Here is a 71,580-nt window from a genome sequence, read left to right as displayed (position 1 = left end):
GTGTCTCAACTGATTAACCGTGACAAACCTGTAGCAGTATCAGAGACGCTTGATGAAGATCAGCATGATCAAATGAGTCTAGCGAAGGATATGAAGGAGATGATGAAATTTATGCAAGCCCACCTAATTAAAGACGATGAACCTTCCTTCTCACGTGCACCATCAAAAATCTCAGCTGTTAGAGGCAAACGCTCTCCGGCTCAAGTAAGGGATAATACACTGCGAATTGCCTTATGGTATTACTTACGTGACCATGGAGAAGACATGAGGAAGTGGCACCGTGAACCTATTGCTGTACTGCGAGCCCGGGTGAAAGAATTACAAGGCAGATCTACCACCAGTGCAGTTGCTCCAGTTACCACAGGTAATGAATAGAGGGGCCCTGCCCTCAGTCAGGGGGGGGAAAGGGATAATAGAGTATATTGGACTGTGTGGATTCGATGGCCTGGCACATCAGAACCACTGAAATATAAGGCCCTGGTGGACACTGGTGCACAGTGCACTCTGATGCCCTCGAGTCATGAAGGGACAGAATCAATCCATATTTCTGGAGTGACTGGGGGCTCTCAAGAATTTACTGTGTTGGAGGCTGACATAAGCCTCACTGGTAAGGACTGGCAAAAACATCCTATTGTGACAGGCCCAGGGGCTCCATGTATACTAGGTATTGATTATCTCAGAAGGGGGCATTTCAAGGATCCTAAGGGGTATCAATGGGCCTTTGGAATAGCTGCTGTAGACACAGACAACATTAAGCAGCTGTCTGTTTTGCCTGGCCTGTCTGAAGATCCGTCTGCTGTGGGGCTGCTGCGAGTAAAAGAGCAACAGGTACCGATTGCTACAAAAACGGTGCTCAGGCGGCAGTACCGCACCAACAGGGATTCTTTGCTCCCCATTCATATGTTAATTCGCCAACTAGAGAGCCAGGGAGTAATCAGCAAAAATCACTCACTTTTTAACAGCCCCATATGGCCAGTGCGTAAATCCAGTGGAGAATGGAGGCTGACGGTGGACTACCGTGGCCTGAATGAAGTCACACCCCCACTGAGTGCTGCTGTGCAGGACATGTTGGAACTCCAGTATGAACTGGAGTCAAAAGCGGCCAAATGGTATGCCACCATTGACATTGCTAATGCCTTTTTCTCCATTCCTTTGGCCAAAGAATGTAAGCCACAGTTTGCTTTCACATTGAGGGGCATTCAGTATACCTGGAACCGTTTGCCCCAGGGGTGGAAACACAGCCCGACCATTTGCCATGGGTTGATCCAAACTGTACTGGAACAGGGCAGTGCTCCTGAGCACCTGCAGTACATTGATGACATCATTGTGTGGGGCGATACAGCAGAAGGAGTCTTCACGAAAGGAGAGCGAATAATCCAAATTCTTCTGAGTGCTGGTTTTGCTATTAAGCGAAGCAAAGTGAAAGGACCTGCCCAGGAGATTCAGTTCCTAGGTATAAAGAGGCAAGATGGCCGTCGTCACATCCCGTGATGTTCCAAACTACAGCCTCATAGTAAGCCCTCTTTATCATGTGACGCGAATGAACAATGAGTTTACATGGGGCCCTGAGCAGCAACAGGCTTTTGAACAGATTAAACAGGAGATAGCCCGTGCCGTGGCCCTGGGGCCAGTACGAATGGGAAAGGATGTGAAGAACATCCTCTATACTGCTGCTGGAGAGAAAGGTCCCACTTGGAGTTTGTGGCAAAGAGCCTCAGGAGAGACCTGAGGCCCACCCCTGGGATTCTGGAGTCGGGCATACAGAGGGTCTGAAGAGCGCTACGCTCCAACTGAGAAGGAGATCTTAGCTGCATATGAGGGGGTTCGGGCTGCTTCTGAAGTATTCAGTACTGTAACACAGCTCCTTCTGGCACCTCGACTGCCTGTGCTGAACTGGATGTTTAAGGGAAAGGTTTCCTCCACCCATCATGCTACTGATGCTACTTGGAGTAAGTGGATTGTGTTGATTACGCAGCGAGCGTGGATGGGGAACCTCAGCCATCCAGGAATCCTAGAGGTGATCATGGACTGGCCTGAAGGTAAAAAGTTTGGAACACCACCAGGAGAAGTATCACGTGCTAAAGAGGCCCCACCATACAATGAACTACCAGAGAATGAAAAAAAATATGCCCTGTTCACCGATGGATTGTGTCGTATTGTGGGAAAGCATCGCAGATGGAAAGCTGCTGTGGTGAGCCCCACACGACAAGTTGCAGAGGCCACTGAAGGGAAAGGAGAATCAAGCCAATTTGCAGAGGTAAAGGCTGTCCAACTGGCCTTAGATGTCGCTGAACGGGAGAGGTGGCCAGTTCTCTATCTTTACACTGACTCATGGATGGTAGCGAATGCCTTATGGAGGAGCAGTGGGAGCAAAATAACTGGCAAAGAAGGGGTAAACCTATTTGGGCTGCTGAACTGTGGAAAGACATTGCTGCCCGAACAAAGAATATGGTTGTAAAGCTGAGACATGTAGATGCTCATGTGCCCAAGAGTCGGGCTACTGAAGAACAGCAAAATAACCACCAGGTAGATCTAGCTGCCAAAATTAAGGTGGCTCAAATAGACTTGGACTTGCAACACAAGAGTGAATTATTTCTAGCTCGGTGGGCCCATGAGACCTCCGGTCATCAAGGGAGAGATGCAACATACAAATGGGCTAGAGACCGAGGGGTGGACTTAACTATGGATGCCATTGCACAGGTTATCCATGACTGTGACACATGCGCCACAATTAAACAAGCCAAGAGGATGAAACCTCTCTGGGAGGAAGGGCGATGGCAAAAGTACAAATATGGGGAGGCATGGCAGGTTGATTATATCACCTTGCCACGATCTCGCAATGGTAAGCGTTATGTGCTTACTATGGTGGAGGCAACCACTGGGAGGCTTGAAACATTTGCAATACCCCATTCTACCGCCCGAAACACCATATTAGGGCTTGAGAAACAAGTCCTATGGCGACATGGCACCCCGGAAAGAATTGAGTCAGATAATGGGACTCATTTCAAAAATTCTCTTGTAAACACTTGGGCTAAAGATCATGGAATTGAGTGGATTTATCATATTCCCTATCATGCACCAGCCACTGGTAAAATTGAACGCTACAATGGGTTGCTAAAAACCATGTTGATAGCATTGGGTGGCGGAACATTTAAGCACTGGGAGAAGCATTTGGCAGAAGCCACCTGGTTGGTCAATACTAGAGGATCAATCAATCGTGATGGTCCTGCTAGCTCCCTACATACTGTCAAGGGAGATAAGGTTCCTGTAGTACATGTAAAGAACATGCTGGGAAAAGCGGTTTGGGTCTTTCCAGCTTCTGAGAAGAGTAAACCTCTTCGCGGAACTGTTTTTGCCCAGGGGCCTGGGTCCACTTGGTGGGTGATGCAGAGAAATGGTGATGTTTAGTGTGTACCACAAGGGAATTTGATGTTGGGGGAGTGCAGTCAGTAATTCCATGTAAATATGCAGATTTTTGTGTGTGCGTGTGTTTAATGTTTGGTAATTACTGTTTGTATATATATTAAGCATGATGTAGAATAAAGGGTGGAATGTCATGGTTTTGTGATTTTTGGCTTTCGGTATTCCACATCATAACATCATGTGGGGCACTGGGCCTCTAACTGTCAATGCTCAAGTCCTGGGTACCTGCCCTGAAGAGAAGAAGAACTACATTCCCCAGGGGACCTTGCGGTAAGGGAGAGGAGGTTTAACTCCTGGCAAGGTCACCTGATCGCTCTTTCTCCCCTGCCCTTCGTCGTGGGCTCTGCTCCTGTCTCCCTGCTGCTCAGCTGGACTGCGCATCTCACCTCAGTGTTGTGGTGAGGCCTATCCACCCTTTCGGACATTCTCTCTCTCTCTCATTATATTTGATTTATTAGCTTCAATTCTGATTATATTGTATTATAGTGTGTTATCTTGCATTCCGATAATATTCTTAGTAAATTAGTTTGTTTCTCCTCAGATCGTTGCCGCTGTTTTAATTATTTTGGGGTCCCCTGTTTCCTTTTTTTCTGGAGGCGCAGATCTGCTGATCCCTCCACCCCGCTCTTCACGGAACCGTGACGAACCAGCCCATAAACCGTTGACAACCTGGCTCTTTCAGGATCATGCTCTTGGTCTAGCTCATCAGGAATGAAATCGGGGCTATGTAGTGTTTCCACCACAGCATATTCTCTCAAATAACGGATGCCTTCTTCCATATCAGCCCATTTCTTCTTCTCAGGCATCAGATTGTGTTTGAAGGGGTATCTTTCTTTTACAGCTAACAACATCCGCTTCCAGAGGGTGAAGGCCTGGTTCTGGCATGTACTAATACCTCTGTCAATGGCTGAGTCCCTAGCAATGCCACCCAGTTGGCGAGCTTCTCTACTATCTAGCCACACACTCTTGGCCCCATTGTCCCAGCATTGAAGTAACCAAGTAGCAATAGGCTCATTTGGGTGACGTGAGAAGTCTTTTCTCAGACTTCGAATTTCATTCATTTTCAGAGATCGATCAACAAAGGTAACGATATCTTGCTCACCTCTTGCTCTTCCAGGACTTCTTGCCCTCGTAGGCGTTGGTGACCGTGGTCTTACTGAGGGCCCCTCCCCTGGACTCAGAGGTGCTTCTCTTGGACCTCGGAGCCACTCCTCTGGACCTCTTTCCTCCTCTTCTAACTGAGTCGAGATTTGTTTTGTTTTCCATCCTCTTACAGGGGCAACTGACATCAATTGTGGTGCCTCCTGTGGTTGATCAGGTTGGTCAGTTCCAATGCTGTCATCCTCCAGTTCAGCTTGGAGCCTGTCTTGTTCGATTATGACAGTATCCAGCTCAGATTGGAGGGTGTGTTGTTAAGATTGAAGATTGTCGAGTTTGGATTGCTGGGAGTCTTTCTCAATTCGGAGGGCATCTCTCTGAGATAGAAGGTTTTTTCTCTGGAGCAGGAGACTCTCTCGCTCATTTTGAACTGTTTCCCTGAGACTCTCCCTTTCAATTTCACAAGCTCTCTCTCTCTCCAGGATAGTATTGAATAAGGCCCGATAAGCATTAGCCAGGCCCCAAATCATTTGTGCCTCCTCAGAACTGCCCAAGCCGCAACATTCCTGCCTCAAATAGCTGTTTAGACTCTCGGGGTCTTTCAGGTGTTCTGAAGTGAAATTCCATGACACTGAAGATTTCCATTTGTCTAAAGTCTCTCCCAGACCTCTCCACACTCCCTGCCACTCAGTATTCTACGGTTTTGGGGAGGACATCCTCAAAATATAATAAATACTAATACTGAGTGAAACGATGAGCAATACATTCAGGGAGATTAACAACGCAATTAGGTGATTATTCAAAAACTGCATAACAGCTTTTAAAGGAGAGACTGGAAACCTTAAAAATCCCCAGTCCTGCAAAATTAGCAGCTGTCTCTGGAATTGTATGCCACATTGAACGAACATGCCAGGTCCATATTTCCACTCATGTTTTGAATTGATTTTATATGCCTATTGCTCCATAGAGCAAGGTGGCAAGCTTAATTAATGCCCAGTATGTTTTGAGCATTATTAAAGAAGATGCAGTGGCATGCAGCCCCTTAAAAGTGAGTTTCACAACAGAAAGCATTTTTTTTCTTTTCTTTTTTTTTTTTTTTTACAGAGGCAAGATAGTAAAGCTCAGAGTTTACAAATATTCTAGGATATTGGCAGTCCGCCTGGAGTTTTCAAGGTCACGTTTTCAGAGAGTAGCGGTGAAACAGATAAGCTTTCCCAATGAAGCTCTCTGAGAGCAGAGAGAAAGATTTGTTCTAAACAGCTAGAAAGCAGCTGTTGCCCGCATTCTTCAGCAAAGAATGTCAACAGTTTACGGGCCGGGCCGGGCCTGGTTCCGTGACCAGCAGGGCGGAGGGATCTGTGGATTCGCGCCTCCGGGAAAGGGGAAACAGGGGACCCCAAAAATACTTGAAAACAATAGCAGTAATCTGAGGTGGAACAAATGATTTACTAAATATAGTATTAGCAAAAAATACAATGAGAGAGAGAGAGAGTCTGTCTAGATGGTAGATAGACCTCACGACAATGCTGGGGTGAGAAGTGCAGTCCAGCTGAGTAACTGAAGAAGAATAGATGGCGAAGCACAGATGTCGAAGCGCAGACAGCAAAGCGCAGACAGCGAAGCGCAGACGGCAATGCGCAGACAGCGAAAAGCAGGCGAAGAAGAAGAAGGATCAGGTGACCTTGCATGGAGTTATATCTCCTTGCTGACCGCAAAGCCTCCTGGGGAAATGTAGTTCTTCTCCGTCGGACGAACATTCGACAGATATCAAACCCCACCCCCCAGTGCATTACATGATGTTATGTTGTGGAATACTGATAGCCAAAAATCATAAAACCATGACATCTATGGAGGAAAACATATTTTACTATAATATCGGAATACAAGATAACACAATATATACAATTTAATTGAAATTGAGATTAATAAATCAGACAAGATGAGAGAGAGAGTTCCTGGGACCGAGTCAAACCTGAAAAGCTTGGAACGGTTAGGAAAGCACCCTCCAGCACCCACAGCAAGGCAGCAAGAGAGCGCCCCCCCCCCCACCCAGAAGGGCCAGATCCCGTGACTTCTGTAATGTACAGGCATAGGAACCTGGAATTGGGGCATTAACACTTTAATGCCCCGTACACTACATGATCACAGAATCACAGATCACAGAATCACAGAATCACCCGGGTTGGAAGGGACCCCAAGGATCATGTAGTTCCAACCCCCCTGCCTAGCAGGGCCACCAAACATACACATTCATATCAGGTTGCCCAGGACCCCGTCCAACCTGGCCTTAAACACGTCCAAGGACGGGGCATCCACAACCTTCCTGGGCAGCCCGTTCCAGGGCCTAACCACTCTCCTAGTAAAGAACTTCCCCCTAACATCCAACCTAAATCTTCCCTCCTTCAACTTGGATCCATTTCCCCTAGTCCTGCTGTTGTCAGCCCTTTTGAAGAGTTTACTCCCCTCCTGGGTGTAGGTTCCCTTCAGGTATTGATAGGCTGCAATGAGGTCACCCCGCAGCCTTCTCTTCTCCAGGCTGAACAAGCCCAACTCCCTCAGCCTGTCCTCATAAGGGAGGTGCTCCAGCCCCCTGATCATCTTAGTCGCCCTCCTCTGGACCCTTTCCAAAATCTCTATGTCTTTCTTGTACTGAGGGCTCCACACCTGGACACAGTACTCCAGATGGGGCCTCACAAGAGCCGAGTAGAGAGGGACAATCACCTCCCTGTCCCTGCTGACCACCCCTCTCCTGATGGAGCCCAGGATCCCATTTGCCTTTTGAGCTGCCAGAGCGCACTGCTGGCTCATGTTCAGTCTCTCGTCCATCAGGACCCCCAGGTCCTTCTCTGCTGAGCTGCTCTCAAGGACCACTCCTCCCAGCCTGTACAGGTGCCTGGGGTTCCTCCGGCCCAAATGCAAAACCTTGCACTTTGCCGTGTTGAACCTCATTAGGTTCACCCGAGCCCAGCCCTCCAGCCTGTCGAGGTCCCTCTGAATGGCATCCCTTCCTTCCACCGTATCAACCGCACCACTCAGCTTGGTGTCGTCAGCAAACTTGCTGAGGGTGCACTCAATTCCCTCATCGATGTCATTAATAAAGATGTTAAAGAGCACCAGTCCCAAGACAGACCCTTGGGGGACACCACTTGTTACCGGCCTCCACCTGGACAAAGAGCCATTGACCACCACCCTCTGTCTGCGGCCTTTCAACCAATTGCTTATCCATCGGGTCGTCCACCCATCAAATCCACTTCCCTCCAATTTGGAGATGAGGATGTGGTGGGGGACCATGTCAAAGACCTTGCTCAGGTCCAGGTAAATGACATCGGTCGCCTTCCCTTCGTCCACCAATGCCGTCACTCCATCATAGAAGGCCACAAGATTAGTTAGGCATGACCTTCCTTTGGTGAAGCCGTGCTGGCTGTCTCGGATCACATGCTCATTCTTTATGTGACCGAGCATGTTGTCCAGGAGGATCTGTTCCATGATCTTCCCAGGCACGGAGGTGAGACTCACCGGCCTGTAGTTCCCTGGGTCCTCCCTGCTCCCCTTCTTGTATATGGGAGTGACGTGACCCTTCCTCCAGTCATCCGGGACCTCACCTGACAGCCACGACTTCTCAAATATGATGGAGAGCGGCTCGGCAACCACCTCAGCCAGCTCCTTCAGGACCCTGGGATGCACGCCATCTGGCCCCATAGACTTGTATTCATTCAGTCTAAGGAGGCACTCTCGGACTTGTTCTGCCCTTACAGTGGGGAGGGATTTACCTCCTTGGTCCCCACATAGAGGTTTGGTGATGCAGGGTTCAGGGACGTGAAAAAGACTAGAATCCTGGCCACCAGTGAAGACCGAGGTGAAGAACTCATTCAGCACCTCAGCTTTCTCTTCATCTGTTGAAGCCAGTTCTCCTTTTAAATTTACCAAAGTAGGTACGCCCGTTTTGGCCTGTCTCTTCTGGGCAATGTACCCGTAGAAGGTTTTCTTATTGTTTTTCACGTCCCTTGCCAAGTTCAGTTCTGCCTGCGCCTTGGCTTCCCTGATCCCACGTCTGCAAGTCCGGACGGCATTCCTGTACTCTTCCCAGGTGACACAGCCTTGTTTCCAGAGCTTGTACACCCCTTTCTTCACCCTCAGTTCTCTCAGCAGGTCCTTGCTGAGCCATGCCGGTTTCCTACCTCGCGTGCCCACTTTCTTATTCAGAGGAATGGAGACCTCTTGTGCTTCCAGGAGGGCATCTTTGAAGAGCCGCCAGCTCTCCTCAACATCCTTGTCTTTGAGGGCAGCGCGCCAGGGGATCTTGGCCAGCAATCCATTGAGTAGCTTGAAGTCTGCTTTTCTAAAGTTCAGTGTGATGATGTTTTGATGTGGAATACTGAAACCCCAAAACAAAGAAAAACATAGAACCATGACATTCCACCCCTTATTCTACATCGTTACATCATTCTTAAAATATATATACACATATAAAATAAAAAAAAAAAATTAAAATGCATTACTCACACATGGCTATATATATACATAGAATTACTAAATGCACTCCCCCGGCATCAAGTTTCCTTGTGGTACACATTGAACATCCCCATTCTTCTGCATTACCCACCAAGTGGATCCTGGTCCCTGGGCAAAAACTGTACCACGGAGAGGTTTGCCCTTTCCAGAAGCTGGAAGAACCCAAACTGCCTTTCCTATTATGTTCTTTACATGTACAACGGGGACTTTATCTCCCTCTACGGTATGCAGAGAACTGGATTGGTTAGGACCATCATGATTGATAGATCCTCTGGTATTGACTAACCAGGTGGCTTCTGCCAAATGCTTCTCCCAGTGCTTAAATGTTCCGCCACCCAGTGCTTTTAGCATAGTTTTTAACAATCCACTGTATCGTTCAATTTTACCAGAGGCTGGTGCATGATAGGGAATATGGTAAATCCACTCAATGCCATGATCTTTGGCCCAAGTATTTACAAGAGAATTTTTGAAATGAGTCCCATTATCTGACTCAATCCTTTTTGGGGTGCCGTGTCGCCACAGGACTTGTTTCTCGAGACCCAGTATGGTGTTTCGAGCGGTAGCATGGGATACTGCATATGTTTCAAGCCACCCAGTGGTTGCCTCCACCATAGTAAGCACATAATGCTTACCATTGCGAGATCGTGGCAAGGTGATATAATCAACCTGCCATGCCTCCCCATATTTGTACTTTTGCCATCGCCCTTCCTCCCAGAGAGGTTTCATCCTCTTGGCTTGTTTGATGATGGCACATGTTTCACAGTTATGAATAACCTGTTATGTTCCCCATCCGCGCTCGCTGCGTAATCAACGCAACCCACTTACTCCAAGTAGCATCAGTAGCATGATGGGTGGAGGGAACCTGGGATTGCTGAGTGTTCAGGGGATCAGGCCCAGCCAGCACAGGTTCGTGAAAGGCAGGTCTTGCTTGACCAACCTCATCTCCTTCTATGACTGGGTGACCAGATTGGTAGATGAAGGAAAGGCTGTTGATGTAGTCTACCTAGACTTCAGCAAAGCCTTTGACACAGTCTCTCACAGTATTCTCCCAGGGAAACTGGCTGCCTGTGGCTTGGACAGATATACCCTTCTTTGGGTAAGGCACTGGCTAGAGGGCCGTGCCCAGCAGGTAGTGGCGAATGGAGTTAAGTCCAGCTGGTGACCCGTTTCAAGTGGTGTTCCCCAGGGGTTGGTATTGGGGCCCATCTTAATATCTTTATTGATTACCTAGATGAGGGGATTGAATGTACCCTCAATAAGTTTGCAGATGACACCAAGTTGGGAGGTGGTGTTGATCTGCCTGAGGGTAGGGAGGCCCTTCAGAGGGATCTAGATAAGCTGTATCGCTGGGCTGAGATGAATGGGATGAAGTTCAACAAGGCCAAGTGTTGGGTCCTGCGCTTTGGACACAATAGCCCCATGCAGCGCTATAGGCTTGGGGACGAGTGGCTGGATGATTGTGAAGAGGAAAGGGACCTGGGGGTGTTGGTTGATGCTCGGCTGAACACGAGCCGACAGTGTGCCCAGGTGGCCAAGAGGGCCAATGCCATCCTGGCCTGCATTAGAAATAGTGTGGCCAGCAGGGACAGGGAGGTAATAATCCCTCTGCACTCAGCACTGGTGAGGCCACACCTCGAGTACTGTGTCCAGTTTTGGGCCCCTCACTACAAGAAAGACATTGAGACCCTGGAACATGTCCAGATAAGGGCAAAAAAACTGATGAAGTGTCTGGAGCACAAATCTTACGGGGAGAGGCTGAGGGAGCTGGGATTGCTTAGTCTGGAGAAGATGTTCAGGGGAGACTTGATTGCACTCTACAACTTCGTGGAGGGATGTTGTGATGAGGAGGAGTTTGACCTCTTCTCCCAGTGTCATGGAATTATCTAGATGAATCTGTGCCTATGACAGGAGGCAATAGGCCCGTAGGCCTCCTCGCCCAAAAATGGGAAGGGAAAAGGGGAAGGGTAGGGAGATGAGAGCTGGGCTAAAAACAGAACAGCGGCAACTATCTAAGGAGGAAACTTAATTTTACTAAATATGATATTGGAATGCATGATAACACAATATAATACAATATAATTGGAATGGAGGCTAATCAATAAAATGAGAGAGTATCCAAAACAGAAAGGCCTATTTTGAACTGAAGGCACGCACTCACACACTGCCAGGCATCGAGCAAGAGAGCGTTTGAGCCAGTGAAATCCCATGACTTGTCTTCATCTCTGACTGTGAAGTCGCCTGGGATATGTAGTACTTCTATACTGAGAACCAGGTATCTGAAAAGTTGTCAGTCCATGGATTATTAACTCGTTAATTAGCCATTCTTTATATGATGTTTTAAAGAAGTATATTATATGTATAGTCTATTATATATAACAATGTATATTATATAATCAGACAGAAGTATCTGTCTGATTTTGACAGATACACTAGAAGTCTGTCTTGTTATAACCAAGAATACAAAAAAAAAATACAGTACAGACCGGCACGGGTGCCGCCTGATCAGTGGCCCCCTACCCAGACTCATTTGCATGTAACAGCCCGGCCATACACAGCAACAGAATTGATGAATCTAGTACAGCGATTTTGGCAGAAACCTAGAGAAAGTGTGCCGGCTTGGTTATTAAGACTGTGGGATTCTGGGGCAGAAAGTGTTTTGTTGAATGGCTTGGAAATAGCCAAGTCGGCCACTGTGAATGTCCATCCTGCTCTCAGGCAGAGGTTATATGCGGGTAATCAATACCTTGATGAATTCCATTCTATAATAGAATGGTTTATGGCGGCCTGTTGTATGGTATGGCTGAATAAATCAGACATACCTTTACATACAGGCATGTGGTCCTCCATGGAGGACTGTATGGGAACTGCTGAGTCATGGCCTGAACCTCTGATTGATCACCGGAGGCGAGCAATGAGTCAGCCAGAGGAGCACAGGTGATGGCAATTCACCTGTGCTGACGGAAGGGGGGGAGCCTTGCTCCACCCCTCCTAGACCAATTTAAGAGCTGGCTATGAATGGGGAAGGATCTCCTCTGGAGATTGCCTCTAGTGGTGGTTTGTGGGTGGGCCCAAAATAAGAAGAAGCCTTCCATTTATTCCCTTTTGTTATTATAGTTTGCTTTACCTAACTCTATTGTTTATTTTGTGATTATAACATCCTAATATTCTTTGATTGTACATTTGGCGAGTGTTGCCGTTCGCGCCCGTACCGAATTTCCCGGGAGACCGCAGCTTGGCCAATTACTGAGGCGACACCAATATGATGAGCAGCAAATGGCGTTTATTACCCGTATACACTACCTTATATAGCCTAATTACTTCGTCTACGCCCCCAAGGGGGCACATCACACATCAATCATTAGAGCAGGGAGGGAGCTTAACACATCAGACCCCGCGGGGGGGTCTCGCAGTTTCGCAGTTGCTGACAACATCTCCCCCTCTCCATGCTCAAGAAAGCATACTACAACTCGAGAGGACCCTAACCGCGTACACCCCGAAATCCCCGCATTGCGCCTATACATGCCATTGTCCTCTCGGTTAAGCCTTGCCCCGTTACAACCCGATTCGCAAAATATCCTATCCTATAACTTATATAACCTTATATAACCTTATATCCTTATAATCTTATAACTTATATAACCTATATACTTATAACCTTATAACCTTATGACCTATATACCTATATAACCTTATGTCCTTATAACCTTATATAACTTAATGACAATCTATTATCTTAACAATCCTAAAATCTTAATATCTTATATAAGTTCTACCTTAACGTTACAACCGTCTATCAGCCTTAAGATAAGTCTTACAAAAAACGATGCAGCGTATCCCTATTTAATGCTAAATCAAGCTGGGACACTTGCTTTAGCAAGCGCCATGTCCTTATATATAATATAACTATAAGAACCAAGCATAATACTATCAGACCTAATATAACAACTACCGGATGTAGTACAGAGTTAAATATTCCCGTAGCTGTGGGAGACCAACCGAAAAGAACCTCCCACCAATGATGTTCTCCAGCTTTCATTACTCTTTCCAAGATGCGATGTATCTTTTTCACGTCATGATGAACAGTAATCAAGGTCTTTTGTCCATTGTCTTTGATGCGTTCTAATAGTCGATGCAGATCGTCATGTTGTAGAAGCTCCTTTACCAAAGCGAGATTCATTCCAATCAGCGCTGGACGCAAATCTTTGATCAGGGTGTAATTGAACTGCAAAAGCTGATATGAAGTAACAGGAACTGTATAGTTAAAATCACATCCTAAAATATTGATAAAATTGCAAACACAAAGATTTGAGTGATTGGTAGTATCAACAATCATATCCCCTATTTGTATGGAGTCGCAATGAGTTCTGATGCAAGCACATCCTTTTCCAATATAGACAAGCATTGATTTGAACATCCTACCAGGCTGGACCTCAAAGTGGCAGATATTTTGTTCAGTGTCAAAACAGATATCTTGGGTCTCAAATGTATTACTTTCACAAATAAATCCTTGTTGTTCTCGCATGGCACATGAACTAACGTCCACAGTTTGCCATTTCTCATTCTTTTGAAGAGCCCATATCCGATGTTCAATTGGATACAGAGTAGTCTCACCATGATTTAATCCTAGAGCTATGATTGGATATATCGTGTATACTGAAGCATTACTTATCATCCAAACAAAAGCCACGGCATAATTGGTGACAGGGTCATAAGTGAAGTTAACTAAATGCCACCATGATTGAAATTTTCTTTCAAACCTATTTGCATTGTCCCAAATTACTTTTCTAATTTCAGTGGGTATAGTGCCATCCTCACCTTCTCTCACGATTGTCGCTGCTATAAACTGCATCCACATCTGGGCCTGAATGCAACTGAGGGCTAAAGAAGTATTACCTTGGACTGCTGAAAGCGCATCCATAATCAGCAGATGATCTTTCCTATCTATCTTTTCCCATTGCGGTAACACATCTGATAAAAGCCATTGGCTTGTTCCTAAACCTGATAGGGACGACTGTAGAGGATGTTGCAATTCATGTATATTACTTGTAATGGCATTCAATTTACTCATGAGTATTTCAGTGTCTATACTGTTTAAGACTCCTAAACCTGTTCCCAGAATACCAGAAACATCTCTTTTTGCTCTTCTAGGTGTATCAAGTGCCTGTCGATGAAGCCATGCCAACCATCCGGCATATGACATGCCTAAAAATAATGCACAATCTGGTTTAATAGTTGAAACATTAGTTTGCAATAATAGCATCACTCGTTTAAGGGACCACGTTGCCCACACCTAAAACACGGGCCTTTATTCCTTCCTTCCCTGACCCGATTGGCGTCTATCATTTCCTGCATGGCGGCTGCTAATCCCTCATTAGTTAATGGTGCGACTTTCTGATGATCTAACACATATTTAATAAGCTCCCCTGGAGTAGTTAGGTTACCCGGTGCTGCTCTGATGATTTGCTGGATGTCTGGCAACAATTTCTGTTTAAGACATTCTATTATGACTGCGGATTGGACCTCCCTTGGGAGATCAGATCCCTCCACTGCGCGAATTAGGCGATTCGCAAAATCAGAAAATGACTCAGAGTGGCTCTGCTTTATGTCTGCCCACAGATGCACAGGTTCCGCAACCTTAGCCACTTCTCGCAGGGCTTGGAGGGCTGCCGTTGTAACGGCTGCCAGCTCTCCTGGTCTGAGCATTGCTGCTTGGCCCTCCGGGGATCCCACCATTCCATCTGCCAGGCCCTGAAGACGTACAAGATTAGTTCTCTCGCCTCTGCGCTGGCCATTGGCTGGATGGCGGGGGTCCCGGTTGGCAGCAGCCACCACAGCTTGAAGTAGTCTATTCCATTCATCATACCATAGGGTGTATTGTACGGGCTCAAGAATAACATGCATAAGGTTCACCACATCATATGGCAAAAGACTAGAAGCCATAAGAGCTTCCACTGCTGCCATAGTAACAGGGGAACGCAGGCCTTTGCTCTTAACTAAATCCGAAAGACGAGTAACTGCTTTGGACTCCAGAGGAACCCAAGCTGGACCCTCTGGTCTTATCACCACCGGCAGAGTGAGAGCGACACCTGCTGGATCTGCGGCCTGTATATCCTCCCTCACTCGAGCCCAATCAGTGAGGGTAGGCGGGCCCCATGAAGTTGTCGATATGGGACCACGCCCCTCCTGGGCGGACTCCAGGGCCATCCCCGTCGGAACGCCCCCCCCACAGCAAGGCTGGGGACAATCCACGCCCCTCGGGGGGTGGCCACCGTAGCAGGCAGAATCGGGCAGTAGGTGAGTCCCGCCCCCACTGTCGCATTCCACAGGTTGTATCACAGCCCCTCCAGACATCTCTCCCTTCTCAAGGACCCTCTTATCAACTGTGCTAGAAGTTATACTACTTTCCTCCACCAACCCCCCTTCCCCGTTATCTTTACAGGGCTTAAGCGAAGGATATATGCTGCGAGCCGGGTACGGAGGTGGGTCCTCCCTTTTATGGTATGATTGCTCCTGCTTCACTTCGTCCTTCTTTATCTCCAGGGTCGTTGTTTCTGGTGGGGCCGAAGGAGTCAGCGCCATCTTGCCCTCCGGCGAATCTGTAGGGGAGACAAGACCCCCCCCTGGCCCGAGCCCCAGCAGCTCCCTAGCACGGTCACCTGCAATCTTCTCCTCTTTTGCTTTCTTAAGAGCTGTTAAAATCAATCCCCACACCTTAATCTCTGCTGCTTTCTGATTAAACATTGCCCTCTGTGAGAGCGCAGTAGTAAACGAATCCCAATTATTAGGATCATATAAATCAGAACGGGATGATAGTAGTCCCTCCTTCTCCAGCAACAAAAGTGTCACTGATATCTCCTTCTTAGAAGGAACGTTTTTCCCGCAATAATTTTTGCATGCATGGAAAATCACCTTTATGACGGCTTCCATAACGCCTCCGGCCGAACATACACCTGGCCTCTTCTGGCGTTTCTCCCCTAGCGTCCTAGGGGAATCTTGGCTCCTTTTCCCAAGCCTCCCGCCTGACGAGGAGTAATGCGCACTCCTCCCCGTCCCCGGGTTTCCACTACTCCGCGGATTTGAATTTACCGCTACCGCAGTGGGATCCTGCTTCCGGCAGGCAGCTGACTCACTCCCAGAAATCACGTCGATCAGGGTCACCACTTGTTGCCGTTCGCGCCCGTACCGAATTTCCCGGGAGACCGCAGCTTGGCCAATTACTGAGGCGACACCAATATGATGAGCAGCAAATGGCGTTTATTACCCGTATACACTACCTTATATAGCCTAATTACTTCGTCTATGCCCCCAAGGGGGCACATCACACATCAATCATTAGAGCAGGGAGGGAGCTTAACACATCAGACCCCGCGGGGGGGTCTCGCAGTTTCGCAGTTGCTGACAACAGGCGAGCTAGGCAGGCCAAATATACTAAAATTTACATCATGTCTTTTCTTTGGGATTTCTATAAATGGGTCAAGGGGGAGAACAAGACTCCTCTAGAGAAAATGATTCCAGGGCAGTTCCCAGGATTTGAGGGATCACCCTATTATGAGTAAGCTGTTATCATTGAAAAATGGGGTCCCTTATGCGTGATGGGCAATATCTTCCCATAACGCATGGCGGATTACCTTCAAGGACTTAGCAAGGGTGTGCTCATCGCTAAAGAAAGACAACTGGCTGCCTCCACGGTGGCATGGCCACAATTAAATGCCTTAAATCATGCGGATATAAGAAAAAATACTTTAGGAAATGAAAATCAACTTTAGAAAGTTGGTATTGAAAAACCAGAGCATGAACTTGGCTTATTAACAGGGAAGAAGCCAATTCTACTTCTTCCCATAGGCCAAGTTCGTAACATTTCAATCAACAATGACCAGATTCCTGAATCAACAGACTTCGTTGATCAGGAAGATAAAAAAATCCAAATTAGGTCTTTAATATGCAATTCTGACTGATCCCTTGGAAGTCTGTCCTGTCATAACTCAGAAAACAAAGAAAGTGCAAGAACGACCAACAGGGGTGCCGCCTGATCAGTGGCCCCCTGCCCAGACTCATTTACATGTAACGGCCCGGCCATACACGGCAACAGAAATGATGGATTTAGTACAGCAATGTCAACGGTTTACGGGCTGGTTCGTCACGGTTCCGTGACGAGTGGGGCGGAGGGATCCGCAGATCTGCGCCTCCAGAAAAAAAGGAAACAGGGGACCCCAAAATAATTAAAACAGCGGCAACGATCTGAGGAGAAACAAACTAATTTACTAAGTAAATTATCGGAATACAATATAATCAGAATTGAAGCTAATAAATCAAATATAATGAGAGAGAGAGAGAATGTCCGAAAGGGTGGATAGGCCTCACCACAACGCTGAGGTGAGATGCGCAGTCCAGCTGAGCAGCAGGGAGACAGGAGCAGCGCCCATGACAAAGGGCAGGCGAGAAAAAGCGATCAGGTGACCTTGCCAGGAGTTAAACCTCCTCTCCCTTACCGCAAGGTCCCCTGGGGAATGTAGTTCTTCTTCTCTTCAGGGCAGGTACCCAGGACTTGAGCACTGACAGTTAGAGGCCCAGTGCCCCACATGATGTTATGATGTGGAATACCGAAAGCCAAAAATCACAAAACCATGACATTCCACCCTTTATTCTACATCATGCTTAATATATATACAAACAGTAATTACCAAACATTAAACACACGCACACACAAAAATCTGCATATTTACATGGAATTACTGACTGCACTCCCCCAACATCAAATTCCCTTGTGGTACACACTAAACATCACCATTTCTCTGCATCACCCACCAAGTGGACCCAGGCCCCTGGGCAAAAACAGTTCCGCGAAGAGGTTTACTCTTCTCAGAAGCTGGAAAGACCCAAACCGCTTTTCCCAGCATGTTCTTTACATGTACTACAGGAACCTTATCTCCCTTGACAGTATGTAGGGAGCTAGCAGGACCATCGCGATTGATTGATCCTCTAGTATTGACCAACCAGGTGGCTTCTGCCAAATGCTTCTCCCAGTGCTTAAATGTTCCGCCACCCAATGCTATCAACATGGTTTTTAGCAACCCAGTGTAGCGTTCAATTTTAGCAGAGGCTGGTGCATGATAGGGAATATGATAAATCCACTCAATTCCATGATCTTTGGCCCAAGTGTTTACAAGAGAATTTTTGAAATGAGTCCCATTATCTGACTCAATTCTTTCCGGGGTGCCATGTCGCCATAGAACTTGTTTCTCAAGCCCTAATATGGTGTTTCGGGCGGTAGTATGGGGTACTGCAAATGTTTCAAGCCTCCCAGTGGTTGCCTCCACCATAGTAAGCACATAACGCTTACCATTGCGAGATCGTGGCAAGGTGATATAATCAACCTGCCATGCCTCCCCATATTTGTACTTTTGTCATCGCCCTTCCTCCCAGAGAGGTTTCATCCTCTTGGCTTGTTTGATGAGGGCACGTTTCACAGTTATGAATAACCTGTGCAACGGCATCCATAGTTAAGTCCACCCCTCGGTCTCTAGCCCATTTGTATGTTGCATCTCTCCCTTGATGACCTGAGGTCTCATGGGCCCACCGAGCCAGAAATAATTCACCCTTGTTCTGCCAGTCCAGGTCTATTTGAGCCACCTCAATTCTGGCAGCTCGATCTACCTGGTGGTTATTTTGCTGTTCTTCAGTAGCTCGACTCTTGGGCACATGAGCATCTACATGTCTCAGCTTTACAACCATATTCTTTGTTCGGGCAGCAATGTATTTCCACAGTTCAGCAGCCCAAATAGGTTTATCCATTCTTTGCCAGTTATTTTGTTCCCACTGCTGTAACCACCCCCATAAGGCATTCGCTACCATCCATGAGTCAGTGTAAAGATAGAGCATTGGCCACCTCTCCCGTTCAGCGACATCTAAGGCCAGTTGGACAGCCTTTACCTCTGCAAATTGGCTTGATTCTCCTTTCCCTTCAGTGGCCTCTGCAACTTGTCGTGTGGGGCTCCACACAGCAGATAACCATCCGCGATGCTTTCCCACAATATGACGCGACCCATCTGTGAACAGGGCATATTTCTTTTCATTCTCTGGTAGTTCATTGTATGGTGGGGCCTCTTTAGCACGTGATACTTCCTCTGCTGGTGATGTTCTAAACTTTTTACCTTCAGGCCATTCCATGATCACCTCTCGGATTCCTGGACGGCTGAGGTTCCCCATCCGCGCTCGCTGCGTAATCAACGCAACCCACTTACTCCAAGTAGCATCAGTAGCATGATGGGTGGAGGGAACCTTTCCCTTGAACATCCAGTTCAGCACTGGCAGTCGAGGTGCCAGAAGGAGCTGTGTTTCAGTACCGACTACTTCAGAAGCAGCCCGAACCCCCTCATATGCAGCTAAGCTCTCCTTATCAGTTGGAGCGTAGCGCTTTTCAGACCCTCTGTATGCCCAACTCCAGAATCCCAGGGGTCAGCCTCGGCTCTCTCCTGAGGCTCTTTGTCACAAACTCCAAGTGAGACCTTTATCTCCAGCAGCAGTATAGAGGATGTTCTTCACATCCTGTCCCATCCGTACTGGCCCCAGGGCCACGGCACGGGCTATCTCCTGCTTAATCTGCTCAAAAGCCTGCTGCTGCTCAGGACCCCATGTAAACTCATTCTTCATTCGCGTCACATGATAAAGAGGGCTTACAATGAGGCTGTAGTTTGGAACATGCATTCTCCAAAAGCCCACTACTCCCAGAAACGATTGTGTCTCTTTCTTATTAGTGGGTGGAGACATAGCAGTGATTTTGTCGATCACATCTGTTGGGATGTGACGACGGCCATCTTGCCATTTTATGCCTAGGAACTGAATCTCCTGGGCAGGTCCTTTCACTTTGCTTTGCTTAATAGCGAAACCAGCACGGAGAACGATCTGGATTATTCGCTCTCCTTTCTCAAAAACTTCCTTTGCTGTGTTGCCCCACACAATGATGTCATCAATGTACTCTAAGTGCTCAGGAGCACCACCCTGTTCCAGTACGGCTTGGATCACCCCATCGCAAATAGTTGGGCTATGTTTCCACCCCAGGGGCAAATGATTCCTGGCTTACTGAATGCCCCTCCATGTGAAAGCAAACTGTGCCCTAGATTCTTTTGCCAAAGGAATGGAAAAAAGGTGTAAGCAATGTCAGTGGTGGCATACCATTTGGCCGCTTTTGACTCTAGTTCGTATTGGAGTTCTAACATATCAGGCCCAGCAGCACCCAATGAAGGTGTGACTTCATTCAGGCCAAGGGAGTCCACCGTCAACCTCCATTCTCCACTGGCTTTACGCACTGGCCATATGGGACTGCTAAAAGGCGAGTGAGTTTTGCTGATCACTCCCTGGCTCTCCAGTTGACGAATCAACTTATGAATTGGGAGCAAGGAATCCCTGTTGGTGCGGCACTGCCGCCTGTGCACCTTTTTTGTAGCTATTGGTACCTGTTGCTCTTTAACTCTCAGCAACCCCACAACAGACGGATCTTCTGATAGGCCAGGCAAAACAGACAACTGCTTAACACCTTCTGTGTCTACAGCAGCTATTCCAAAGGCCCATCTGTACCCTTTGGGATCCTTCAAATATCCCCCTCTGAGGTAATCAATACCAAGTATACGTGGAGCCCCTGGACCAGTCACAATTGGGTGCTTTTGCCAGTCTTTACCAGTGAGGCTGATTTCGGCCTCCAACATAGTCAGTTCTTGGGAACCCCCAGTCACCCCATGAATATAAATTGATCATCTTTGAAGGGGTATCTTTCTTTTACAGCTGACAACATCCGCTTCCAGAGAGTGAAGGCCTGGTTCTGGCATGTACCAATGCCTCTGTCAATGGCTGAGTCCCTAGCAATGCCACCCAGTTGGCGAGCTTCTCTACTATCTAGCCACACACTGTTGGCCCCATTGTCCCAGCGTCGAAGTAACCAAGTAGCAATAGGCTCATTTGGGTGACGTGAGAAGTCTTTTCTCAGACTTCGAATTTCATTCATTTTCAGAGATCGATCAACAAAAGCAACAATATCTTGCTCACCTCTTCCTCTTTCAGGACTTCTTGTTGCCCTTGTAGGCGTTGGTGACCGTGGTCTTACTGAGGGCCCCTCCCCTGGACTCAGGGGTGCTTCTCTTAGACCTCGGAGCCAATCCTATAGACCTCTTTCCTTCTCTTTCTTCTGATCTAACTGAGTCGAGATTCGTTTCGTTTTCCATCCTCTTACAGGGGCGACTGACGTCAATTGTGGTGCCTCCTGTGGTTGATCAGGTTGGTCAGTTCTGATGTTCTCACCCTCTAGCTCTGCTTGGAGTCTGTCATGTTCAACTATGAGATTATTTAGTTCAGATTGGAGAGTGTCTCGCTCACTTTGGAGGGTGTTCAGTTTGGATTGGAGGGAGTCTCACTCGGATTCGAAAGCATGTCGTTGAGATTGGAGATTCCTTCTCTCAGCTCAGAGATTCTCCCCTTCGCCTTGGAGACTCCCTGTTTGGATATAGAGACTCTGTTTCTCAACTAGGAGACTCTCTCTCTGGACCTGGAGATTCTCCCTCTCAGCTCTGAGTCTCTCCTGGAAACTCTCCTTCTCAGCCTGGAGATTATCCCTCTCAGCTCTCAGACACTCTCTCTCAATTTCACAAACTTTCTCCCTTTTTGGGATACTATTGAATAAGGCCCGACAAGCATTAGCCAGGCCCCAAATCATTTGTGCCTCCTCAGATCTGCCTAAGCCGCAACATTCCTGTCTCAAACAAATGCTTAAGCTTTCAGGGTCTTTCAGGTGTTCAGGAGTTAAGTTCCATGACACCGAAGATGTCCATCTCTCTAAAATCTCTCCCAAGCCTCTCCACACTCCCTGCCATTCAGTATTCTCTGGTTTTGGGGAAGGCTTCCTCAAAATACAATAAATACAAAAACTGACTGAAATAATGAACAGTAAGTTCAGGGAGATTAACAATGTGATCAGGTGAGCATTCAAAAACTGCATAAAGGATTCAAAGGAGAGACTGGGAACCTATTTAAAAATCACAAGTACTGTACAATTAGCAGCTCCCACTGGAGTTGTATACTACATTGTATGCAGATACCAAGTACATATTTCCATCAGTGTTTTCAATCGATTGTATATACCTATTGCCCCATAAAGCAAAGTGGCAAACTTAATTAATGCCCAGTATGTTTTGAGCATTAAAAAAGAAAAAATGAAGGCGTGCACACCCTTGAAAGGCAGTTTTAGAAGAGAAAACTTTTTTTTCTCTCTTTAGAGAAGCAAGATATTAGAGCTCAAAGTTTACAAATATCCCAGACCGTTCGCAGTCCGCCTAGACTTTCAAGGTCAAGTTTTCAGTGAGCACCTCTGAAAAAGATAAACTTTCCCAACGAAGCTCTCTGAGAGCAGAGAGAGATTTGTACTAAAAAGCTAAAAAACAGCCTTTGCCCGCATTCTCCACCAAGAATGTCAACGGTTTACGGGCTGGTTCGGCCCAGTTCAGTGACGAGCAGGGCAGAAGGATCCGCAGATCTGCGCCTCCGGAAATAAAGGAAACAGGGGACCCCAAAATAATTAAAACAGCAGCAACGATCTGAGGAGAAACAAACTCATTTACTAAAAATATTATCGGAATGCAAGATAACATACAATAATACAATATAATCAGAATTGCAGCTAATAAATCAAATATAATGAGAGAGAGAGAACATCCGAAAGGGTGGATAGGCCTCACCACAACACTGAAGTGAAATGCGCAGTCCAGCTGAGCAGCAGGGAGACAGGAGCAGCACCCATGACAAAGGGCAGGCAAGAAAAAGCGATCAGGTGACCTTGCCAGGAGTTAAACCTCCTCTCCCTGACCGCAAGGTCCCCTGGGGAATGTAGTTCTTCTGTTATAGAATGGTTAATGGTGGCCTGCCATATGGTACGGCTGAATAAATCAGACATCACTTTACATACAGGCATGTGGACCTCCATGGAGGACCTCCAGAATTATATCCGTGAACTGGGTGTAAGAGACACATTTGATAGCCCTGATGTGGTCAAATTTTCAGCAGGCATGAGAGATTTTATTTTACAGCAAGCTCCCTCCTGCCTCTATGGTACCCTAGTCTCTATATTAAATCCTCTGGTGGCCTCAGGAGCTGTAGTGCAGCAGGCTGCCCAGTTAGTGGCCGACTTGAGACAAACAGAATACCTGTGGACCAGGCGCGACATTCGGATGTTAGAAGAAGCAGAGGTCCTGCCAGTAAGTGAAACCAAAATGCCAGCTACTCGAGCTCCTCAATTGGGACACATAAAGATCTCTCAGAAAAAAAAATATTTAATGATTTAATTCGGGCTGGGGTCTGATTTGCTAAGATGGACCACCAGCCCAACCATGTCCTTCTCCAGCTCTGGAGACAACTAAAGGACAATCAAAAATTCCAGAGCTACCCTAAGAAATGAAGGGTAAGAGCTATAGAGAGGGTTCCAACAACAACATGGAACCTAGAAGATTTTATTGTTCCAAATAGGAAAAAGAAGCCACCTCAGGTGTCTCGGGCAACAATGCCTGAGCCATCGGAACCAAAAGATTTGGCCATAGCACAATTCATGGCGTGAGAAGGGATGTTAGTCCCTGTAGGGACTCCAGACAGGACCGGAGGCCCCATGTAGAATTAATGATTGATTGGTCCCGAAAAAATATTCAGAGAGTTATGGCATTGGCAGACACGGGAGCAGAAACATCAATTATATATGTAGATCAGACAAAATTTCATGGGGACAGAGTGATGATTGGTGGTTTTGGGGAGCAAACTACTCCTGTCACCCAAACATGGTTAAAATTGGGGGTTGGGCGTCTCCCACCCCGGGAGTACAAGGTGTCTATTGCCCCAGTCCAAGAATACATCCTGGGCATAGATACTGTATGGGGTCTGGCTCTCCAAACAACTGTGGGAGAGTTCAGACTTCGACAAAGATGTATCAGTATCCGGGCGGTGCAGGCAATATTAAGAGGCCATGCGAAACATGAGCCTGTTTGCCTGCCGAAACCGCGCTGGATTACTAATGTGAGACAGTATAGACTCCCGGGTGGGCAAGATGAAATATCGAGAACGGTGCAGGAATTAGAAAAAGTGGGCATTTTAAGACCTGCACACAGCCCGTATAATGTAGAAGTGTGTGACCTGGCTGATTGGAGAAAACCTGATGATGTTAACCTATATCATTATATTGATGATCTCCTGCTGACATCTGACTCACTGGAGGCAGTAGGACAGGCAGCAGATACATGAACCACCTTTTTACAACAGAGGGGATGGGCTATAAATCACCAAAAGTTGCAAGGTACATAAAAGGTGCATTGGGTATATTTGATCCTACCCTCCCAGCTGCGTTGGATATTCACGTTATTCAAGACAGCTTCGGTTGGAGCCTGTGGCAATGCCAGAGCTCTGTTCGGACCACCATTGGTTTCTGGTCTCAGGTTTGGCACGGAGCAGAAGAAAGATACAGTATGACTGAAAAACAGTTATTGGCTGCCTATTCGGCATTACAGGCAGTAGAGCCAATAACTCAAACAGCTGCAGTTATAGTCAAGACCTCTCTGCCAATTCAGGGGTGGGTGAAAGATCTGACCCATCTTCCTAAGACAGGGGCGGCCTAAACACAAACAGTGGCACGATGGGTCGCCTATCTCAGCCAAAGGAGCAGTCTGTCTTCATCACCTTGAAAGAACTCCAGAAGATCCTAGGCCCAGTGACGTATCACAGTGATGCACCAAAAGAAATACTGGTCGCTGCACCAGAGAAGAGTCCCGTTCAGGAGGGAAAATATCCTATCCCTGAAGATGCCTGGTACACAGATGGGTCCAGCAAGGGCAATCTGAGCCAGTGGAGAGCCATAGCATACCATCCTTCCACTGAGACAATCTGGTTTGACGAGGGGGTAAAGACGAGCAGTAAAGATCAGAGTTTTGACCACAATATCTGTAGGCCTTGTACCTGTTACTGGAGGGACTACTGAGCCTCCCACCTCCAATAGTCTCCCCCAAGGTGAAAGAAGGCCACACCACTTGGGTCCTACCTGCACCTTCCAGGGCCATTTTATTTTATGGGTACCTGGCTCTAAATTCTCGGGCAGGGAGCAAAAGACTATTATCGTTACCAATCGGGGGTCTTACTTGATGATCAGTGCCAGTAATTTGGATCCTAAGCGGGGTGGCCCATGTCGTCTGCAACATTCTCAGGGCTCTGGGTCAGTACTTTCAAGGTCTTTCATTCAAGTCCCGCAGGGTTTCATACAGTCTTTTCGTGCACCCCTGCAGGGACTGGGAGTCTGTCTTCAGGGCAGCCTTAAGAATACCGTTATAACGTTCGATGAGGCCTGCCCCCGTTGGATTATATGGCAGGTGGAATCGCCATTCGATGTTATTTTCTTCTGCCCAGCGCTGTATCGTTGCACCAGTAAAATGAGTCCCTTGGTCGCTCTCGATGACTTGAGGTGTCCCGTAGGCAGACATCAGTTTAGTGAGTGCCTTGATGGTATATGCCTGGTTTGCTTTCGGTACTGGATAGGCCTGCAGCAGCCCACTTGCAGTGTCGACACAAGTCAGGGCGTATCTTGCCCCTTCAGAACGAGGAAGGGGTCCAATGTAATCGACCTGCCATCGCTGGAGAGGATTGTGTCCCCTAGCAAGATGGGCTATTGTTTCGGGCAACGATCTCGGACTCATCTTGGAGCAAGTGTCACAATCCCAGCATGCTTGGACGATATCGGATAGTTGTATGGGCAGTCCCCATGCTTTAGCAGCTGCCCACATTGTCTTTTGTTCTGCATGCCGCAGCTTCTGATGTAACCAACAGGCAATGTTCTCAGATGGTGAATTCTCAATCCATCGAACTCGGGCCAGTGTGTCAGCTTCATCGTTTCCCGGTGACTGTAGGGGCTGATGACCAGAAACATGGTAGACACGTACAGTCCTGTGTTTGACCGTATTCCATATATCTAACCACACGTCTTTGCCCCAGATCGGTCGGGCGTGGATAGTCCATTCCTGGGTGGCCCACTGTGCAATCCCAAGAGTGAGCCCCTGGTACACAGCCCAACTATCTGTGCAGAAGTTCAGGATACTATCACCGGGTTCCTCGGTTATAACCATCCACACGGCTCGCAGTTCTGCCCATTGGCTGCTCTGACCTTCCCCCTCATCGAACCAGATTGTCTCGGTGGAAGGATGGTATGCTATGGCTCTCCACTTGCTCAGGTTGCCCTTGCTGGACACATCTGTGTACCAGGCATCTTCAGGGATAGGATATTTTCCCTCCTGAACGGGACTCTTCTCTGGTGGAGCGACCAGTATTTCTTTTGGTGCATCACTGTGATACGTCACTGGGCCTAGCATCTTCTGGAGTTCTTCTTTCAAGGGTGATGAAGACAGACTGCTCCTTTGGCTGAGATAGGCGACCCATCGTGCCACTGTTTGTGCTTGGGCCACCCCTGTCTTAGGAAGGTGGGTCAGATCTTTCACCCACCCCTGAATCAGCAGAGTGGTCTTGACTATAACTGCAGCTGTTTGAGTTATTGGCTCTACTGCCTGTAATGCTGAAGAGGCAGCCAATAACTGTTTTTCAGTCATACTGTATCTTTCTTCTGCTCCGTGCCAAACCTGAGACCAGAAACCAATGGTGGTCCGAACAGAGCTCTGGCGTTGCCACAGGCCCCAACCAAAGCCATCTTGAGTAACATGAACGTCCAACTCGGCTGGGCGGGTAGGATCGAATACACCCAATGCCTCTGGCCAATGGCCAGAGAGTTCTATGGCCAATGAACTCTCCCTAAGTTGTTTGGAGAGCCAGACCCCATAGAATATCTATGCCCAGGATGTATTCTTGGACTGGGGCAATAGACACCTTGTACTCCCAGGGTGGGAGAAGCCCAACCCCCAATTTCAACCATGTTTGGGTGACAGGAATAGTCCGTCCCCCAAAACCACCAATCATCACTCTGTCCCCATGAAATTTTGTCTCATCTCCGTAGATAATTGATGTTTCTGCTCCTGTGTCTGCCAATGCCATAACTCTCTGAATATTTTTTCGGGACCAATAAATCGTTAATTCTACATAGGGCCTCTGGTCCCATCTGGAGGCCCTATGGGGACTAACATCCCTTCTCACGCCATGAATTGTGCTAGGGCCAATTCTTTTGCTTCAGAAGGCTCAGGCATTGTGGCCCGAGACACCTGAGGTGGCTTCTTTTTCCTATTTGGAACAATAAAATCTTCTAGGTTCCATGTTGTTGTTGGAACCCTCTCTATAGCTCTTACCCTTCATTTCTTAGGGTAGCTCTGGAATTTTTGATTGTCCTTTAGTTGTCTCCAGAGCTGGAGAAGGACATGGTTGGGCTGGCGGTCCATCTTAGCAAATTGGACCCCAGCCCGAATTAAATCATTAAACATTTGTTTTCAGGATACCCTCATGGGTCCCAATGGAGGAGCTCGAGTAGCCACCATTTTGGTTTTATTTACCAGCAGGACCTCTGCTTCTTCCAATAGCCGAATATTGCGCCTAGTACACAGGCGTTCTGTTTCGCCCAAGTTGGCAACCATCTGGGCAGCCTGCTGGACTACAGCTTCTGACGCTACAAGAGAATTTAATATGGAGACTAGGGTACTGTACAGATGGGAAGGAGCATGCTGTAAAATTAAATCTCGCATCCCTGCTGAAAATTTTACCATATCAGGGCCATCAAATATGTCTTCATAGATAGCCACTCTTACACCCAGTTAGTGGATATAATTTTGAAGGTCCTCCATGGAGGACCACATGCCTGTATGTAAAGGTATGTCCGATTTATTCAGCCATACCATACGACAGGCCACCATTAACCATTCTAGTATAGAATGGTTTTCATCACGATATTGATTACCCACTGTCTCGCTCCAATTTATAGGAGGGAGAGGAGGTTCTTTTATTATCTATATACCCGGCGTGAGATTAAGAAGCAACGGTTCAAATGTTGGTCCAACCAGTTTATTACAAATCTTAATTAGGGGAAATGGGGAAGGGGAGAACGGACACTATTATGAATTAGGGTAATGGGGGAAGGGAAGGAGGGCGATAGAAAAGATAGAAAAGAAGAAGCAAGGAGTCTTTATAGGCAGCAAGAGGGACATAGTCACCACCATGGATCCAGCGTGGTTCGTAGTTCAGTCTTTGATCTTCAGTAGCGGTGGGTCGTCAGGCAGAGTTGTCCTGTTGCCAATGACGACGGTGAGAAGGACGAGGAGAGACGACCATGGTGATGATGGCCCCTTTTCAATGCTTTCAAAGTGGTGAAGTCAGCTGTTTTTGGAGTGACAGCTCAAATCCAAAGTGGTCGAGTCAGCTCTCCTTTGAGTGGCAGCTTCTGGCTCTGGGATCTCAGCAGGAACCTCCTTTGTTCTTATCTTTCTGGCCTTGCCAGCAGATAAGAGGAAGCAGGGAGGCACCAACTTGCATCTTGCCTTCGCAAGATACAATGGTATCATCCCCCAACCTTCCATACTTAGCTGGAACGGTTTGGCCGCAAGCCAGATCTTCCGCCAGTGAACACTGTTGAGCACTCTCTTCCGCTCTTCTACAGAGCAAGCAGCTCTGGGGGAAGGGGCTTGCAAATGTTCCCAAAGAGATATCGATTGTCACACAGTTAGCACCCATCAGTTGCCTCCCTGACAAGTCACTCAGAGTCTTATCACAAGAAAAACCTCAGGAAGCAAGCTTTGAGCCAAAAAAAAAACTAAGAAGGATTCTCACACCACCCCGTGGCTCAAAGATTGCTTGAAATAAAGTATAAGTGACCCTCCACGGTGGTGAGGAAAAGAAAAGGGAGAAAACAAAAAGACAGCAAAGAAGCGGGGGGGGGGGAGGAAGGAGGAGGGGGAGAAGGGGAAGATAATCGTTACACAATTACTACAAATGATTTCTTGGGCTTGGTTACAAATGTTGCCCTGATCTGTTGGACTTGTCCATCATCAGTTGAAGTAGTTACAAAATACATGGAAGATACAACACGTTGTATAAGTTGAATAGAACATGGAATCATACACGGTACAAACATAAGAGTTGCAACAACACACAGTAGATAAAACAGGATACGTTTGACCCATGGGCCACCTGGAAGCCAGGAAAAGAAATCTACGTCTAGGCCCTTCCAGGTTTGGACAGGAACATGGGCTATTTTCCGTATACCCTGGGCAATTTGTTTAACAACTTCACCGTTATCATCAATCTTTAGACAACAATTAGAATCATTCAGTTTGCCACAGACACCACTCGGTGACACCTCAGGAGTGGTGGCACAAATGTTACATGTTGAATAAAATGTAGAAAGTGAAAATAGACAACCATACATTTAACAATAACCAATAATAATAAATAAATAGGTAAAAGAAACTTAGGTATTTGTGTCAGCTGCTTTCCCCACCCAGGAACTCCCAGTGTAAGCCAGGATCCAGATGGGAATTCTTCAGTAGAGGTTGTGGTGTTTATGAATAGCTCCACAATATTACACTTCACTTAATTTACTGTAAGCATATCTAGTCTAATTTGACAACATGTGGACTTGCCATGGAATGTTTTCTAAGACCATTTAGTGTCTCGAGAACTTTACACTTGAGCATTTCCAAAGCAATTCAAATGCTGAGAGATATAAATATTAGTTTGGCAAGTTCAAGTATTGTTGCAGTCCACAGAACTTTTCACAGGACAGTGTGTGCAGGATACCCCCACAGTACAAACCATCAAAGAAGGGTAATCCCAGAAACATACACATCTCTTATTATAACTTAGACACTTTCCAACAACCATGTTTTGGATGGAACTCCTGGACTGGTGTGACACTGAAAAGCATCAGTGCAAAAGGCTTTATGATAGATTTCTTTTGTGACCACATCTAATAGGTATTAGATGGGTCCCTTGATTCATTTCCCAGTTTGTTAGGAATTTGGAAACACTGTGGAGGAGTTACATGCAAATCATAATCAGTTTGGTAAAAAAGGGGTGAAAGAAAGGGGTCAAAAGAAATGGTATCACTGTGCAGGGAGTACCAGTAAGCCAGGATGACCTGTAAAAAGCCCTGAACCCAGTTGTGAAGTTTAACAGATCCAAGGACTGATACCAATCACCACCCACACCCATAACAACAAAAAACATAACACTATTGCAACCAAAAAATGTAATCAAGAGGTACATTCTGTGTTCTAGCATGATCAAATCTTCAGTATTTCTGTCACAAAATACAAATAGTTAAAATCAGCTATTAGCCTTTTTGTGTTCTGTCAAGGTCCCACGGGGATCTTCTGTGAAATAAAAACAAGACACCGACTTGCCCTTATTTGGGCTTTGTTAATAGGGTTAAAAAATGAGGGAACAATCCAGCAAGCGTTGATTTCATATTCCCTTTTCGGGGTATCTTTAGCCTTCCAAAGATATTTGTTAAGGGATCCTGTTAAGGTTAGGGAAACTGGCCTCAGGTTAGCTGAGTCAATCGACACAGTCTGGCCAGGGAGGTAAGAGTGTTTCCCTGGCTTATCAGCCACTAGATCGTGACTCACAGGGATAACTGGCAAGAGTGGTGAGGCCTTTGGACAGAAGGTGTTAAATCGACGATCTTGTTTCCCTTTGTTGTGAGCTTTCTCATGCATCCACTCTTCACCGCCCCCACCCCGCTCACTTGGGGGGGGCGAAGACGTCAGTTTTCTAATGGCTTGGATAGCCGTTCAGGTTCCCTGGGAGAGACCCTAGGACCTGGGGTTTTGCTTTCCTCGAGATTCTGGAGCTTTTGTTCTGGCCACCAGTTAACTAATTTCTCTAACCTGACAGTGGGTAATCCATTCATCAAATCTCGTGGAACACCCTTTTGCCAGCCCAGTGTCCAGAGACAATTACGTTTATGATCAATATTTCGCCTACCAATTTTTACTGACAGTGAGACCCTTCCAGTCCCACTGAGTTTTGAGCTAGGAGGCCTGGGGGCAAGGCTGACTGCTGCAAGTCTTACTTCTCTTGGCTCAAGTTTAGTGGAGGAAGAAACCACTGGCCCATATTTCCTTCCATAGTTAATTAACTCTTGAGCAACTTCTCCCCACGTCCATACTTTGTTTCCTGACTGCAGATGGTTGGGGGTTACAGTTCCTTCTAACACTGGCTGGGTTCTCTCTCCCTGAGGCATTGCCGGTATTTTTCCCTGCAGCTGAATACCTATAGGTTTTAACGACTCTGGAAGCCCCCTAATTAAAGCAGTCATTCTCTCCGGATCAACAGGCATCATCATAGGTGATTCATGGTGCGGCTGCAGCTTTCTATCATACATCATTTGGAGACAAGCAGCCTTTTGAACACTCTCTACTAACTGATCAGTTGTTCCAATAATGGCAAGAGGGTCTCCCCGTTCTAAAGGGTTGAGACCACCTGCCCAATAGGCAGCCCTTTGTGTTAATGACCAGGGAGCACGACTGTTGCCAGTAGTTAAAAATACTCCTGGTCCCCAATAACCTTCTGCTTCCTTTTCTGTTAACCGAATCTGGTCGCCACCAGTGAGACTCACCCTCCATACATATTCTGTCTCTGATTCCTTTGGAGAGCGGCTGAAATCTTTCTTCAATTTTGCTAGTTCAGTGGCTGAGAAGGGAATTTCTTTAACATTCATTTGAGGATCTAGATCCTCACTATTATCGAATGTATATTCAGTTTTCATCAAAGGACGCAATGGGGCTATTGGAGTTTCTATTTCATCTAGCCTTTCCCTCATTCCTGGTAGTTCCACCTGAGGAAAAGTTTTTTCTCGAGGCAAACTGCGGGTGATGGTATGGCTGGCATGCTTACACGTTAGCAGTTCCTTAAAAGCCATTTGCAACAAAGCCGAATTACGTTTCTCTCTTTCTAATTGTTCCTCAAGGTTCACTATTTGATTCTGCAGAGTTTTCACCAATTCTTGTGTTACTTTAACCGATTCCTGCAGTGCTTGTATGGTTTGGAGTTCTGCCGAATGCTTTTCATTTCGGAACTCCACGGCTGCTTTTAAAGTAGCCCCGAGTACGGCACAAATAAACGACTTTCCTTTTCCAGCTCGTGTACGAGCTTCATTCTGTAAGACACTAATGCGATCCGAAACACTCTGCAAATTATGCCAATTTTGGCGTGCCCAGTCCACCCCTGACAAAGAGGGACGAGCACCATGCTTTTCTAAAAGGTCAAATAACACATCTTCACTTTTCATACTGGCATTACTGTTACTCATTTCTTAATACAATGAAAGATCTACACTAAGGGAGGAGGTACACGTATTCAAAAGCTCAGTTACTCCTCACCGCTCCTCCCAGGGAGATACACCACACCTAAACAAATGCAAATGCTCCAATAACGCCTCCCTTTTGTTGACGGGAGCACAAAAAAAAAAAATGTGAAGCTAAAGCAACACTTTCTAGGTTTCAATACAGTAAATAAACTTTCTTGGAGAGGCACACACGTTTAAGTAACAAAATATCACGTCCTCACTTCCCCAAGAGGCGCGTGCATGCAGACACACACACACACACACACACAGAAAAGGTTCAAGTTTCGCACTTCAGTTACAAGATACTTAAAATCGCAAAATTCAGAGAGGTCTTCTCGAGGAGGCACACACTTAAAATTAATTCATACATCCCAGAGAGGTACACACATAAACAGCAAAGTTTCAGAATGCGGAGCGGTCTTCCTGGAGAAGGACTCACGTCTAAGTTTTCAAAATTATCGCTCCATGCAACTCCAGGAGGTGCACACAAAGAAAGTTTCAGACTATATCTGGAAGGACAACACTCTCACGGTGGGTATCCTGCAACGACTACGCCATTAAATAAATGTCTCGCTCCAATTTATAGGAGGGAGAGGAGGTTCTTTTATTATCTATATACCCGGCGTGAGATTAAGAAGCAACGGTTCAAATGTTGGTCCAACCAGTTTATTACAAATCTTAATTAGGGGAAATGGGGAAGGGGAGAACGGACACTATTATGAATTAGGGTAATGGGGGAAGGGAAGGAGGGCGATAGAAAAGATAGAAAAGAAGAAGCAAGGAGTCTTTATAGGCAGCAAGAGGGACATAGTCACCACCATGGATCCAGCGTGGTTCGTAGTTCAGTCTTTGATCTTCAGTAGCGGTGGGTCGTCAGGCAGAGTTGTCCTGTTGCCAATGACGACGGTGAGAAGGACGAGGAGAGACGACCATGGTGATGATGGCCCCTTTTCAATGCTTTCAAAGTGGTGAAGTCAGCTGTTTTTGGAGTGACAGCTCAAATCCAAAGTGGTCGAGTCAGCTCTCCTTTGAGTGGCAGCTTCTGGCTCTGGGATCTCAGCAGGAACCTCCTTTGTTCTTATCTTTCTGGCCTTGCCAGCAGATAAGAGGAAGCAGGGAGGCACCAACTTGCATCTTGCCTTCGCAAGATACAATGGTATCATCCCCCAACCTTCCATACTTAGCTGGAACGGTTTGGCCGCAAGCCAGATCTTCCGCCAGTGAACACTGTTGAGCACTCTCTTCCGCTCTTCTACAGAGCAAGCAGCTCTGGGGGAAGGGGCTTGCAAATGTTCCCAAAGAGATATCGATTGTCACACAGTTAGCACCCATCAGTTGCCTCCCTGACAAGTCACTCAGAGTCTTATCACAAGAAAAACCTCAGGAAGCAAGCTTTGAGCCAAAAAAAAAACTAAGAAGGATTCTCACACCCACATATAACCTCTGTCTGAGAGCAGGATGGACAGTCATGGTGGCCAGCTTGGCTGCTATTAGGTCATTCACCAAGACACTTTCTACCCCCAGAATCCCACAGTCTCAATGACAAAGGGATAAATAGGTCTAGGAGGGGTGGAGCCTGGCTCCCCCCCTTCCAGCAGCACAGGTGAATTGCCTTCACCTGTTCTCCTCTGGCTGACTCATGGCTCACCTCGGGTGATCAATCAGAGGTTCAGCCTGTGACTCAGCAGTTCCCATACAGTCACCGAGCTCAGGTGAAAGCAATTCATCTGTGTGACTGCAAGGGGTAGAGCCTGACTCTACCTCTCCTAGACCCCATTTAAGGGCTGACTGTAATTGAGGAAAGATTTTTTCCTGGAAATTGATCTTTTTGGGGGTGTTTCTGTATGCTCAGGATATGGGTGGGTGTTTCTGTATGCTCAGGATATGGGTGGGTGTTTTTATTTATTTCTGATTATTTCTTTCCCATATGATAGTTTTTGTAGCTTTGCAATTTATAGTTACCAGGCTAATCACACCACCGTGTATATTTGTTCATTATATTTTTACTTACAGGGTTGTTGTTTCTTTATGTTTTCTTTAAAAGAGAGAAAAGAAGAAACAGGAAGTCATTTAATGTTTATTTTAAATGAAGCATAGAAAGGCTCATGCTTTATTAAGCCTTTTGTCTTTCTCCTTTTTTTGTATTTGTCAGTAAGTTTTATTGCTTTCTTTAGGATATTTGTAGTCTCAAATCATGTTTCAAGTGTTGATGGGGAGAAAAAACAGAATGACAGTTTTCTACAAAAGTTTACTGTGGTCTAACAACTATTATTTAGATGAGAAGGCTACTATGGAATATATTAGTAATCCAATTGAAATAATTTTAGTTATTAGTTTTACATTTTCAGCAAATAACTGATAGGGTAAATAATTTCTGATGCTTTATACACACGAAATGCATATTTCCATTTGAAAATTTCAGAGCTTCTACAAAATATTAAATCTTTTTTAGCTTGTTTTTTTAAATACATTCTTAAAAAAACTAACAAAATTAAGGCCAACAATTTCACACCTACAACTTAATTGTAACACAGCAAGTATTTGAATACATTGAGAGAAGATTAAACTAGTAAACATTAAAAGTTAATTAAGTTGGCTGTGGGTTCAAAACAATTAACCATAATTAAATACACCAAACATTAGACTATAGACTAACGCTATACGCTACAATCATTCTGTTAGTAATATTTTGAGAGCTTTGGGTACCTGTTTTCCTTTTTTTAAGTAAGTAGCTTTTAATCCCAAACTTACTGTACCATGATCTAAAGTATAACAAAAGAGTAGAGCAGCAAGGTTGTAGGCTACAGCAAGTGAGGATCTACTTAGATATAAGAGCAGTAGGCATAGAAATAAGAGAAAGAACCTGCTTATCTTTGGAAGGCCTGTATAGTTCTCAGATAGGCAGGGATCACCTGGTGATATGCTTGCATCTTCACTACCTATCCTTAAATGAAGTTTGGGAAAGGTGGATCCTGGCTCCAAGGCAAGACTGGCAGTGTCTTGTCCTGACCTTTTTAAAAAAAAAAAAAAAAAAAAATCAAGTAATCATCCTTGAAAAAGCATACAAACAAGTTGATTTGTTCTTTATTAGTCGTTTATTAATCAAGTCTTCTACCCTAGATCACTATTCAAGAATGCTTTAGATTTTGTAGAATGAAAATGATGAGTATTTGAAAACAAGTACGAAGTTCTAAGATAATATTTTAATGATAGCACCATGAGAAACAAACTTGCAAGTCCTTACCTGCTAATACATCTTATTCTGTCACTTCTCTACTATCATCCCTGAGGGAGAAAAGGCATGATAGTTTTCAGCAGTTCTTTAGAAGAAACCTTGATTTGTGTATTTTGTAATAAACAATCTACTAGTTAACACACATTATTTAGTTAAAACAACTCTTCAGTTGTTATAGATACCTTACATCAATATCCTATACAATTAACACAAGACCATTAGACTGTAAAAAAAAAAAACAAAACAAACTAAATCCTGTAATCTTCAAACATCTCTCAGTCGTTTTTGAGACACCCAATTCTTCTTCTCCAGAAGTCTATACACCCTAGCTGCCGATGGGAGCTATGCAGCCCCAAGCGTCTTTAAACTATGGCAAGAAAGTTAGCCCCACCCCTTGCCGCTAGGGGACGAGCATAAGGCAGAATTTTCAGACACCATTTTTCCACCCCCCAACTGAAATTGCTATCGCTGTTCTTTAATGCCCTCCTTATCCACCGTTTTTGTTATTCTTACCACGGCTCCTGTCAGTCAATTAAAAAACAAACAAACAAAATTACCTAGGCATGCTGCAGCAGTGTGGAGTAAAGCATACTAATTTCCTCATGACACTCAGGCCTGGGACGTTGTGGTCTACACGGAGGGCGGGGCGAAGTGGAGGCCAGCCTCCGGCCTGATGGGCAGTTGTCTTACCCAATGGGGTCGCAGAGGGCCCTAACCGATGATGGAGAGGCTCGTTTAGGCACTTAGTGGTGCTCTCCCCGTACGCGATGGGTGCAGGTAGGTGAGGCTGCGCGTAGTTGGCTGCACGTGTTTTTGGAGGATAGGAGCTTTTAAGCTAAATATGGTTGTGTGCAGTGGGGTTGTGATCGCTCAGCTTTGCTGTCTGATGATATAATGATACGGGAGGCCTGAGCCGCTGCCGAGTCCTAGGATTTCTGTGGATAGCGGCAAGATAGTGCTATTCTTTGCTGGTTTGGACATGGATTTAGGTAGGTCCGCATGAAGGAAGAAGCTGAGTAACGTGTTTTTAGTAAGTGTGGGGTGGTTTGTCGTAATTTGTGGCCCCCAAGGGCTCCAGTTATCCCGAGGGAAGGGCCAGAAGGGTGATCTGTGATTTCTACAGGCAACTGATGTGCCTCGGTGGCCATGGTGTAGGCGCCCAGAGCAATACTGTAATGCAGACCAGTAACACTAGTATGTGTGCACTAAGGCCGGGGGAATGGCCGTCGCTTTTTTGCACATACTCTGTAGCTCTGCGCCTGGAACTAGCTGGGTATCATGGTGAGCAGATGGGAAGAGGAGGGAGTGCGCTCTCGTTTGCGGCTTGTAGGGAAATGGCTGTGTGAGGCCGGTTAAGAAACGCTCTGTGGCAGGATTGGTTTCCTTTGGGAGCGATCGCGGAGGTGGTGAAGCCTCTCGTGATAGGACCGTTGTTCTGTCGGCCTTGGGGTGCTGGGTGACTCCTTTGTATCTCTGGGCAGAGCGGTTGAAATCTTATGACCGCGTGGTTATGGTTTATCGGTCCTGGCTCCGCCTAGTAGCAAATAGGCGCCATTACAGTAGTCGCCATTTTTGCTGGTCCCGCGCCCCTGGTTCAAGGCTGCGGGGGTTTATGTTATGCCGCCTCTTCCCCTACTTAGGAGCAAGATGGGCTTCTGAGTGTTCTGTGGCAACGTGGTGCGAAAGGTAAAGGCGAACGTTGCCCCGAGCAGACAGTGAAATAGTCAATGGCGCGGTTTTGCGGTTGGACTGCAGAAGGGGAGGGGATGTCTGGGGAAGGCATTTTGTCCTGAAGGGAGTGGGAGTAAAGACACACGGGCGACCTCCGGCTTTTTTTTTTTTTTTTTTTTTTTTTTTTTTTTTTTGTCATGTCTGAGTATGCTGGTGACGTTTTTCTTCTTTAGTAGCCACTTCATCAGAAATACATTACAAACGAGGTAACTGTTTCACAAAATAAAAAAGGTTTAGCTGCTTTTAGATTCTTGGTGCATGTTTGCAGAGGATTACGTGTAACTACATAGTGGTATTTTTTTACTAGAGTTGGTTTTTTTTTTAGTGTGGATTGCATAACTTCTCTTGTTCATTTGTTACGCTTAGGTAGAAGACATGATAGAATGCCTGCTGGTAAGTTAATGGAGAGCTTATAAAATTAGTTCTGTACTCTCCAGTCTAAATTGTTTAGAACTAAACAGTAGGAGCAAATTTATATTTAGCATCTCTTAGAAAGGAATTCCAAGGTATGATATATAGTCTATTAAAAGTAGAAACTGGATACTTGTTCAGTTCAATTATTTGGAAGTTATTATCAGTAAACATTATTGCTTAAAACTAGCGAATGTGAAAACTGAGCATGTCCAGATTGTAGCTGTTTAAGTTGACAGATGTGACTATTTCTTCTCTTAGTGATGTATTTTACCTTATTATGTTTTCTTCACTTTATAAAGAAAAGCTTTGCAGCAGAAACTCAGGTCAAACCTGTGCATTTCATTGTAGTAAAAACAGAGCTGTAAGCGAACAGTGCCATAACTGACATATGCTGTTTTTATAGGCTTTTGAAGCAGTAGGCTGTTGGGTATTGATCCTGTCTAGAACACTTGAGTTTTGCTCTACAAGCATATATAAAACCGGTAAGTTCTGAAAGTAAGCATCTAAGCATCTCTTTTTGTTTGCTTTTCCCCCTTTAGTACAATGTGTGGTTTATTTTTTTCCCCAAACGTGTGGTTTTATTTTTTTAATTATTCTTCAGTAGGTTTTATCTGCTCACCTAAGAATAAAAGATAATGGAGACTGAACAACAGGAGGAGACCTTTACCAACACAGAGACAAATGGTAAATTTTTAAAAGGCTATTTTTATTTTTTTGAGAGAACCTTTTTAAATCTCAGTGATTCTTGTTATTTTTTAATGCTTTAACTGTATTTAATATGTTTCTATTAGTGTTTTTGCATTTAATCTTATATTTTTAAAGTATCCAATGTAGCTATGCATGGTTTTTATATCATGAAAACATACTTTTCCTTTGGGGATGTTTTTGACGTGACAAATTTAATTAAACCTCTATAATTAAGGGTTTAAAAATATTTGATATGCAAATATTTTATTACCATATTTATTGCAGTTGCTAACATTGCAGGAATGTGCATGTGTATATATATATGTGAATATCTTAAGTGAAGAAGTTAGGGCATTAGCAATGGGTTGATTCAATTCATACCCGTTTTTCGAAACTGTTTTAAAAACTCCTTTTCTATTCTACCAATATTACAGTGTTGGGTGAACTGCTTTTGAGCTGTTTTGCTTTCAGTTTTTCACAATTATGAATTTTAAAGTAAATGCTAGGTATGTGATGCAGTACTTCATTAAATGAAGTGGTCTAAATTTATTTTGAAGTCTGCAAGGTTGTCATTTCAACTGTAGTTCATAGATTTGGAATGGGTCTTCAGTAGGTTGATGAAATTAAAAAAAAAATTGTTTCTATCTGTATAGATGCCCAAAGTTAGCGTTGGGCTTATAGGAAAGAATGCTTCATTAGGAATACAGTGCATAAGCTTGATGCACATTCCATTTAATTGTGACTTAGAAAGTTAAGTGTATGTTTGTGTTTTCTTCCCATGGACCTGTCTGCAGGCAAACGTCCTGCAGAAGATATGGAAGAAGAACAGGCCTTCAAAAGATCTCGGAATACAGATGAGATGGTTGAGTTACGCATCCTGCTTCAAAGCAAAGTATGTTGTGTTTTTTTTTCTTTTTTTTTTCTTTTCAGTATCACTATGATCTTTTCTATAGCATTGTTTAAGACAGTGGTGACAAAGTGTATTTTGGGGTTGTATGTTTAGAAAGAATATGTGCTTTATTTAATATAAAATAACTTATTAGGAATATTTTTAAGTGTGCACGCCAGGAGGCTGTGCTGCCATTCTGCAAGACCTGGACAGGCTGGAGAGTTGGACAGAAGGGGAACTTAATGAGGTTCAACAAGGGCAAGTGTAGAGTCCTACACATGGGGAAGAATAACTGCATGCATCAGTACTGGTTAGGGCATGGAGGTCCAACCTTTTGGCTTGCCTGGACTGCATTGAGTAAAAAGGAGTTAATTCTGGCTTATTTGGCTGTTTTGGTTGTTGCTGATTAATGAGTATGCACCTGTTGGTGTGCTTGGCTCAGTGAGGATGAGCCACCGTGATGGCATGGCAACAGGAGACAGGAATGAATACTTATTACTAGCTGTTTTGGGCTGAGGGCCTCAGGTTGGATGTGTCTCGGGTAGGTGCTGACCTACTGGAAAGGAGTTCTGAGGAGAAGGATCTAGGGATCCTGGTGCACAACAGATTGGCCATGAGCTGGCAATGTGCCCTTGTGGCTGAGAAGGCCAATGATATCCTGGTGTGCATTAAAAAAGCGTGGCCAGCAAATTAAGGGAGGTTACCTCCCGCTTTGACCTGATGAGACGACATCTGGAGTATTGTGTCTAGTTCTGGGATCCTCAGTTCAAGAAAGACAGACAATTACTGAAGAGAGTCCAGCAGAGGTTGGCAAAGATGATTAGAAGCCTGGATCATCACTCATGAGGAAAGGCTGAGACCTCGGACCAACATAATGGCTGTGTATGTTTAAAAAACAACATAGAATGGCCTGGGTTGAAAAGGACCACAATGATCATCGAGTTTCAACCCCCCAGCTATGTGCAGGGTCACCAACCACTAGACCAGGATGCCCAGAGCCACATCCAGCCTGGCTTTGAATGCCTCCAGGGATGGGGCATCCACAACCTCCTTGGGCAACCTGTTCCAGTGCGTCACCATCCTCTGTGTGAAGAACTTCCTCCTAATAACTAACCTAAACCTCCCCTGTCTCAGTTTAAAACCATTCCCCCTTGTCCTATCAATATCCACCCTTGTAAACAGCCATTCCCCCTCCTGTTTATACGCTCCCTTCAAGTACTGGAAGGCCACAATGAGCTCTCCCCGGAGCCTTCTCTTTGCCAAGCTAAACAAGCCCAGTTACCTCAACCTTTCCTCACAGGAGGGGTGCTCCAGCCCTCTGATCATCTTAGTGGCCCGTCTCTGGACATGCTCCAAGAGCTCCACGTCCTTCCTGTACTGGGGGCCCCAGGCCTGGATGCAGTACTCCAGATGGGGCCTCACAAGAGCCTAGTAGAGGGGGACAATCACCTCCCTTCCCCTGCTGGCCACCCCTTTTTTAATGCAGCCCAGAACACAGTAGGCCTTCTGGGCTGCAAGCGCATGCTGCTGGCTCATGTCCAGCTTCTCATCCACCAGGACCCCCAAGTCCTTCTCTGCAGGGCTGCTCTCATGGAGATCTTCCCCTAGTTTGTATAAACACCTGGGATTGCCCCAACCCAAGTGCAGCACCCTGCACTTGGCCTTGTTGAACCTCATTAGGTTTTCATGGGCCCACTTCTCCAGCCTGTCCAGGGTCCCTCTGGATGGCTTCCCTTCCTTCCGATATATCAGCTGCACCGCTCTACTTGGTGTCATACTCAGTCTTGCTGAGGGTGCACTCGATGCCGTCGTCTATGTCATTGATGAAGATGTTGAAGAGCACTGGTCCCCAGGCTGACCCCAAGGGACACCACATGTGACTGGCCTCCACCCTGACACAGAGCCATTGATCACAACCCTTTGGCTGTGTCCAGCCAGCCAATTCCTAATCCATCAAACTATTTAGCCTAAAGGAACGAAGGCCGAGAGGGAATCTTATCAATGCTTTTAAATAGCTAAAGGGAGGGTGGGGTTAGTCTCTTTTTAGTGGTGCCTAGTGACAGGACAAGGGGCGATGATTACAAACTGGAACACAAGAAGCTCAATCTGAACATGAGGAAAAATTTATTTGAGCGTGTGGCAGAGCACTGGAACAAGCTGCCCAGAGTGGTGGAGTCTCCTCTGGAAACGTTCAAAACCCACCTGGATGTTGTCTTCTGCAAACTACTCCAGAGGTCCCTTCCAACCCCTACGATACTGTGATTCTGTAATGGTAATAGAAGGATATTGCAATTGAATTATCTTCAGTGTTAAAGGGGAGGCCCTTGTTTTTGAAGGGAGTGGCTGTTTTGTTAGTCTTCAGAAAGCAAGCAGTTTAGAGAAGGATCAGCTAACAATTGTAAATCAAATATGAGAGGCAAGGTTACGACTTTTGTCCAAATTTTAATAGTTTTCTTAGATTTACTAAATATGTATGTATCAAAAAGGAGAAAAAAAAAAACCGAGATTGATGCTTTAACGACTGCAATTGCTTCATTGGATAGTATAAATTATAACAGTAAAGCTATTTATTAATCTATTCTAGTGTTTCCAGTCATTACAAATGTTTGCATGGTCTGAAGTAACTCAGTCTTTTGTGTTGGGGTGGGAAATGTTTCCTTAACTGTGCATAGCATTTATGCTGATTAGTCAAGTTGCATGGAGTGCTGCAAAATGTTTGTGTGCTGTTAGCATTGTGTATGAACTGTGTAATAAAAGCAATAATTTTGTGTGTAGTTCATGAAGCAGCTCAGTCACAATTGTAGTTTTTTAAGTATCCTTGAATATCTGCCAGTTTATTCCTGTTTATTTTAGCAATTGGAGATGAACAGTTGTTTGTATTGGCTTTACCTTCTTTAGACTGTGTCTGTCTGAGTGGTATGTTGAGTTACATAGGTATAAACCAGAGGTAATGTTTGAAATAATCAAACATTCAGAGTGCAAATATGAAATTTTGCAAACATGCTTCCAATGAAGAAGAAGAAGAAGAAAGGGGGGGGGGGGGGGGGGGGGGGAAACAGAAAAAAAAAAAAAAAATACAACAGAAAAAAACAAAACCAACAACCCTGAGCCACATTAGTATGTTTCAATTTAATTTGAACCTTTCAAAAGTAAAATAAATACTATCCTACAAGGTAGTGCAGAAATAGATTGTTCTTAGTTTTCAGTTCAAAAACATATTCTATGCAGTGCTAGCATAACATTTCTTCTGAAAACTACTTTACAGAATGCTGGAGCAGTGATTGGAAAAGGTGGCAAAAATATTAAGGCACTTCGTACAGATGTGAGTATGAGTTTTGAATTGATTTAGTACCAGTTCTTTGAGAGCACTACATAGAAAACTTGTGTACATTTCTATAAATTTATAAATTCAACTCTAGTCATCTCAGCAATTGCAACAGCAATTATAAGCTTTTTATGATTGTTAGAGGAGATAACAAGCTTTTCAGTTTATATTGTAATTAAATTTCAGCTTCAGTCATGTAGGACGGTAGGTTTATATTAAACTACTTTGCTTTCAGTCTAGTTTTCTCTACATTATGCACTTCAAATCTTTAATTCAATATCTTTAATTACAAATATTGGCAAAGATTAAAACCCTTAACTGTACCATTTTGTGTGAATAATACTATTGAAAGCCATTACAAGTGGCTGGCTTAACTCAGTGATAGGCAATGCTTTAATTTCTTTTAGGGGAGGGGAAAAATAATGGTCCATCTCTTGCTATTAAATAGTTTGGACATGATGCACAAAAGCATGAATGTTAAGTCTGCATGATTTAAATGTGTATAGAACAATAAAGAAACACTTTACACTGAAGTGTTTTTAAGTGGTCATGGCTCATCTATTCAATTTTTGTAGTGGAATGACTGATGATTAGAGATATGCTCAGTATTAACATGTTAATAACATCTGGCAGTTTTTCTTGAATTTAATTTGTTTACACTTCTGTACTTAGCATCAGCTACAATTCCAGCATTTTTTTCAAGCAAGACTGTATTCAACACAATATTTGGTATTATATCATTGCAGAATCATTTCCAACTAAGTTCATGACCTATAGTGACTAGTATTGAAAATTAAGTTTTAATGGTCAGGAATCGTTCATACACTCACTAACTTTATCAGCTAATGTTTTTGTTTCATTGCTTTTAAGTAAATAAATACATCATATAAGTCAATATAACTTAAATTGGTCTAGAATGCTTTCTTTCCAATTCGCCCAATGTTTTAGTAATATGGAGCTCAACAAGTTTTGTGTCTACCCTCATGAGCCAGCCTGCTACTGAAACCTCGTGTTAAAAGTAAAAAGTAGTTTAGACAGATAAAAATAACTCCTTAAGATCCGTGCTGTTGAGCTGGTGACTGTAGCAGCTGTAGCAGCAATTTGTTAATGTAATCTTCAGAATAACTTAAGCTTGTTTAATTAATGGAGAATAATAAGTATAGTTTGTATTAAATTAAAATTTATTGCTTTTCCCCCTTTTCCCTCTCCTTGTGTTGTGTGTGTTTTTTTTTTTGTTTTTTTTTTTTTTTTTTTGTATTTTGTTTTGGCTGTATATCTCCGTTGCCCATGTACTGGATCGCCTTGCCCTTGCATTACCCACCGTGACATTGGCCCATCTGCCCTGAATGCCCATGTGAAAACCCTGGTTGGCTATGCCCAAAAATGTGCCCATTGCCAAATGGGAGCTATACTTGACAACTTCTGATTGAATACCCTTGCCCAATGCCGACATCCATGAACATCTGTGACCAATGCAGTACAATGCAAGTGTTTCAGTCCCAGACAGCAGTGGCCCCGAGCGGTATGTCCCAGCAGTTTATGCCTTGCTGCCTGATTAGAAACAGATAAATGTATTTTATTACCTGCCATTTAGATAATTAAATAGTATCCGTGTATAGACTGTGTATTGTTTTGTTTCTGTTTTTCTTCAGGTTTTCTGTTATTATCTAACCCATTAAGTCTTTCTGTCACTGATTTTTTTTTTTTTACATGACTTGCCCACTTAAACAATCTACTGCTTTTATTTTGATGAAAGGATTACAGTTTCAAGTGCTGCATATTCACTGTATTGTAAATCAAATTGCTTCCAGAGTCTCTTGCTCTTTGTGGCCCATCTTGCTTCTCCTAATAGTGTCTGTTTTTAATTATTTCTGATGAAATAACTGGTTCACTTCACTTATTGTGTTCCATTTTTATTTTGAAGGTGTTTTTTCTTATTTTTAATTTGTTTGTTTTGTCTTTTATTTGCCTTTCTGTTATTGCAGAGCCCATTAATAATCTAATTTCTCACTGGTCTCACAATCTCACTCTAGATATGTAGAAAAAGTGTAGATGCAAGTGGTCAATGCTGCAAGAATTGTGTGCCACTTTTAACAATGTAATATAAAGGATATCCTAAATTAGTGATGATGAGGAACATGGGTATTCACTTCTGCTTCAGTTCTGTATGGATTTCTTGCCCATTTAATCCGAGCCCTCCTGAAAGTTCTTGCTTGCTCTTTCTTGCTTACTCTCACAGCAAGACCTACCTATTCTTATATAATGAGCATAAACCAAGATGCATGTGTTGTAAATTCAGTGAGCAGGTTTACTCTAGGTGGGGAATATTAATTGTATGTTCTTCTATATAGTTAAGTCTTGTTAGAATTTCATATGTAATTATGAATATGACATTCGCTGCTACTACTTTTTTTTTTATACTTCCATGCTTTCTAACATTGACTTCTGACAGCATCTTGAGTATAAGTGCAGATACAGAGACAATTGGAGAAATATTGAAGAAGATTATCCCTACTTTAGAAGAGGTATGTCTCTTGGGTTTGTTTCTTCAGAGGTATAAGATTAGGTTTTAAAGCGAAATTATTCTAGATGATTGTGTGATAGTTGCATTATATTAAGTTTTTCTTTTTTTTTAAAGGCCTATGGAACTCAAACTGTGTTGCTGTTTTGGGGGGGGAGTTGACAGAGGATAGAGACGGTCTCTTACAAAATTAATATTTAGAACAGCATCTTCTCCTTCAAAACACTTGTCTCCTGACTTGTTCAGCTTCCAGTTTCAAGTAGTTGTACTGTGATTTCCATTGTCTTGACTTTGTAAGCAAGTTTGTTGTGCTATTTGATATCTTATGAAAGTTTTATACAAACGTAAAAAAAAAAAAAAGTATGTATATATATATATATATACACGCACACATATATATGGAAAACTAACTTGACATCACCTGTTGAGGTAAAGTGCCTAAATCAATGTGATTTTTATAATTGCAAATACAGTTGAACAAGTCCATGCTATGATATTTGCAGGAAAAAAAACTTAACACTTAATTTAAAAAAATAGTATGTACTATAATCTTATTTTTCCCCCATGTTTAATATTTTATTCTTTCCATACATGCATTTTTCTTATAGTATCAGCACTACAAAGGTAGTGACTTTGACTGTGAACTAAGGCTTCTAATTCACCAAAGTCTGGCAGGAGGAATCATTGGTGTCAAGGGTGCTAAAATCAAAGAACTCAGAGAGGTACTGTTACCTGTTCTTTTTGGAGTGTTTCAAGTTCATAGCAAAGTGTACAAGTATCTTTTGTACAATATCTTTTGTACAATAATTCCTTCAGAACATATTTCATACATGATTTCAGTCTTTTATGTTTGAGCTGAGTAACTTATTGCAACTTTTTTGCAAACGATTAGAAATAAAATAGCTGTTTATGATAGAGCCTCGGATTTCCTACCAAACTTCTAAGCATATTTGCAGTAGAGTAACTTTCATAAACAAAGAATACTTTTTTAAGTTAAAATGGCATTCATCACTTCTGTAATGAACTGTGGAATAGACTATAGATCTATTGCTGATATTGAATGTGCAAAATGGTTTAGCATGGATGGATTTCCACTAACTCTAATGATGATAATTTAATGGATGTTTGGATTTTTTCTATATTTATTTTGTGGTGGATTTTCTGGTTGGTTTTTATTTGTTGTTGTTGTGGGTTTTGTTTGTTTGTTTGTTTTGCTTGTTTGTTTTGTTCTTAACTTCTACTTCCTTGAAGACCAATGTTTCCTTTTGTGAAGGTGTGAAGGAATTAGGTTTTGTTCTATGAAACTAGAGTTATTTTCTGTCCTTTCCTGGCATTACGTTAAAGGCAGTTCTAGGTCAGTTCAGGTGTAACTTGCAGTCTGTTTGTGGATTGAGGGCAGTAAGATAAATAGATGTAAGGTCCCCTCCAACCTAAGCCATTCTATGATAATTCTGACAACGTCACTGTTTTGTGTCCAAAATGTGTTTTTATTATATGTGAAGATTCTAAACCTGTAAGCTTACAATAGGTGATTCTTTTGCTAATATTCAATTAAATGACGGTTTATATGAGTCATAACTAAAAGCTTTTAAACTTCCAATCTTTTTTTTTTTTTTTTCATGTTCACAAAATTGGTTAAAGAACTTCTATACTTTTGTTTGAAGATTTTGTTTTTTCCTTAACAGAATACTCAGACCACCATTAAGCTCTTCCAAGAGTGTTGTCCTCATTCCACTGATAGAGTGGTGCTTATTGGTGGAAAACCTGATAGAGTTGTGGAATGTATCAAGATTATTTTGGATCTTATATCTGAGGTAACATTTTATTCATACATTAGTGCCTGTTAAAGTCAGGGTGAAAAATTGTATCTTTTCATTTCTATTTTTAATTAAGTACCTTTTCTCCAATAACAAATAAAGCGTTGGACTGTTAGCATAGTCTAAAATTATTCCTGTTTCTTATGTTTGAGATTTATTGTGGGTGTCTACTCATCTTGTACTGATGGACAGTCGGCTGAATGTGAGTCAGCAGTGTGCCCAGATGGCCAAGAAGGCCAGTAGCGTCTTGGCTTGTATCAGGAATGGTGTGGTGAGCAGGACTGGGGAAGTCATCCTGCCCCTGTACATGGCACTGGTGAGGCCTCACCTTGAGTACTGTGTTCAGTTTTGGGCGCCTCAGTACAGAAAGAACATGTAGGTGCTGGAGCAGGTTCAGACAAGGGCAGCAAGGCTTGTGAAGGGCTTGGAGAATATGCCCTACAAGGAGCGACCGAAGGAATTGGGGCTGTTTAGTGTGGGGAAGAGGAGGCTGAGGGGAGACCTTATTGCTCTCTTCCAATATCTGAAAGGTGACCGCAGTGGAAGTGGGGTTGGTCTCTTTTCACTGGTGGCAGGACGAGGGGAAACAGCCTGAAGTTGCGCCAGGGTAAGTTTGGGTTGGATATCAGGAAAAACGTCTTTACAGAAAGGGTTGTTAAGCACTGGAATAGGCTCCCCAGGGAGGTGGTTGAGTCACCATCCCTGAATGTGTTTAAAAACCATTTGGATGTGGTGCTCAGAGACATGATTTAGCAGAGGACTGTTAGAGTTAGGTTAGTATGGTTACATTGTGGTTGGACTTGATGATCTGTAAGGTCTTTTCCAACCTGAGTAATTCCATGATTCTGTGGTTCCATTATTGTGGAAGAGGGAAGCAATTTTTGGTACTGATGGACTGTTAGCTATGATCATTAAAAGAAGAAATTTAAAAATGGTGCGGAAGGGAGGGCTGCCTATCATTAACAGTTTCTCTCTCATAGTTCTCCATGCGTATTACTGTCCCTGACTTTCTTTTCAGCATTATGAAATCGGTAGCTTATTCAGAATGTATAAGCGTAACCGTCAGTGGTAACTGGTGTGTGTGTGTGTGTGTGTGTTTGTCTTAGTCTCCAATTAAAGGACGAGCCCAGCCTTATGATCCCAATTTCTATGATGAAACATATGACTACGGTGGCTTCACGATGATGTTTGATGATAGAAGGGGACGTCCTGTAGGCTTTCCAATGCGTGGAAGAGGAGGCTTTGATCGAATCCCTCCAAATCGTGGTGGGCGACCTATTCCTCCATCAAGAAGAGATTATGATGATATGAGCCCTCGCAGAGGTCCTCCACCACCTCCACCAGGCCGTGGTAGCAGAGGTGGCAGCAGAGCTCGTAATCTTCCTCTTCCTCCTCCTCCACCTCCTCGTGGCGGGTGAGTTGTTGTATAAATGCATTCTATAAAACTCAATTTGAGTACAATTTTCTGAGTTACGTTAATGTTTGCCGGACTTGTTTCGCAATTCCATGCTGATAGTGTTTGTACAGGATTGAGTGTGTATCGCACTAGAGAAATTTGAATTCATTTATTTCTGTAATGTAGCAGTCTATCAGGACTGGCTCAATGGCTCTATGTCCAGGTGGAGGCCGGTAACAAGCGGTGTCCCCCAAGGGTCTGTCTTGGGACCGGTGCTCTTTAACATCTTTATTAATGACATCGATGAGGGAATTGAGTGCACCCTCAGCAAGTTTGCTGACGACACCAAGCTGAGTGGTGCGGTTGATACGGTGGAAGGAAGGGATGCCATTCAGAGAGACCTCGACAGGCTGGAGGGCTGGGCTCGGGTGAACCTGATGAGGTTCAACACGGCAAAGTGTAGGGTTTTGCATTTGGGCCGGAAGAACCCCAGGCACCTGTACAGGCTGGGAGGAGTGGTCCTTGAGAGCAGCTCGGCAGAGAAGGACCTGGGGGTCCTGATGGACGAGAGACTGAATATGAGCCAGCAGTGCGCTCTGGCAGCTCGAAAGGCAAATGGGATCCTGGGCTCCATCAGGAGAGGGGTGGCCAGCAGGGACAGGGAGGTGATTGTCCCTCTCTACTTGGCTCTTGTGAGGCCCCATCTGGAGTACTGTGTCCAGGTGTGGAGCCCTCAGTACAAGAAAGACATAGAGATTTTGGAAAGGGTCCAGAGGAGGGCGACTAAGATGATCAGGGGGCTGGAGCACCTCCCCTATGAGGACAGGCTGAGGGAGTTGGGCTTGTTCAGCCTGGAGAAGAGAAGGCTGCGGGGTGACCTCATTGCAGCCTATCAATACCTGAAGGGAACCTACACCCAGGAGGGGAGTAAACTCTTCAAAAGGGCTGACAACAGCAGGACTAGGGGAAATGGTTTTAAGTTGAGGGAGGGAAGATTTAGGTTAGATGTTAGGGGGAAGTTCTTTACTAGGAGAGTGGTTAGGCCCTGGAACGGGCTGCCCAGGGAGGTTGTGGATGCCCCGTCCTTGGACGTGTTTAAGGCCAGGCTGGACGGGGTCCTGGGCAACCTGATCTGAATATGTATGTTTGGTGGCCCTGCTAGGCAGGGGGGTTGGAATTACATGATCCTTGGGGTCCCTTCCAACCCGGGTGATTCTGTGATTCTGTGATTCTGTGATTCTGTGATTCTGTGATTCTGTGATTCTGTGATTCTGTGATTCTGTGATTCTGTGATTCTGTGATTCTGTGATTCTGTGATTCTGTGATTCTGTGATTCTGTGATTCTGTGATTCTGTGATTCTGTGATTCTGTGATTCTGTGATTCTGTGATTCTGTGATTCTGTGATTCTGTGATTCTGTGATTCTGTGATTCTGTGATTCTGTGATTCTGTGATTCTGTGATTCTGTGATTCTGTGATTCTGTGATTCTGTGATTCTGTGATTCTGTGATTCTGTGATTCTGTGATTCTGTGATTCTGTGATTCTGTGATTCTGTGATTCTGTGACTGTAGTCAATATTTCTGTAACTTTAGTTTATGTCATTTGGAACTTGGCTAAAACAATCAATCTGAGTTGTGTGCAAGTCATGAAAATGAATGTTTGAATGGGAGTATATAACCTAATTTATAACATGAGTTCTGTGCTGCTGCTTTTATCATTTTAGAGATCTTATGTCTTATGACCGAAGGGGCAGACCTGGAGACCGTTATGATGGAATGGTAGGAGTTAAAAATTCATATTGTTCTTTTTAGTGTAATTAGTTAACACGTAGAATATCTGAAGTAATTCTTCTTGAATACATACACGTGTCTTGACATGCATGCTTATGATAAACTTGGATAGTAACAAAATGTTTTTTTCCTGTACATATAATCCCTCTGGAAGGTGAATGTTTGGGGTCTAAAGGATATTTGTGTTGTGATCTGCTGTGTGCTTTTCTGTAGTTTGTTTTTCATATATTTGTTTTTTGTTATTTGTTCTTTGATTTTTTTTTTTAGCTTTGTTTTGTCTTGGTTTTCCTACCTGCCATTAACAGAAAGTCATAGACCATGGTCTGTGCAGGTTTTATTGTGTTGCCTTCTTGAATTTTATTTTATTTTTTATTGAGAATGTGTTGTGGTTTAACTCAGCAGGTGGCTAAGTACCACGAAGTTGTTCATTCACACCCTTTCCAGTTAGATGGGAGAGAGGTGGGGGGGTTAGAATTTGTGGGTTGAGGTGAAATTACTAAGACAGAGAAAAGGGAAAGGATAATAGTTATGACTAGTATATATATATGTATATATATATATATATGTGTGTGTGTATATGTACACATTATGGGTCAGCCAGTAGCGAGCAATTGCTTGTGCATCACTTGTTATATATATATATATATATATATATATATATATATATATATGCATGCACACACCCACTGATTAATGACCAGCTACCTCCCCTGAGCAGCAGAAAAAAGAGATGAACTCCCACCTACCTTCTTCAAATCTCTTTCCACATGATGTCATATGGTATGGAATATTCATTTGGCTAATTTAAGTCAGCTGTCCTAATTCTGTTCCCTCCCAGCTTTTTTGGGCCCATCACTGTGAGTGAGTGGCCTTGGCTCTGTACAACACTGCTTAGCAGCAACTATAAACATGAGTGTGTTATCAACATTGTTTTTCTTCAAGAACCAAAGCATAGCATCATATGAGACACTCTGAAGAAAACAATTCTGCCCCAGCTGAAACTAAGACAGGTGACAGAAATGGGAATTGTGGGCTTGTCAGAACAGGAGAATATGTTAGAACAATGTTCTATTAAGAATGTTTGTATGAATCAGATTTTTGTTAAAGGAATTTTAACACATCTGTTGGAAAGCATGAATAATATTTATAAAAAGCTCTAGTTGGTCTGGTAGGTAATTATTTGTTTAAATCAATTTTTGTCTACATGCTGATTTTGCTTTCAAAAAAAAAAGTCTACTATAATTCCAAATGCTTTGGAGTCATGGCCTCTGCGAAGTTGAATTTTGAATGAAATTAGATGTGTTCAACCATGTTAATGCTAATGAGGGAAGTGGTAGCTCCTATGCTACCTCCCTTGGGTGGTAGTTTTGGAAGGCATGGAACCCCAGGAAGGCTGGAAATACTTTAAGGAAGTTATTGTAAAGGTGCAGGAGCTGACCGTCCCTAAGTCATGGAAGACAAGACAATGGGCAAGGAGGCTGGACTGGCTGAGCAGAGACCTTTGGCTGGAACTCAAGAGCAAAAGGGAAGTTTATGGTATTTGGAAGAGTGGGCAAGCAACTTATGACTATTACAAGTATGTAGTGAAGCTGTGAAGGGAGAAAACAAGAAAAGTCAAAGCCCAGCTAGAACTGAATTTGGCCACTAAGGTGAAGGACAACAATAAATATTTCTATAAATACATCAGCAGTAAGAGAAGCGCTAGGGAGAATCTCCATCCCTTGTTGGATGCTGAGGGCAACCTGGTGACCAAGGATCAGGATAAGGCTGAGGTACTTAATGCGTTCTTTGCCTCGGTCTTTAATAGTAAGACTTGTTACTCCCTGGGCACACAGCCCTTGTGCTGGTAGATAAGGATGGGGAACAGAATAGGGCCTGTATAATCCATGATGAGATGGTTTTGGACCTGCTCCGAAAGCTGGGTGCTCACAAGTCCATGGGGCTGGATGGATTGCCCCCTAGAATGCTGAGGGTGTTGGCGGATGTGGTTGCCAAGCCACTCTCCATCATTCTTCGGCAGTCCTGGCTAACTGGGAATGTCCTGGCGGACTGGAGACTGGCAAATGTGACGCCCATCTTCAAAAAGGGCCAGAAAGATGATCCTGGTAGCTACAGACCTATCAGTCTCACCTCGGTGCCAGGAAAGGTTATGGAACGGATAATCTCGGGAGCCATCATGGACCAGTTAAAGGTCAACCAGGGGATCAGGCCCGGTCAGCATAAGTTTATGAATGGTAGGTCCTGTTTGACAAACCTGATTTCATTCTATGACAAGGTGATCCGCTTAGTGGATGAAGGTAAGGCTGTTGATGTGGTCTGCCTGGACATCAGTAAGGACTTTGACACTGTCCCCCACAACATTCTCATGGAGAATCTGTCTGCCCATGGTTTGGATGGGCATATGTTCTGCTGGGTGAAGCACTGGCTGCATGGCTGGGCCCAAAGAGTTGTGTTCAATGGAGTTAAATTCAGTTGGCGGCCGGTCACAAGTGGTGTCCCCTGCGGCTCGGTACTGGGGCCGCTTCTATTTAACATCTTTATTAATGATCTTGACAAGGGGATTGAGTGGAATCCTTCAGGACGTTTGCAGACAACAGCAAGTTGGGAGGGAGTGTTGATCTGCCAGAGGGGAGAAAGGCACTACAGAGGGACTTGGATAGGCTAGATTGATGGGCCAAGGCAAACTATGAGTTTCAATAGGACCAAGTGTTGGGTCCTGCGTTTTGGTCACAACAGCCTCAGACAACACTACAGGCTTGAGGAGGAGTGGCTGGAAAGCTGCCTGACGGAAAGGGACCTAAGTGTACTCATGGACAGTCAGCTGAATGTGAGTCAGCAGTGTGCCCAGATGGCCAAGAAGGCCAGTAGCGTCTTGGCTTGTATCAGGAATGGTGTGGTGAGCAGGACTGGGGAAGTCATCCTGCCCCTGTAAATGGCACTGGTGAGGCCTCACCTTGAGTACTGTGTTCAGTTTTGGGCGCCTCAGTACAGAAAGAACATGTAGGTGCTGGAGCAGGTTCAGACAAGGGCAGCAAGGCTTGTGAAGGGCTTGGAGAATATGCCCTACAAGGAGCGACCGAAGGAATTGGGGCTGTTTAGTGTGGGGAAGAGGAGGCTGAGGGGAGACCTTATTGCTCTCTTCCAATATCTGAAAGGTGACCGCAGTGGAAGTGGGGTTGGTCTCTTTTCACTGGTGGCAGGACGAGGGGAAACAGCCTGAAGTTGCGCCAGGGTAAGTTTGGGTTGGATATCAGGAAAAACGTCTTTACAGAAAGGGTTGTTAAGCACTGGAATAGGCTCCCCAGGGAGGTGGTTGAGTCACCATCCCTGAATGTGTTTAAAAACCATTTGGATGTGGTGCTCAGAGACATGATTTAGCAGAGGACTGTTAGAGTTAGGTTAGTATGGTTACATTGTGGTTGGACTTGATGATCTGTAAGGTCTTTTCCAACCTGAGTAATTCCATGATTCTGTGGTTCCATTATTGTGGAAGAGGGAAGCAATTTTTGGTACTGATGGACTGTTAGCTATGATCATTAAAAGAAGAAATTTAAAAATGGTGCGGAAGGGAGGGCTGCCTATCATTAACAGTTTCTCTCTCATAGTTCTCCATGTCAGAAAGCGTATTACTGTCCCTGACTTTCTTTTCAGCATTATGAAATCGGTAACTTATTCAGAATGTATAAGCGTAACCGTCAGTGGTAACTGGTGTGTGTGTGTGTTTGTCTTAGTCTCCAATTAAAGGACGAGCCCAGCCTTACGATCCCAATTTCTATGATTTTATGCTAAGGAAAGTTTTAAAAGGCTTAAAGATAACTTCCCAGTGGTAATTTCCTGTTATATTGGATTCTTTCCTGGAAATTGAAATCATAGGCATCTAGGAAATAAATCTCTGTTGTAAGTACCCTTTTTTTTTTTTTTTTTTTTTTTTTTTTTTTTCTTCTGGCTCTGTTTGGCACCATACTTAAGATAACATGCAAGAAGAGTTTGATAGAATTTTGTTTCGTTGTTGTTTTGTTTTTCTTCATTTAAATGAATGGAAGAAAAAGGAGCTGAGCGGAGCTTGAAATAGACTACTTAAATGAGTGTTATATATTGTCTTCTACTGGAAGGAAGAGGCATTCTGGTAAGAAGAGGCAGATAGTTACAGCAATACAAACTGGAAGTACGTATTCTAATGTCAAAATTGGGGCACCACAGAAGCCTAGCAAAAATATTTCTCAGTATTTAGAGTAGATTAGAATAGAATAGATAAAATAGTTGGAAGAGACCTACAAAGATCTAGTCCAACTGCCTGACCTTCAGAGCTAGCCAAAAATTGAAGATGTTTTTCAAAATATGTAGTCTGAATGACTTACACTTAAAATTACCAAAAAAACAAACAAACAAACAAAAGCATTCAATTTCTATACTGGATTTTATGAAACTAGACGAATCAAGAGCTATACCTCTAAGAGCCCTTATTTGTATTCTTATGTTTTCTTATTTCAGTATTTGTGTTTTCTTATTTGGAACTGGTAAAGCTAATGTCAGGGCATATAAACAACAGCTTGCCCTTCGTTGGGTATCTGGTTGAGTGCAATCTTCAGCTTAATTCTTGGATAGTAGTGTTTTAGTTCTATTCCATTCCACTTAGAATAGAAAATTGGATTGTTTAATCTGACATGTATCAGCTTGATCTTGGCTTTCTTGACGAGTTCTTGCAAGTTTAGTAAAAGTCATTTCTGCTAATTTTCTGTGTTGTAAAAAGTAATTTTATTTTTTCAAATACTATGCATTTCATATAGAAACCGTTCCCTAGCAAAATATTTCAAAATATTTCAGTATAAATGATGGATCATTTGCTCTGTAACTTTGCCTGGTACCGAGGTCAGACTGACAGGCCTGTAGTTCCCCAGATCCTCCTTATGGCCCTTCTTGTAGATGGGAGTCACATCAGCAAGCCTCCAATCCTCTGGGACCTCCCCAGGTAACCAGGAGTGCTGGTAGGTGGCTGAGAGTGGCTTGGCAAACACCCCTACCAGCTCGCTCAGCACCCTAGGATGGAGCCCATCTGGTCCCATGGACTTGTGACAGTCCAGATGGAGGAGGAGCTCTCTGTCTCCACCTGAATCACCGGGGGTGTATTCTGCGTAGCATCCCAGACTTCCAGATCAGGTTGTAAAGTACCCTGAGGATAACTGATCTGCTTATTAAAGGCAGATGTAAAGAAGGTGTTGAGGACCTCAGCCTTATCCTCAGTGGTCACATTCCCCACTGCATCAAATAAAGGATGCAAATTCTCCTTGGTTCTTCTCTTACCATTGATATACTTGTTCTCTTCTACTGCAGTGGCCAATCTGAGTTCAAGTTGGACTTTTGCCTTCCTAACTTTCTCCCTGCATACCTTAGGAACTTCCTTGTAATCTCCCCAAGTAGCCTGTCCCTTCTTCCAGGAGACATAGACTCTCTTCTTCTCCCTGAGTCTCAACAGTAGTTCCTGGTTCATCCACACCGGTCTTCTTCCCCTACAGCTCGCCTTACGGCATTCAGGGAGAGCCTGTTCTTGTGCTTTTAAGATTTCCATCTTGAGGAGCGTCCAGGCTTCTTGGACCCCTTTTCCCTTAAGGAACGACTCCCAAGGGACCCATGCTACAAGCGTCCTGAACAGATCAAAGTCTGCCCTCTTGAAGTTCAAGATAGCAGTTCTGCCAGTCACCCTTCTGACATCTCCAAGAGAATTCTACAATTTAATGGTTGCTCTGCCCTTGACAGTCCCCAACCTTCACATCTCCCACCAGTCCTCCTCTGTTAGTGAAGAGCAAGTCTAGTAGGGCACCACTCCTGGTAGACTCTCTTACCAGCTGCGTAAGGAAGCTATCTTCCACGCATTCTAGAAACCTGCTAGACTGTTTCCTCTGTGCTGTATTGTATTTCCAGCATAGATCAGGGAAGTTGAAGTCTCTCAGGAGAACAAGTGTTGGAGATCATGTGACTTCTGCAAGCTGCTCATAGGTCTCATCTATCTCTTCATCATGATTAGGGGGTCTATAACAGACCCCCACCGAGATGTCACCCCTACAGGCCTTCCCCCTGATCCTTACCCATAGACACTCAACTTTATCATTCCAACCCGAGGCTCTTCTACCTCGAAACAGTCTTTAATATGAAGGGCTACACCACCACCCTTCCTTCCTTGTCTGTCCTTTCCGAAGAGCTTGTAGCCATCCATCACGGCACTCCAGTCATGAGAGTGGTCCCACCGTGTTTTGGTAATAGCAACTAGGTCATTGTTAGCCTGCTGCACAATCACTTCTCACTCCTCCTGCTTGTTGTCCATGCTGCATGCATTGGTGTATGCACTTCAGCTGAGTCATAGAATCATAGACAAGGTTGGAAACAACCTGCAAAATCATGTAGTCCAACTGTCCTCCCATTGCCATTGCTACCACAAGCTACTAAACCATATCTCATAGCTCCTCATCCAGACGCCTCTTGAACACTGCCAGGGATGGCAACTCCACCACCTCCCTGGGCAGGCCATTCCAGTGTCTAAACACTCTCTGAGATAAAACGTTTTTCCTTATGTCTAAACTAAACCTTCCTCGGGTCCTGTTTGTTGCCTGGGAGAAGAGGCCAAACCCCTCCTCATCACAGCCTCCCTTCAGGAAGTTGTTGAGGGCAATGAGGTCTCTGAGCCTCCTCTTCTTCAGACTAAACAATCCCAGCTACCTTAGCTGCTCGTCGTAAGACTCGTGCTCCAGACCCCTCACCAGTTTCGTTGCCCTTTTCTGGAGTCATCTGCCTCACCCCCAGCTCAAGCATCGTTCCCCTAGGCTCATTTCTTGTGAGCCCTGTTTTGTCCCCTTCCCCTGTTGTAGCTAGTTTAAAGCTCTTTCGATAAGCCCCGCTAGCTCTTGCGATAGGATTTGTTGTCCCCTATGAGATAGGTGGGTTCCATGGACAGACAACAGGCCATGGGCCAAGAAGATCATTAAAAGGTGATGTCTATAGTGATGATCTTGGATATACAGAAATCCTCATTTTTCTGCTAGTTCTCTTTTCTGTAAAAGGTGGAAGAATTCAGCAGGTTCAGAACTTGTAAGATGGTAAATTGAGACTGGATGTTGAAACTTTATTTTTCTGCTGTAATACTGACAGCCTTATGAATTATAAGATGTGAGGAAAAAAATCATTTGAATTTCAAAAAATATTTATTCCCCTTGCATGTAGAGTGTCACCCAATTAGCAAGTTATCTGCCTGCTACCTTGGTTTCCTGTTTTAACTGTATATAATTGTTATAAGAGTTAATTTGTTGAGACTTGTATTGTTTCTCTATTACAGAACTACATATTTTAGTATGCAACTACTCCAAATCAAATGGACCGTAAAAGCCATTTTGATAGCTGAGTGTCACGGGGTTATCCTTAGATATAAGTCTGTGACGGGGGGGCACAGACCCCGGGAAGAAGAGAGTTTTTTTTTTTTTTTTAAAAAAAAAAAAAAAAGGCTGTGTGTGCTCTGGGAGAGGGGGAAGAGGGGGAAGGGCAGAGAGCTAGCTGATAGTTTTAACAAAGAGAAAAAAACGGCAACAATCTGAGGAGGAAGGGTAATTTACTGAATTTAACTAAATCAAACAAAACGAGAGAGACAAGAGTATAAAAAATGAGTCAAACCACGATAGTGCGAGGGAAAGCACTTGCTTTCTCCACAGCGAACGAGCCGGGCCAGACGGGGAGAGGCAGATGCTTCGGGTCCTGTCCGCAGCTCTACCCCACTTCCTCTTTCCCGCCAGGTCCTCTGGGGATGCCACCCCCTCCCCTCCCATCAGGATATTCCAAGAGTCCACAAAAGGTAGTAAATGGAACAAAAACTCGTTAACTCGTTAACACCCACTGGTCCACATGATGTTCTGATGTGGAATGCTGACAACAACAACAAAAAAAAAAAACCACAAAATCACAACACAGATAAAACCTGAACACGTCTTCAGGTGGTGTAATTTTTTTTGTTTTTGTTGTTGTGTGTTTTGTTTGTTTGTTTTGTTTTTTTGTTTCACTTCTGTTTGTTTTTGACATTCCTATGGTTCCTTCACATAAACAAATGCACACCTTATCCCTGGCCCAGTTCATTTCTGTGCAAGTGCGTATAAAGCATAAACCCCATTGTGCTTTTCGGTGTAGGCTGTTTTCTAGTTTTGTTTTGATGTGGGTTGTTGTTTTGTTTTGTGTGGGTTGTTTTTTCTTCCAAAAGTGTTTTCTAATTTCTAAATTATTTTTAATTTGGAGTTAATTCCTACTTGGTTTTTTTATTTTTAATATATGTTGGTCTACATAAGCATTTCAGTAAATGTACATGCATTTAAACATGTAGTACTTTCAATTGTTTTTTAAGGGATTTGATGTTAAGGAGTATAGTAAAAAAATCAACCTAGTTTATCCATATAAATACTAGAAGAAATTAATAACATTTCAGTCTTCTGGGACAATTCTTTAAAAATAAGGGAAAGGTACATTAAGGAATTAATGGCATCAACTAAGATTGTTTACATATCCTTTAATTTAGGTGTTAAAGTAAATAAATTCTTGTTAATACTATGCTTTTTGTCTTAGCTATTTGTTTCATTTGGTTTCCATTTAATTTTGTTGGTAAAATTGGTAGCTAGCGCAAATGAATCTGTAGAGAAGAAAATTGTTCTGTATCTTATGATATATCCTGCACTTAATAGTTCAGGAACCATTTTTAGATTGCGCAAGTGTGTTTATATTTGAATCTGCTATCCATTTAAAGTAGATTCTACAAATTATCTTTTTATAATTGTTTGCTTGGTTTTATTTTTCAGTATTTCTTTTACATTTGTGGCATAAATATGGTATATATCACTTTTAAAATGTAATTAGATTACTAATATCATTAAGCAGCAGTAGCTGATTAGTTTAATCAGCAGCTATATGAGGTATATGGAAATGAAATAAAATATGAGAAGCCGTATCTTTCCTGTTTTATGTGCTGTTTATGTAGGTATATCAATGACAGCTCTTCTTATGCATGGGATAAATAGAAGATTTCGGTGTTTGAGAGTAACATCTTTTAGTATATAGTACAGTTTTAGCACTTAAAGCAAGCAAAGAAAATCTGTTCAAGTTTTTCTCTTCCTTTAACCGTTTTACATAAAAGCAAAATCTATTTACAGAAACAGAGAATAAATGAGTGTGACCAGTTACAGTTCCCTTGCAATGAAAGTAAAAGGGAATAAGTCTTGTAACTGGTCTATATCATGTACTTTTGAATCTTTGTAGTTCAGAAAAACATTTCATTATATCAGTATATATGCATTTGCTTGCCAAGTTACATATAAGTCTCCATAACATGGACTTAATTTGGATTAATTTACTATTTTCATCCTGCCTGAAAGATGATGCAGTGTCATGTGGATGCCTGCGATGACATGCAGCCGCCAGAGTTGGTGAGTGCATTTCTACTTTTATTAGACTGGTGTTTAATTGTTGAATTTTTTTTTTTTTTTTTTTTTTTTTTTTTTTTTTTTTTTTTTTTTTTTGAGAAAATCACTTTCTTGAGTTAAGTGATAACTTGAATTTTTTGAACTTGAATGTACTCAGTGGCATCTTGGATCTAGTGAAAAATCACTAAAGTTGTGTTTCTATCTCAGATTATTAGTAATTTGTCCTGTACAGGCAGTTAATGTTCCACAGTGGAAGTGTGCAGCAGCACAGCCAAAAGAAAGTTTTTCTGTTATTTTGTTATTCTGTTATATTGTGTCTTTTGCACTCCATTCTGCTGTTTTGAATTGTACCTTTCAATGTAACACTTAGTTTTTAACACCCTGCAGATGCATGTATTTCAGGATATGTTTTGTTTTACCTTGGTTTTGTGTTTTCTTCTGTTTCAAACAAGGAATGTTTAACTATTAGGCATTTTCTACCCATATGTCTGAAAGCATTCCATTTGTGTTTATAAAAAAAAAATATTGTTCTCGGGTTTTAGGAAGGAAAGCTCAAAGGAGATTGGTAAGCATTTATGCTGTCTAGAAGATGGTGCTGCCAAATATTAAGTGTTAGTTCCTATCTTACATAAGCACTGCAGATAGATAGGTCACTCTGAGGGCAATGCCTCCTGTTCATTTCCATGGAAACTACAACAGATGCAAAGAGCACAGTAACACTTATTGATAGAGCAAATTATCAGCTACAAAACACTATTTTTCAACACAGTCATCACCATTTGCTATGCATGTTCACCGGTGATGAACAAGAACCTGCATGCAATTATTGCATTTAAAAAAGAGAAAAAAAAAAAATTACATATCTGTCAGCACCAGTGGGGGTGACCCTCTGTCATGATTGTGTTTTCTAAGATAAAAAGAATTGTAGCAGTCTGAATGTACTGTCCTCTCAGTTGGTGACTGGGATCTGCACAAAGGAAGGAGGGTGGATATGCTGAATGAATGGCCCTGAAAATGATGTCGTACTCAGGGCTTTGGGTACTATGGCTTGGGACACAGCCTTGAGAAAGGGGGAATGCTGGTGGCAGATGGGAGCCGACTGACTAGAAGGGCCACAAATATTCTTGGAAACAAGGTGGCTGGGCTGGTTAGCAGGGCTTTAAACTAGATATGATGGGGTAAGGGGGTGTACTAGGTGACAGAGAAGTGTGTGGGAACGCTGTCACCTTGGGAGTCAGAAAGGGAAAACCCCAGACTTGTCCTGGAGGCTCCTCTGAGAAGGCAGTGAGGCCAATAGCTAAGCTGAAGTGCCTCTATGCCAATGGGCGCAGGATGGGAAAGGAGGAAGAGTTAGAAACCGTGGCGCAATTGGGAAAGCATGACCTAATTGCTCTCACGGAAACATAGTGGGGATGAATCCCATGATTGGACTACCCTGATTGAGGACTACAGGCTTTTCAGAAGGGATAGACTGGGTAGGGGGGTGGCAGAGTTGCCCTCTATGTTAGGAAATGGATAGATTGCAAAGAGCTGTGTCTGAAGAACAGCCATGACCAGGTTGGAAACTTATGGGTAAAAATCAAGGATCGGTCCAGCAAAGGGCATGTAGTGGTTGGGGTCTACAGGCCACCTGATCAGGAGGTGGCTGTTGATGAGGCCTTCTTGCTTCAGCTGCAGGAGGTGTCACGCTCATGGGCTCTTGTCCTGATGGGGGATTTCAACCACCCAGATATCTACTGGGATAGTGGCGTGGCGGGTGACAGACAATCGGGAGATTCCTGGAATCTGTTGAGGACAACTTCCTGATCTAGGTAGTACATGGACCAAGCCGAGGTGAAGCCTTACTGGACCTGCTTGCTACTAATGCAGAGGAGGAGCGTTGGAGAGGTTAAGATTGGAGACAGCCTGGGCTGTAGTGACCATGCCTTGGTGGAGTTAGCGATCTTAAAGAATGCGGGCCTAGCAGAAAGCAAAGCTAGGACCTCGTGCTTTAGGAGGGCAAACTTTTAGCAGCTCAAGGAACTGCTGAGTGGGATCCCCTGGGAAACTGTTCTTAAGGACATGGGCACAGAACAAAGCTGGCAGCTCTTTAAGGATACCCTTCTGAGAGTGCAATGGCTCTCCATCCCCCAGCAGAAGAAGTTGAGCAGGGGAGGCAGAAGTCCATCGTGGCTGTGCAAGGACCTGCAGCTTAAACTTAGAGAAAACAGGGAAATGTACAGAAAGTGCAAGCAGGGTTGTGTAGCCTGGGAGGAATACAGGGCTGTTGTCCGTGTGTGTAGAGATAGGATTAGGAAATCCAAGGTGTAGATGAAGCTGAACTTGGCAAGGGATGTAAAAGATAACAAGGAGTTCTACAGGTACATAGGCAGGAGGAGACAGGCCAAGAGGAGTGTTCCCCCTATGATGAAAGGCAGTGGGGAGCTGGCTTCTTCAGACATAGAAAAAGCTGAGGTACTCAATGGGTGCTTTGCCTCAGTCTTCACGGGTGATCAGGCTTCCTGTGTCTTCCAGGACCATGAGCCTCTAGGTGAGGGTGTGGGGAATAGCTTCTGTCCCACTGTAACAGTGGAACAAGTCTGAGTCCTCCTCATGAAATTGAATGTGTTTAAGTCCATGGGGCCAGATGATATCCATCCTATGGTTCTGAAAAAGATGGCTGATGTGGTTGCTAAGCCGTTCTCCATGATATTTGAAAAATCATGGCTGTCTGGTGAAGTCCTCGGTGACTGGAAAAAAGGAAACATTACCCCTATCTTTAAGGGAGAAAGGAAGACCTGGGAAACTATAGACTGGTGAGCCTCACCTCTGTGCCTGGGAAGATCATGGAGCAGATCCTCCTAGAAACTGTTAAGGCACATACAAGATAGAGGTGATTTGAGACAGCCAGGATGGTGTCACTAAGGGCAAATGGTACCTGACCAATCTGGTGGCCTTTTATGATGGACTGACAGCTTTGGTGGATAGGGGAAGGACGATGGATGTCATCTACCGGGACTTCTGCAAGGCCTTTGACATGGTCCCTCACTACATCCTTCTCTCTAAATTGGAGAAGTGTGGATTTGAAGGATGGACCATTTAATGGATTAGGAATTGGCTGGCTGGACACAGCCAAAGGGTTGTGATCAATGGCTCTGTGTCAGGGTGGAGGCCAGTCACATGTGGTGTCCCTTGGGGTCAGCCTGGGGACCAGTGCTCTTCAACATCTTCATCAATGACATAGACGACGGCATCGAGTGCACCCTCAGCAAGACTGAGTATGACACCAAGTAGAGCGGTGCAGCTGATATATCGGAAGGAAGGGAAGCCATCCAGAGGGACCCTGGACAGGCTGGAGAAGTGGGCCCATGAAAACCTAATGAGGTTCAACAAGGCCAAGTGCAGGGTGCTGCACTTGGGTTGGGGCAATCCCAGGTGTTTATACAAACTAGGGGAAGATCTCCATGAGAGCAGCCCTGCAGAGAAGGACTTGGGGGTCCTGGTGGATGAGAAGCTGGACATGAGCCAGCAGCATGCGCTTGCAGCCCAGAAGGCCTACTGTGTTCTGGGCTGCATTAAAAAAGGGGTGGCCAGCAGGGGAAGGGAGGTGATTGTCCCCCTCTACTAGGCTCTTGTGAGGCCCCATCTGGAGTACTGCATCCAGGCCTGGGGCCCCCAGTACAGGAAGGACGTGGAGCTCTTGGAGCATGTCCAGAGACGGGCCACTAAGATGATCAGAGGGCTGGAGCACCCCTCCTGTGAGGAAAGGTTGAGGTAACTGGGCTTGTTTAGCTTGGCAAAGAGAAGGCTCCGGGGAGAGCTCATTGTGGCCTTCCAGTACTTGAAGGGAGCGTATAAACAGGAGGGGGAATGGCTGTTTACAAGGGTGGATATTGATAGGACAAGGGGGAATGGTTTTAAACTGAGACAGGGGAGGTTTAGGTTAGTTATTAGGAGGAAGTTCTTCACACAGAGGATGGTGACGCACTGGAACAGGTTGCCCAAGGAGGTTGTGGATGCCCCATCCCTGGAGGCATTCAAAGCCAGGCTGGATGTGGCTCTGGGCATCCTGGTCTAGTGGTTGGTGACCCTGCACATAGCTGGGGGGTTGAAACTCGATGATCATTGTGGTCCTTTTCAACCCAGGCCATTCTATGATTCTATGATAGACATAAAATTATGAAAGCTATTTTTCGAGTTTATCTGTTTTTTTCCTTAAGATGTAGATGGAGTAGGAGGGTTGATAGTTGTTAGGTTCGCTTATGGTTCCAACTAAGACTTGCATTTCTCCTCAGCTGTGTAGGTAGTAGTAATCGAGCTGAAATCTTTTTATTTGAATGTTAGTTTAGTTTAAGGGTCTACATCAAGGATCAATATCAAGAACTGTTCAGCAGCTGAATTGATAAAGAGTGCTTGATAAACTACTGTAGCTAGATCTTAGTGTCACTTGATACCTTACTCTTAGAGATTTTGACTGGGAAGGTATGAGATTCTCATGAGATAGCTTTCTCCCTCCCCCACCTTCCTGATTGCACTTGAATTAAGGATGTAGGTTAGGATTTTTGCATAAAATAGGCTCAAAGTTAATGTTATTATATATTATGTGAATGAAACAATGATTTGATATTTAAGGATTTCCTTTCTCTTTTTCTTATAGTTTGAGGGTGGCTCTGGATATGGTAAGTTTTTATATAGGACTTTGACACTAACTTCATTATTTAATCAGTAAAAGACTTGATGCATATGTTTAAATTAGACTATTCTTATGCAGGGGGCCGTGGTTCGTATGGAGATCTTGGTGGGCCCATCATCACAACACAAGTAACAATTCCCAAAGATGTGAGTTGAGTTGACTTGCTTTACATGTACATTTTTTAAGTCACAGCCTTTTCTCAGACTGCAAGTAAACCAAAAGCATTTGAGATGCTTGATGAGTACTTTTAATATAAAGCAACTGCTTTTAAATCACTGAAAGTCTATTTTCAAGAATATTTGTTTTGTCTTTGCTTTAGAGATGCACTGAACTATTTTATGAATTGTTCACATTCAGTAATAGAGACAGTCTATATAACTCAGTTTTGCAAACAGATATCTGGTTCTTCCAACTTTATCTCACTTGTGTTTATATAATAAATGCTGCAGAGGCTGTTTTGAGACTCTAACAGAGTATGCTTTCATTGCAGCTCAAGATAAATTAATGGAAACTACTCAAACAGTACTGTGTTTTTACAGAGAATGTTGTACAAAAAATGAATACTTTTTCTCCCCTAGTTGGCAGGATCTATTATTGGAAAGGGTGGCCAGAGAATCAAACAGATACGACATGAGTCAGGAGCTTCAATCAAAATTGATGAACCCTTAGAAGGCTCAGAAGACCGAATAATAACTATTACGGGAACACAGGACCAGATACAAAATGCACAGTACTTACTGCAGAATAGGCAAGTTGATGAAGCTGAATGCTGTCCTTATTGTCAGTTTCAAACTTACTTCCTACTGGACTCTAAAATTTTTGTGTGCTATATATTTAGAAAACAGGATTTAAGTAACAGTTGAACTTCACCAGTAGTAGTTCTGCCTTTCTTCTCTTCTGCTCTCCATTCCAACTAAAATGAAGACTCTGTAAAAACTGATCTTGATAGAAGATGCCTTAATCAAGTAGTCCTCTTGTTTATCTGGTGCAAATTGCTGCAAAAAAAAAAAAAAAAAAAAAAAAAAAAAAAACCACAAAGAAAAACCTACTTGTAATCGCATAGAACCTGTAGAAAACACAGAAGGTTTCAGTGGACGTTGGTCTAGTTCTGTGTGGAAGACTAGTGATTTTTGTTGTTTTTAGATAACTAAATTGACAACAAATCACAGTCTACCATATGGCACAGACTATGCCTCTACAGGACAAGTTGAAATAAATTGGTGCTGTTATGCAGCATTTAACACCTCACTAGGATTACTTTTTCTTCTCTGCCAAATATTAACAATTTCAGATTAAATTTACTTAATTTTGTTTTATTAACAAGTTGGTTATCATCGCATTTGTTAATATTCCATTAGAATGTTTGACTTAAGATTACTAGTATTTAAATGTACATAAAATACTCATCAACCCATGAATATTAGCCATTAATCTTAAAAAGTATTTACTTTGAAATGTATTGAGAGTATGCAGTTTAATCTTTAAGAATGTCATTGTGAATATCAATTTAAGATGTGTGGTCTACCATTCTAATACATGCTTTTTTCTTTTTCTTTTATAGTGTGAAGCAGTATGCAGATGTTGAAGGATTCTAATGCAAGATTATTTTTTCTTTTTTATAGTGTGAAGCAGTATTCTGGAAAGTTTTTCTAAGACTATTGAAGAACTGAAGGAGTCCTGCATCTTTTTTTTAATTATTATTATTATTTTTTACTTTTTAATATCTGCTTCTGTTTAAAAAGCCATCATTCCTCTGCTTCATAGGTGTTCTGCATTTGAGGTGTAGTGCAATCTGCGGTTCACCAGTTATGTTTTACTTTGCTTAAAAAGGTTTGGGAGAAAGTAAAGGGCACACAAGACTAACGCTGAAATTTTGAAACAGCAGCAGAGAACACGTTTTAATTTTGTTCATTGTAGTGGTAAAATGTAGTGCCTTTTTTCCTTTTTTTCCTGTGACTATCGTGAACACCTTAGTTTATTTACACTTTTTTGGGGGGGGGGTTGTTTCTTTTAATTGGGTGAAGGCTGGTAGTCGACATGTCCCTGGCATCCTTTGAAAGCAACATGCAGAACGTGATGCTCTTTTGTAAGAAATGTTTTATGGTTTTTAAATAAATTTACTGAAACTACTCTTGGTGGTCACTCCTCCTTGTTATGTATATAAGGTAATATGTAAAACAGCAATATCCTCCCATCTCCTTCCCTAAGAATAGTTGCTCTTAAGCTTGCATTTCTGTTTATTTGATACAGCTGGAATTGCATGTTTTTTTTTTTTTTTTTTCCAGATTAAAGAAACTCTGTGAAAATGGTCATCTTTTCTATTTGGGGGAAAATTGTAAAAATATTAATTCTGAGATAGTTTAAAATTTAACCTCTTTTGGTAAGCGTCTGTGTGCAGTACATAAATACTGTCATCCAGATATATATAATAAAATATTTCAAAATGAATTTGTGAAGCCATGAAGTTGGGGATTAAACACATTCTAGACTTGTCTTTTCCAATGTAGATAACAGTTTTAGAAATGTAGTTGGTGTACCATTAATATACAAATTGCAGGTTTTTTTTCAGAACTTTCATCTGTATGAAGTGTATAAACTCTCAAATTGGCATTATCTATCTTGTTTTTCATTGCATGCAAAGCTTAAAATTGTTTGGTTTCCCTGTTGTATGTTTAATTCCATAGAAAATAATTGTGAGAAATTTAAAAAAATAACATACATATAAAGATTTTATGTAATACCTTGACATTTTTATTTTTAATTTACAAGTTATTAATTCAGTTCCAAAATACAAACAATTGTAAAAACACAAAAGAACTTTGTAAATCTGAATGTAAAGAATCCAGTCAAGAGTAGGTTTTTATTTTTTTTCCCCCTTTGGCAAGGGTATAGCTCTAAAACTTAAGGCATTTTGAACCAAATAAGGTAAAGGCTGTCATAACAAAGAATGACTTAAAATTTAAGGGGAAAGGAAATAAAAGATGACCTCCTTAACAGAACTACAAGCAATGATTTAAAAAACATACATATAAGTCTAGGGAAATAAACGCAACAGTTTACTCACTATACAATCTATAAGAGTACAAAGGTGTAAAATGAATTAGCGCACAGAATTCCAAGCTAAGAAAGATTATCACAAAAGAAAAACAATAAACAAGAAATGCTTACTGACATTGAAGGCTCACAGTATTCTCCACAAGAAAAGTTCTCAAGGAACAAATCCATCCACAGTTGCAGTCAGCATTTAAATAGGATCTAGGAGAGGTGAAGCCAGGCTCCACCCCTTCTGGTAGCACAGGTGAATTGCCTTCACCGGTGCTCCCAGGGCTGACTCATTATCTGTATAGCTGGTGTGAGATAAAAAATCACAGATCTGTAGGGGTTGAAAGGGACCTCCAGAGATCATCGAATCCAACCCCTCTGCCAAAGCAGGTTCCCTACACACCAAGTCGCACAGGTAGGCATCCAGGCAGGTCTTGAACATCTCCAGAGAAGGAGACTCCACCGCCTCCCTGGGCAGCCTGTTCCAGTGCTCCGTCACCCTCGCTGTAAAGAAGTTCTTGCGCACATTTGTGCGGAACTTACTATGCAGCAGTTTCCGGCTGTTACCCCTTGTCCTGTCTCCACTCACCACTGAAAAGAGTCCGGCCTCGCCATTCTGCCCCCCACACCTTAGATATTTATAGACCTGGATCAGGTCTCCTCTCAGCCTTCTTTTCTCAAGGCTAAACAGATCCAGTTCACTCAGCCTTTCTTCATAGGAGAGATGCTCCAGGCCCCTCACCATCTTTGTGGCCCTCCGCTGGACTCTTTCCAAGAGATCCCTGTATTTTTTGTAGTGGGGAGCCCAGAACTGGACACAATACTCCAGATGAGGCCTTACCAGGGCAGAGTAGAGGGAGAGGATCACCTCCCTCGACCTGCTGGACATGCTCTTTTTAATGTATCCTAGAATGCCATTGGCCCTCTTGGCCACAAGGGCACACTGCTGGCTCATGGCCAACCTGCCAACCACCAGGACACCCAGGTCCCTTTCTGCAGAGCTCCCCTCCAGCAGGTCATCCCCCAACCTGTACCACTGCATGCAATTAATACACATAAACTGCAAAGTTTCAGAATGCGAAGCGGTCTTCCTGGAGAAGGACTCACGTCTAAGTTTTCAAAAATATCACTCGATGCAACTCCAGGAGGAACACACAAAGAATGTTTCAGACTATATCTGAAAGGACAACACTCGAGGTGGGTATCCTGCCTTTGACTATGCTATTAAATAAATGTCTCACTCCAATTTACAGGAGGGAGAGGAGGTTCTTTTATTATCTGTATACCCGACGTGAGATTAAGAAACAATGGTTCAAATGTTGGTCTGACCAGTTTAGTACAAATCTTAATTAGGGAAATGGGGAAGGGGAGGAGGGTGATAGAAAAGATTGGAAAGAAGAAGCAAGGAGTCTTTGTAGGCAGCAAGAGGGAGATAGTCACCACCGTGGATCCAGCGTGGTTCATAGTTCATTCTCTGACCTTCAGTAGGGGTGGGTCATTGGGCAGAGTTGTTCTGTTGACTGATAATGATGACCAGGGTGATGATGGCCCCTTTTCAATGGTTTCAAAGTGGTCGAGTGTCATGGTTCTATGTTTTCTGGATTTTTGGGTGGGTTTCAGTATTCCACATCAAAACATCAGGTAGCGTACAGGGCATTAAAGTGTTAATGCCCCAATTCCAGGTACTTATCCCTGCACATTACAGAAGTCACGGGATCTGGCCCTTCCTGGTGGGGCTCTCTCTTACTGCCTTGCAGTGGGTGCTGGAGGGTGCTTTCCTAGCCATTCCAAGCTTTTCAGGTTTGACTCGGTCCCGGGAACTCTCTCTCTCTCATCTTGTCTGATTTATTAGTCTCAATTTCAATTAAATTGTATTATATTATGTTATCTTGTATTCCGATATTATAGTAAAATAAGTTTTCCTCCATCGATTGTTGCCGCTGTTCTTTTCCTCCCATCCTTCCTTCCCATTTTTGTGGGACTGGGGTGGGGAGGGAGGGCAGAGGCCTCTTGCCCCCTGTCACGGACATAGATTGATCTAGTCAACTCCATGACAGATTTTGGTGCGTTGGCTGGGAAATAGCTGTTTTTTAGCTTTTAGAATGAATCTCTTTTTCTCTCTGCTCTTAGAGAGCTTTGTTAGGGAGCATTATCAGTAGTTCAGGTTTCTGTGCTGGAAAACCTGACCTTGAAAGATTAGGCGTACTGCCAGTATTCTGGGATATTTGTAAACTTTGAGCACTACTTAGTCTGGGTAGTGCCTTTTTTTTTCATATTTTTTTTTCCTCCTCTTGTTAGCAATTCATTAACCCCTTTTTAGCAGGCACCACCTATGAACCCACTCGTTATCGTGGGGGCACTGTGTAAAGGATTTAAAGCAGTGGTGTTACTCACAACCTACTGGCCAATAATCCAGCTCACACTTATGTGTTGTGGAATTGCATCCATATATAGCTACCTAATGGCACTGATGGAGACACCTATATTTTACCTATATGCAATGTGTTATGATTTGAATTTTGACATTTACATCCCAGAAGGAATGGCTAATTTCACAAACAACTACATCCCAAATGGAATAGCTAATTTTACAAACAACACAATGTTCAGACCAGTCTCCGGGTTTTCTTCTCGGTTTGTCAAACGTTTTTCGAATCTTGAATTAATACTCATGTTGGTGTGCGTGTCATCAATTCTCCTGAATGTATTTCAATTCATTCGTAATAAGGGGAATGAGTCTCCTCCAAAACTAGAGAATGATGACTTTCAGGGAATATGGAGAGGTTTAGGAAAGGTCTTAGAAGCATGGGGACCCGCAGTGTCATGGGATTTTACTCTTGAACACCTGTGGGATCCTGAGAAACTAAGCCAGTATTTGAGTCAGGGACTATGTGGCTTACATAAATCTAAGGAGGTACAACTTATTTGGGGTTTGGCTTGTGCTTATCGTGCCCTATATAATACCATTCTGGAGAGAGAGAGTTTCCGAGCTGAGGTTCAAGCCAAAGGGGAAAATCCCCAAGTCAAATCTAATCAATAACAGGAGACACCAGTAACAATACCAGTTGCTCCTGTGGAGGGCAAGAAATGGAAACGAGTGTCTTCGCGTCTTGAACGAAAAAGAGAAGAAGAGGAGGAGGAGGTGGAGGAAGATCCAGGCGAGGGGCCCTCCTCAGAACCACCACCATCGCGAAAGGCAAAAGGGAAAACTAAGAGACGTGCAGAAGAGAGTGATGAAGAGGAAGTTTCTATTACTACTCACCGGCCTCTAAAGATGACTAAAATCCAAGGTTCAAGAAAGGAGTTTACACGACGCCCGAATGAAACTCTTGTTTCCTGGTTGGTTCGCTGTTGGGACAGTGGGGCCCATAGCTTGTCTCTGGACGGTAATGAAGCTCGACAACTAGATGCCATTGCCAGGGATCCAGCTATTGATAGAGGAATTAGTCCATGTTCGGATGAGGCTGCCTCCCTCTGGGAATGAGTGTTAACAGCCGTGAAGGAAAAGTATCCCTTCAAAAATGGCTTGAAGATTGCGATGAAAAAATGGGATACAGTTGAAAAGGGTATCCAGTATTTGAGGGAAATAGGCGTGGTGGAAATGTTGTATGATCCTGACTTTGTTCCTAACCACCCACGCCAAGACCGCGACCCTGAAAAAGTGAGGACGACTCCTGAGATATGGCAGAAACTCATGACAGCAGCACCGGACAAATATGCCGCTACACTAATGTCAGCGTGTGACAGATACAAGGAACAACAGAGAACACCCTTAGTTTATGAATTGTTACGCTCCAAAACTATGAACAATTGCTATCCGCAGTTCATGCTGCTGTTGCCGCTGTCTCCCAAATGACAGACTAACTGAATTAAATGCTAGAGGAAGTGTCTCTACTGATTAATCGTGACAAACCTGTAGCAGTATCAGAGATGCTTGATGAAGATCAGCATAATCAAATGAGTCTAGCGAAGGATATGAAGGAGATGATGAAATTTATGCGGGTCCACCTAATTAAAGACGATGAACCTTCCTTCTCACGTGCAACATCAAAAATCTCAGCTGTTAGAGGCAAACGCTCTCCGGCTCAAGTAAGGGATAATACACCGCGAATTGCCTTATGGTATTACCTACGTGACCATGGAGAAGACATGAGGAAGTGGCACCGTGAACCTACTCCCCTACTACGAGCAAGGGTGAGAGAATTACAAGGCAGATCAACCACCAGTGCAGTTGCTCCAGTTACCACAGGTAATGAATAGAGGGGCCCTGCCCTCAGTCGGGGGGGGAAAGGGATAATAGA

At 43.8% G+C, this 71,580-nt stretch overlaps 2 protein-coding genes across 5 annotated transcripts; one reads left to right on the top strand and one right to left on the bottom strand.

The window, feature by feature from the left end:
• Positions 1 to 28,019: 28,019 nt before the first annotated feature.
• LOC125686428 (uncharacterized) lies at positions 28,020 to 36,215 on the bottom strand. 2 transcript variants are annotated; one of them, XM_048930396.1, is made up of 3 exons: positions 36,110 to 36,215; positions 35,562 to 35,602; positions 28,020 to 35,327 (listed from the first exon to the last, which is right to left on the bottom strand). In XM_048930396.1, the coding sequence occupies exon 3, from the start codon at positions 32,279 to 32,281 to the stop codon at positions 30,734 to 30,736; it is 1,548 nt and encodes a 515-aa protein (XP_048786353.1). In that variant the 5' UTR covers positions 32,282 to 35,327; positions 35,562 to 35,602; positions 36,110 to 36,215; the 3' UTR covers positions 28,020 to 30,733. The 2 variants fall into 2 exon arrangements, with proteins under 2 accessions (XP_048786353.1, XP_048786354.1); XM_048930397.1 differs by lacking the exon at positions 35,562 to 35,602 and having other exon boundaries at positions 36,110 to 36,182.
• An 890-nt stretch (positions 36,216 to 37,105) lies between these two features.
• On the top strand, positions 37,106 to 66,366 carry LOC125686437 (heterogeneous nuclear ribonucleoprotein K). 3 transcript variants are annotated; one of them, XM_048930410.1, is made up of 16 exons: positions 37,106 to 37,238; positions 38,101 to 38,179; positions 38,302 to 38,381; positions 39,179 to 39,276; positions 42,539 to 42,595; positions 44,077 to 44,120; positions 45,051 to 45,123; positions 45,728 to 45,841; positions 46,805 to 46,933; positions 48,043 to 48,350; positions 50,056 to 50,110; positions 59,518 to 59,568; positions 64,202 to 64,223; positions 64,301 to 64,383; positions 64,816 to 64,985; positions 65,799 to 66,366. In XM_048930410.1, the coding sequence occupies exons 3-16, from the start codon at positions 38,333 to 38,335 to the stop codon at positions 65,830 to 65,832; spliced, it is 1,287 nt and encodes a 428-aa protein (XP_048786367.1). In that variant the 5' UTR covers positions 37,106 to 37,238; positions 38,101 to 38,179; positions 38,302 to 38,332; the 3' UTR covers positions 65,833 to 66,366. The 3 variants fall into 3 exon arrangements, with proteins under 3 accessions (XP_048786367.1, XP_048786368.1, XP_048786366.1); XM_048930411.1 differs by having other exon boundaries at positions 38,299 to 38,381; positions 65,860 to 66,366; XM_048930409.1 differs by having other exon boundaries at positions 37,107 to 37,238; positions 38,299 to 38,381.
• The last annotated feature ends 5,214 nt before the right edge of the window (positions 66,367 to 71,580 follow it).

This window comes from Lagopus muta, chromosome W (assembly GCF_023343835.1).
Source record: "Lagopus muta isolate bLagMut1 chromosome W, bLagMut1 primary, whole genome shotgun sequence".
NCBI lineage: Eukaryota > Metazoa > Chordata > Aves > Galliformes > Phasianidae > Lagopus > Lagopus muta.
This window is presented reverse-complemented; position numbering and strand designations above follow the sequence as displayed.

What these genes read in the sequence shown, in the direction of transcription:
- LOC125686437 (XM_048930410.1), top strand. Translation starts at nt 38,333, where the DNA reads ATGGAGACTGAACAACAGGAGGAGACCTTTACCAACACAGAGACAAAT. An exon ending in ACATGCAGCCGCCAGAGTTG is followed by an intron (nt 59,569 to 64,201) that starts GTGAGTGCATTT and finishes TTTTTCTTATAG; the next exon opens with TTTGAGGGTGGCTCTGGATA. An exon ending in AAGTAACAATTCCCAAAGAT is followed by an intron (nt 64,384 to 64,815) that starts GTGAGTTGAGTT and finishes TTTCTCCCCTAG; the next exon opens with TTGGCAGGATCTATTATTGG.
- LOC125686428 (XM_048930396.1), bottom strand. Translation starts at nt 32,281, where the DNA reads ATGAGTAACAGTAATGCCAGTATGAAAAGTGAAGATGTGTTATTTGAC.